Below are 72,089 nucleotides of genomic sequence, written 5' to 3'. Positions count from 1 at the left end.
CTTCCACTTCAGAGCCGACTAATACCACCCCGGCCGAGTATGCCCCTAGCACTAGTAGGGCACCTAGTTCCATCCAGTGTACTCCACCATAAGTAAAACTTGTCCCGATTGCTGGGTCTAGAAGCTCGAGGACCAGATGGACACATTGCTGCATCATATCCATCCTTGGATGCAGAATGCATTGCTGAGGCTGATGACCAGAGTGAGGAAAAGGTGGCTCAGCAAATGGAGCGAAATATTCAAGAATTTCAACAGTGCTTAGATGCCTTCTAGCTGCGAGTCTTAGCACGCCCAGCCCCCAAGATTGATCAGACTATTCTTAAGGAGGTTTTGTCTTATCTACGGGCAGATATGGACAGCATACTTGTGATGAGGGGACCCAAGCCCGAGACTACACCAGTCGAGACACCGGAGGACATAGTGCTTGATACACTATTCACTACACCTACTACACCGCCACGTTAGCCTTGTGAGCGCAACAAGCGGCACCGTTCCAGCCGCAACTTTGAGGGAGATGAAGCTCGTTCTAGGAAGAAGGAGTGGCTAGGTCTTGATGCTGGAAGGAGATCCTTTTTGGATGATGAGGAGACCCATCAGATAAGGACTTGAGAATTGGTTGTTGAGGCATCTAGCACCAGATTGGAGGTTTATGAGAGGAGCACCACTGAGGGTGCGGATAATGTTGTGGGCACTACTAAGGGAATCCCTACTGAGGGTGCGGGATTTGGAAACTGGACCCGCCAGCTTGTTGATCATCGGTGCTATGTATCTTAGGTTTTCTTCACCTATCAATTTGTCTTTATATTTCTTTTGCATTAGGGACAATTGCATTTCTTCTTGTTAGGGGTGGGGTAAATGGAAAGTTAGTGTTAGATTGAAGTTTGAGTAACCCAACTTACAATCCTCTCTTGTTGGTTTTCTTGCTTGTGTTTTTTTTACCTTAAAGGACTTATTACTTTATTGTTGAACAAGCGTGTGTCGTAACTTGTACAAACTATGAAAGTTAAATATGAAACATGATAGTTAAACATGAATGATACCACATTATAAGAAATGCTTGTATGAATAAGTATAATGAATATTTAACATGTTGTTTCTAATCATGACATATAGATCACTGCATGACCCTTAATCTGAGAGTCAAATTAGGTGCCTGATAATCTGATAGGGTAACGAGGTGTCTATAGAGTCTGAGAAAATTTTGTTGTTCCACTATTCATACCTAGCAAGAACTTGCTCGGTTGGTCCTGCAAAAGGAACATGTGTCAGACAATTAGAACAAGATCATAGACCCTTGTTCAAATTAGCAAACATATAGCCTAAATTATAGTGGAGCAAAGGAAATTTTTATCTCTGTTTGATCCAAATATGTTGAGCCTAAAATAGAACATTCTTTTCTTCACCAACTCACCTTGCCTGGGTATAATGTGTTGGCTTTGCTCCCTCCTTGGACATGTGCACCTCAACTTAGGACAAAATCATAAGTTGAGGGTGTCTAACGCAGAGACTAACCTCGTCCTGGCCCTGACACAACATTGGTTAATGTGTACCTCGACTCATGGAAAATTCATAAGTTAAGGGTGGTTATTATGAGTGATCACCCGAAAACTATGTTTGAAAATAATAACGTGGAAAATAAAATAAAAAGTGATGGTGATCGTCGATTGTAGGTTCATGCATCCGAAAGCAACTCAGGGAAATCTAACCAAGTGTGGGGATGTTGAATCATCGATCAGATCGGAAACATCCCCAGTATCTGATGTTGAAGAAAACCAAAGTATGGAACGACGAGAAACATAGACGGAGCGTAGGTGAATCAATGGACCGTGTTGTTGGTCCATTGATTGGATCAGAGAAGATGCAAGATGAATGCTGAGAATTTATGATAAGTATGGACTTACAGAGGCAGTCGACGGTCCATCATTTTGGGGGGTCATCGATTGAAGTCGCATTTTTTTGATAACTTTCCTTATTTGAATTCCTTTAATTTTTGGATACTGTTTTTATATATAGGGTGTAAAACCTCATTTTTGGTTTGGATTCTATTACTAGTTTCTTAGTTTTATTCTTGGAGATTTATGTGTGCAACTTGGGCATTAATTCAAATTTTTGGATTTTGTTTTCAAGTGAATTTTATGATTTCAAGTTGAATTTCTAGATTTTCTTTGAATTCGTCAAAGTAAGTTCATGACTTATTGTTTATCAACCATGAATTGTGTTCTTCTATGCATGGGTAACTAAATCCACAACTAGGGTTGTGGGAACCATGGTTTATTAACAAAGTAAACCTAGCTTCATAACATTTCTCAAATAACGAATTCCATGCATTAAAAATTCTTTCGCTTAGAAGTCTTTTTAATGACTACATGCATTAGAACTCACCTTAGTGGTACTTGCTGAACCAAGAGGGTAGTTAATAGAAAAAAAATTATCAACATAGATTTAGTAGGATACTATCTAATAAGCTAGTCTCGATTTGTTCAAAGTAATAACTAAGCCAAACATATAATACGATGCTTAATATAAAGTAAAGGTAAGAGTTAGTAACTTAAACACACGTAGCCGAATCAAGATCCGGAGTGAAATTCTCTAAATGTTGAACAAAGGATTTAGAGATACTGCTACGCTCAAATTACACTTCGCTAAAGAAGTAATAAGCAGCCGTATCAAGTAACGAACCAAACTATCAGGTTAGGGTCAATCTCACAAGGAAAATGATTTAGACATAACTTTACTGTACAATTACCTAGATTTAGTCAAGTCCTTTTCAAAAACTAGTTAGTAAAGGGGGGTTTTGTGAAACAAAAGTGATTTAATGATGTGAAATCAAACAAGTAGCAAGAGTGAATTATTGGTGTTTATCAAATTGTGAGAGAAACTAGGGTGTAAGTGTTCCCTTTGGGTTCATAACGCCATAATCCTAGCTATAACAATTATTTCCTAGTGTTTTTCATTCAAAGTGATAAGTTATGTATCTCTAAATCCTTGGTAAGGCATTTAGAGAATTTCACCCCGTATCTTAGTCTGGCTATGTGTGTTTACTAACCCTTTGATATGTCGTGGTTTGACGGTATTTTTAATGTTTTTTCCTTAAGTTTAGTGTGTGTCCAAAAGCTTTTTTGTATTCATTTTTAAGTAAGTTTATTTTTATTTGCAGGAAATCCGTCTAAAAGATGAACGCGGAGTTTTTTGAGCAAGAAATGCAGAAAAGTACCACCAACGGAGCTTGTGACGGTATGTCGTGCCCGTGACGGTCCGTAAATGGCATCGTAGTGAAGCTACTGAAGAAAGATGGGGAAGTCTGACCAAGTGTGGGGTTACGGAGTGCGTGACGGACCGTTGTAGCCATGATGGTTCGTCCTGCTGGTTCATCATGAAGATCAGAGAAGTAGTCCCAGTACCCCAATTCCAAGAGTTCTAGTGTTATGGAACGGAGGCCCATGATGGACTGTTGGGCCTGTGACGATTCGTCATACTTGCCGTCAAGGATAATGAAGAGAGCAGCAGAAGAATTTGCAAAGTATGGGACGACAGATTCCATGCAACCCGTCGTGATCACGACGACCCATTGCGAGGTCCGTCGACCCAACCGCATTTTGACAGATTTTTAGCAAATAGATTTATTCTTTGATTAGGTTTTTTGTTTTTTATAAATAGTTCAAAAACCTCGTTTTTGGGGTTACACTCTTGATTAATTTTAGCTTCTTTTGTGGATTAGACTTGGTGATTATTATTATACTTCTGGAGAATCTTTAGTCTTCAATTAGTTTCAGTAATTGATTGTTGGTGATTTTGTTGATTAATCAAGTGAACTTCTGGATTTTATTCTTTCTCATTGAAGTAAGTGCATGAATTCTTATAGTACATATTTAAATATTGTGATTATTACTATGGGTAACTAAACTCCATAACTAGGGTTGTGGGAACCATAGGCGAATAATGAGGTAAAACCTAACTGAAATAACAATTCTAAAATAGTGTCTTGCATGTATTGATAATTCTTTCGCGTAGAAGTCTTTTTAACGGACGGCCAACATTAGAACTCGCCTTAATGCTACTTGCCGGACCAAGGAGGTAGATAATAGGAAAAGAATTATCAACATAAATTTAGTGTATACTATCTAATAGGCTAGTATTGATTGGTACGAGGTAATAACTTAGTCAAATATCGAATATAATGCTTAATATGAGGTAAAGGTAAGGGTTAGTATAGCAACACACGTAGCCGGACCAAGGTGCGGAGTGAAATTTTTTAAATACCGGACCAAGAATTTAGAAATACATAACTTATAACTTTTGCATGCAAGATACTAGGAAAGAATTGTTATAGTGAGAATTATCAAGTTAGAAACCTGTGGGGAATATGTAAACCCTAGTTACTTTCATTAATTGACTAAACTCCAACATTTGAGGTTGTTAGTTGTCTCCTTTAATATAACTAGTTATTATCATTCATTTAGAAGTAAAAAAAATCCTTTTATTGTCTTTGTTTTCCAAGGAAATGATTGACTAAATAATAGTAATAATAGATTGAAGTTAAGTCTGAACTATTTCCGTCGTGGGAACGATTCCAGGCTCATTACTTGGGTTCTTTACGTGATACGACTGCATTTTTACTTCTCATTTGAGAAGTATGTTTGAGCGTATCACCTTTACCTTTACTTCCTATTAAGCATCATATTCGATGTATGAATTAGTTATTACTTCGCACCAATAAAAACATGCCTATTAGATAGTATCAACTAAATATTTATGTCGATAATTGTTTTCCTATTAACTAACCCTTTGGTCCAGCAAGTAGTAAAATAAGGTGAATTATAATGCGTATAGTTGTTAAAAAGACTTCTAAACGAAAGAATTATCGATGCATGCAATAACCTATTTTCGAATTGTTATTTAGCTAGGTTTATGTTGTTAATCACCCATGGTTCCCACAACCCTAGTTGTGAATTTAGTTACCTATTCTTATATGAACACAATTCATAATTGATAAATAATCAATCATGAACTTACTTTAACAAATTCGAAGAAAATCCAGAAATTAAACCTTAAATCACACAATCATCTAATGCTCAAGTTGCGAAAACAAATCTCCAAGAACATAAGTTTGAAACTAGTAAAAGAATCCAACCCCAAAACAAGGTTTTTCACCCTATTTGTAATTAAAAAAGGATTCCTTAATTAAAAGGAGTTAAAATAAGGAAATTTTTATCCAAAACACGACTTTAATCGAAGACCATAACAGACGGTCCGACGATGAAATAACGGACCGTCAACTGCCTCCGACGGTCCATACTTAGCATCTTTTTTCAGCCTTCACTTTGCATCTTCTCTGATCCAATCGATGTACAAACAACATAGTCCATAGATTCACCTACGGTCCGTCAATGCTTCTCGCCTTTCCATAGTTTTAGATTTCTTAAACAATGGATATTGGGACATTCTATGATCAAATCCATGTTTTTCAAGGATGATTCGTTGATTAGCCGACAGACGTTGATCCTTCCATAGCCACACACTTAGTTAGAATTCCCTGAGTTGCTTCCATATGCCTGAACCTCCAATCGACATCACGACCTACGATCAGTCGATGAGACGACGGGTCTATGGCCTCATGGGTCACTTCTGCACTTATTCTTCATAGCCTTCTGCATTTTAGTTATGAACAACTTTCCTGCAAAGCAAGGACAAAAACATATTAAAATTACTAAAAAAAGTCTCTAGACACACACCAATCTTGAGGAAAAAGCATTGAAAGTACTGTGAAACCAAGGTACATCAACACCCTCAACTTAAATTCGTTGTTTGTTCTAAAGTGACGCACTATGACACAACACTTTGTACACAAGTATACTCTTGTGGCTTGTGCAATCACATGTTATCAATCCCAACTTTGGTGGATGTTTCTTCTCTTACGCTTTATAGGATTATTCATGTGGAACAGACCATGAAACAGACTCACCATGCACTGACACCTCTACGTTTTTGTCTATTGCCAAGGTACCAAATTTCTGATATTGCAACTTGTACCTTCACTTCAAACGATATCCTCTTTTTTCACATAGTGATTTTAACTTTGAGTAAAAGGAGCATTGTTCAACACTCATGCTCAAAACAAATTCACACCTAGTTGGTAGTTGTCGCCATAGGCTTGCCCTTATTTTCATAGCTTAAGTTCACCATATTAGACTCTTAGGATCACGATAGGACTTTCTTGGCTTTTAACATACGCTCAGGGTAAGGTATGGTGTACATATGGGTATATTTTAGTGACTTGTTGCCCTCCTTGAAATTATGGCTAAACGTCCTACCTCTTTCATTATCTATTATGCCCCACATTTCTTGTCATCTTTGCCTTATTTTCTCCTTTCTTTCTCTTTTGTGGAAGTGACTCTTACTTTTTTTGTTCAACATCTTTTTCTGTTTTTTTGTGTATCCAATTGACAATTTTTATTGAGTCACTTCTCTTGTTCACTGTCCCTTTTATTTTCCACATTACTCTTTTTCATACCCACTTTTGGGGTCATCACTCATAATAGCCACCCTCAACTTATGGCTTTTCCCTAAGTCGATGTACACAGTACCCAAGGTTGGGTTAGGTCCAAGATGAGGTCATTTTCTGCATTAGCCACCTCAACTTATGATTTTGGCCTAAGTTGAGGTGAACATGTCCAAGGAGGGACCAGGGCCAACACATTATACCAAGGTGAGTTGAGTTGGTGAAGAAAAAAAAGGTTCTATTATAGGTTCCATTGTTTGGATCAAAAAGGGGTAACAATTTCATTAAGCTCACTTCACTTTAGGCTAGATGTTTGATAATTTAAAGAAGGGCCTATGATTTTTTCCTAAATGTCTAACACAGATTCTTTTTGCAGGACAAAGTGGGAAAGTTCTGGCTAGGTAACTGTCCTGACATGAATTCTGAAATTCGGATCGCAACCGGCGTCGTTGACCACTCAGAGGTCGCAAACAAGCCTCATTTTTTATTCATCAGATTCATCTAGTTAAATTTGCAAAAAAAATTAAATATTTTATATGTATGAAGTATACATAGACTTCATATAATGATTAACTAGATAAATCATATTCTAATCTCAACATAAGTGAACAACAATATAACATAAAGAATCAATTCAAAACTTAAGATGAATATATCATAAATAGTTTGCCAAACATGGCCTTATTACAAAGCTACGAAATGAAGGTGCGAAATAAATGCGAGGGAAAACATCCACTAGCTATATCTAAAACTAAGGCTAGACTAAATCTATAGCGTCCTCAAAATCATGAGGACCAACCAAATGGTTTGGAGAAATGCTGAAGTCCAAACCGTTGGATGTGTCGTCAACCTTTCCTCTAACCTACACCTATAAAAATAGTAAATAGTAGGGTGTTAGTACACCACTTGTGCTAAGTATGGGTGTAGGCACACATACACATAAAGCTATGCATGATCAATGAATGTTCTTCCTAAACGACATATTGTTTCTCGAAAGTCTAGTCACTTGACTTTCTTAATTCATTGGTTGTGAATTATGGTATGAATATGATGTATTTTAATGCATTCAAAGCACACAAATCATTTTCTATATGATTACAATATATTAGTATCAACATAATTTTAGAACAAGCCGGGCGAAGATTTGAGATTTTGATCCTTTTAGGCCGAGAGCTCCTTTTGTAGACTTAGATTATTATTTCAGTCTTTTTCTCCTTCTTGTTCTGTAGTTCAATAACTCGTTTGGTCCTATGTTTTACTTACAAGTTCAATGATTCATTCTAGTCCCATACTTATAATGAATGGATGTAAGTAATCTAAGGACTAAGGAATGATTTCCCTACCTTATAGTGAGTCATTCTTTACACTATATATTCATTACCTTCCCTAAGCAATTCTCGATTAATCATTCCATTGATTTCATTAATTTCATTTTTTATGTATTATAAATTTCATATACATGAGACTTTTGAATCGTTGATGTAGCATAAGACATATCAAGTGAGGGCCCAACATATGGGACCTAAACTTGATGGCCTTCTTTAGCAAACACAGAGTCTTCTTCATTCGTTAATTCATACTTCACATTATTCATTTAATTCATTTGTAGGCTGATGTAAACACCATCTACACCTAGGATGAAGTTTAAGACTCTCATCGGGATCATGAAGTGCAATGATCAAGAATGACCTAATGTCATAACTTGAATCTCATTTCACCTCCTGATTGTCTTCCTCAAACACCTTGAGTATCATTCATTTCATTATCTTTAATACATTGAGGAACTCCAACCTTAACCGACATAGATTATGTGAGCATCATGAAATCCAGTGTCTACCCCACACTGAAAAGAAGTGGAATCACCGGGCAAAGTCATTCAAAACATGCTAGCATACATGGGAATTAAACCCCGATAGATCCCTATATTTTGGCAGTATAGGTTCGAAGACTAGATATAAGGAGACCCACACCCGGCATGATAGATAGTCTTATCTCATGAGAGTTATGTGAACCTCTTCCCTTCCCGAAAGAAGGCATCGCCGTTCATAGCTAGTCTATGGGTGCTCAGTATATAGTCCCATTTCATTAAACTCATACGTCATGGAAGTTGGCTTCTATTATAAGGACATCATAGCTCAATAGATGATTTCTCATCTCATAATTAGTATTAAGTATACATCAATCTCAATACTTTCATTAGAGTGTACATAGAGATTGGTCTCTTCATTTGCTTTACACTCTCATAGGTGAGTACGTTTTGGTAACATTTACTTACACTATTAATGACTTGTCATCCTTTTCTTTACATTGATGAAATGTGAATTGTTCTTACATGAAATCTTTTGTGTTAATGAGACTTTTCTCACACATTCTAACACCTTCATTCATGAGTACTTTTAATATAGTAGCTTAGGTGTAAGTGAGGCTTGTCTCACTTATTTTAACACCTCATTCTGGTCACATTCTGAACTTAGACATCTTTAGTTACGTTATTACTCATGTTTCTTGCTTACTTTCGTTTGATAGCTTCATATCATCGTTTATGGACGATAAGAACTTCACTCAATGAATTACATATGTTCATAGTTCATTTGGTTAGGGCATGTTGGGACTTGTCCCAATGTTTGGCATGCCTTTGGATATGGATTCATTGAATTAACTTAGATGTTCTTAAATTGTCATTTCAATACTTTGGTTATATATGATTGGCACAAAATTAGTATTGGCCTAGAAAATTTGAAAACTGACTTCATAGCCAATTTATTGGCACAAGCCAAAGTTACACTCATTCATGTTTAGTTTGGTATACCTTAGCCATTAGGTAATCTTTCAATTATTCATAGATAACATTATAGCCAATTTCATTCATCACTTTTAGAAGATTTATTGTTAGCCATTTTATTGGCATAAGGCAGGCAATTCAATCTAGTATAATCTCATGGAATCATAAGCCAATTGTTATATTTTGAAAATAATGTTGTAGACAAATTTATTGGCATAAGCCAAAATTTCATTACAATTGAACTTTTAATCTTTGATTTACTTACAATGAAAATTCAATGCTTGGTTTGGCCAAGCTATGAAGTTATTTTGGCATTGTAGATTCATGAACTAGCTTTGATTCTTGAAAGTTATAACTATTTATTCAATGCAATTACTTTCACAAGTACATGTGGATAAGGTATGTTGGGACCTGTCCCATTGATTGGCATACCCTATGTTATGAGTTCATTGATGTAGAAATTGGTATCACTTTACTAGTATAACTTTACACATTTTGGGAGATAATATTTTGGACATAGTTTTTCTAGCCAATTTATTGGCATAAACCAAACTTTCACATATGGTAGTCATTTAAACTTCATTTATTGTACGCCAACCATTTTACATTCGATTAAATTATAATTTATCATTGAATGAACAGCCTATAAAAGTATACACAACTTCATAAACAACTCATAAGAACTTCATCTTTCTCGAACACAAAACTAAGCATTATGTGATTCCTTAATCTCTGTAACAAGTCACTCAATCATCTGAATCCAATCTATAGACCTCATTAATCATTCATAAATCAAGAACTTATAAAATCAGTTAGAACCACATACCAACAACTTGTTCAATATTACATCTACATACTTAAATATTCGGAAAAAAAGGATAAAACTAGGGAGATGGACGTTCAACAATATCATTGGGAAACAACCCTAGTTTCGAAATTAATGAGTTTGAAACGTTTGAAATGCCTATTAGATAAAGATTTTGATGAAAGAAAACCCATACCTTAAGTAGAACTTAATATACGAAGACCACCTTTAACGAACCTTGAAGAAACCTCAAAGAAACCTTGAAAATCATCTAAGAAATTTTTTTTCTTGCGTTTTGTTCACTATTTTTCTCACGCTTGTTTTCTTGATTTAGTCGTGTATTTGTTTGAGTTTTAATTTGGTTTTTAGGTTTAGGAACTGACCTTGACTTATTCAACTTAGGGTTTAATAAGTTAATTAAATAAATTAATTAACTAATTACTAAAAAACCCTCCTAAGCTGACTAAACACAGGAGAACATAACACTTAGTCAAATTAGGAAATTGATGTTGACTATGATTTTAGTCAACATTTTGACTTTATATTAATCAATTAAATCCTTAATTTAATTAATTTAGGTACCTAGGGTAAGTACTAAAGTACCCTCAAGTCATTGAAACCAAAAATAACCATTTTTTACCATCCTAGGTTAAATACTAGGATGTTTCTTGACTTGTACTAGGTTAGTGTAAGAATTTTGGTTATACCCCTTTAATTTAATTAATTAAATGGATAATTTAATTAATTATGTTACATAGGGTAATTACTAAATTACTCTCAAGTCGTTATAACCAGCAGTAATCCTTTGAACCATGCTACGATAGGTACAAGATTGTCTTTTTCTTGTTTTAACTGAAATCTGAAAATTGTTTTGTGATTTTGGTTTTTCCCCTTTAAATTAATTAATTAAGTTTCTAAATTAATTAATTAATTAGCCTAGGTTAATTAATAAAGTAACCTTAGTTATTAGGATCTTACTAACTCTTTGGACCATCCTAGGTTAGTTACTAGGTTGTCCTTTTCTTGTCTAAACAAAAATCTGAAAATTTCCTTTTTATTTTTGGTTTTAGCCCTTTTAAATTAATTAACTAATTAATTTTATAAATTAATTAATTAGGTAACCTATGGGAATTACTAAAATATCACTGAGTTGTTAGGGCCATAACTAACCTTTTAGACCATACTAGGTTAAGAACTAGGTTGTCTCTTTAACTAGTACTACGTTAGTGTCAACCCGATTTTGGTCATAGGTTTTCGGGTGCACTAATGGGTCTAATTCAATTAGTCCTAGGTTATTTATCTATTTTGGGCAGTAGGTTAGAGTCTAAAATTTCTTAGGAAGTTAGGCCCCACATGGAGTGGTCCCTTATGCACGTTTTTGTCCCATTAACTACCCTAACCGTATTCGGTTAGGGTGGTCCCCTCCTTTGGTGCTTATTCACATGTCTTGCATATGTGATTGCACATGGGGTGGTTGTACTTTCGTCACTAACTATTAGTTTATGGTTCCTTTGGGGATTTTTACTTATTGTCCCAAGGACCCTCACTATGTCCTTAGGCACTGCTTAATTTACATGATCATTTTGAATGGTCATGTGGAATGGTTATAGGCTTGACACTTGGATGTCTAGTACTTTGTATGAAACTATTCATAATGGATTTTCTTTTAGCTTAGGGTCTTCATTGTAGGTACATTTATTGAACATCAATCTTTGATTGGGGTATGACAACCCAAAAAGTATATTTCTTATTCGTATATAGAAAATTGGCTAATATCCCTTAGCCAATTTTTCTATACTATGCCTAATATTTCTCAATATTGGGCATTGGGTGCCTATGTACCCCTAATAGGCTATCCTAAGGGTATATTAGTTTTTCATTAGATATATGATTTTCCAGAATGTTACAGTATCAACAGGGGAATAATCAAATCTCCTCACACTCTCTTGACACCTCATTACGCTATCAAATTACCGGTCAGCTATTTTGACTGTTAGAGTGAGTATCATGCAGTGGGTGCATCTCTATGTTATGATTAGAGACAACATTCAAAATTCGTTATACCTATTCATGCAAGCACTTTCTTAGAACGAGATATCATTAGAGTTTAGCCAGCATGCTTCATTTTTCACTTTCATACTTTGTACAAGTTACGAAACATGCCGATTCAATAGTAAAGTAATTAGTCTCTTGGGGCAAAAGAACATAGGCAAGAAAACCACCAAGAGAGGATACTGAGTTGGGCTACTCAGACTTCACCCTAGTTCTCACTTTCCATTTACCCCACCCCCCAAAAAAATATGCAATTGTCCCCAATGAATAAGAAATATAAATATAGGGTGGTAGGTGAAGCAAACCTGAGGCGCATAGCACCGAATATCAACAAGCAGGCGGGTCCGGTTTCCCAAAACTCGCACCCTTAGTAGGGACACCCTCAGTTTTGCCCACAACAGTGTTTGCACCCTTAAAGGTTCTCCTCTCAACAGCCTCCATTCCGGAACTAGATGCCCCTGCAGCCAACTCTCTAGCCATTAATAGACGGGCCTACTCATCAAGCAACGAGACTCTCCTCGCAGCCTCCAACTCTGTCTGCTCCTTCTTCCGAGCACGAGCATCCACACCCTCACTGGTACAAAAGGAATGGTGCCTCTTGTCACGCTCATATGGAGCCAGCGGTGGTGCAGTAGTGGTGGTGAACAGTGACAAATGCATTGTGTCCTCCATGAGCTCCACAGGTACGCTATAAGGATCGCATCCCTTCATCTCAAGTATACCATTCATGACTTCACCAGACTCGCAGAGCCTCCAGAAGAGTCATCAAATCAATGGTGGGGGATGGGCGTGCTAGAACTCTAAACTCAAACGCATTGAGGTGTTGGTTGACAGCCTGTATCCATCGCTCCATCTGTTGAGCCACCCTCTTCTCAATCTAGTCCTCAACCTCATCAATATATTTCTGCATCCAAGGATGCATGTGATGCAATAAGGTGGCCATCTGGGCCTCTAAGTTATAGACCTTAGGAATCTGGACCAGTGCTACTGATGGTGGAGTGGATTGGTAGGAGCTAGGCGCCCTACTAGTGCCAGGGACAGACTTGGCAAGAGTGGTATCGTAAGAAGTTGCAGGTTCAGCCCCTTGGGCTTGATACGTATCCGCCAAGTTCTCACTCAACGGCTGCAAATCAACTCTCGACCCTCACCGTGGTGCCACCACATTGGCCTCATCCCTGATGAGACCAATATCTACTATCCCGGCAAGAATACGGAGGACATATTGTGCCAAGTGGGAACTCTAGCATCCTTGCATAACTGGAAAATCATACAGGCGAATGGGTAAGTGGTAGAGGTTTTAAAGGCCCTCTCATGTATCACGGAGATCAACAACCTCGCAAAGTCGACCTATAACCCAGCTACAGGAGCTCCTACCAAGACTACTTCATCCCAAATAATTATATTATCTACAGTTGTAGGGGATAGGCGGTGGCGGAAAATAGCAAGAAGAACTTGGCTGAAAAAGTGATGTTAGCCTTCTTGATAAGGCATCTGGGTCCAAAACCAAGTCTGCTCCCTCACTTTCAATGGAGAACTGCTATGCAATCCACCTCTTGATGGACTCTCTCAGTTGTATGATCCACTAAAAATGGCCACTCTTTACCATTTCTCACCTGTAATCGAACCCTAGGGTGAGTGGAACCCTCGCGGCATCAGTGGACCCACCGTATAGGAAGCGGCGGATGGCAATAGAAGAAATGTCCACCCGGCAGCCTTGCACTCGGACATCTTTGAGCGAGGCATGTTTGGTGGGGTTGGACTGCCTGTACAAAGAACCTTAGAGAGCCTCTACGTAATAGGTGTAAAACTCTCGCACTATCTCCTCTCTTTAAGACCCCACACTCCTAGCCATCCACTCGAGCCGATGTCGGGTAAACAAGTGATGTACCACAGGGATTGTATGTAGGATCCCTGTAGGAACCCGCCGCTCAACTGTCAACATCCGAGTCATCACCCCCTAATCGTTCTTCAACTTGGAATCTTTATATACCTTGTACTGGCCATCTATGTACCACAGGTTGGGCTAATCAACAACCGGTGTAGGGACCTCATCCTGGGGTGCCGGAGCAGACTCCAAACTTTGGACCTCATTAGATGAGGCATTGCAGGCAGGAACGTGTGGGATAGTGGCTCCCTCTAATCTTGAACTGGAGGTTGTGGCCTCATTCGCCCCTGTAGAGTGGGCCAGTTTTCAACCAGAAGCCTCCTCGGAGCCAGATGCTCCCTTAGAACCCGAGGAAGACCCAGAAGGTGTGCCGGTAAGTGTGCGCTCCTCATCAAACTAGGAGGCAGTGACTAAGTTGGGATCTACCTTTTTAGGGGTGCCTTTAGTTTCTCTAGAAGGTGGTGTAGGGGTCCGGTTTCCACGGGCACGTATTCCGGATCTTGTTCATCATCCCACATGCCTATTAATCATCGGGAAGGATCCACAGACTTGGACCTCCCTTAGAATAGACTATGTACAGTGTTGGGGCCATAAGTACCTGAAAAACACCTTGTTAGTCTCATTGTAATCAATCTACAGAAGCAACATAATCAAGATAGAATCTTGAAACACAATACAAAGGTCATTGTAGAATTGCAGGATTGGGATATGGGCACTATCGACAGCCCTCCGATGTATGGAATGTGGAATTCTAAAATTTGCTAAGAGTCCACCAATGGACACTAGCGATGGACATTCAATTCATCGATGGTCCTTCGATAATGTCCGTCAGTGGATACTTAGCAAATTTTAGAAGTCCATATTCCATAGAACTCTTAGTTGGAAACGAGAGACTTGCAGAACGTCCCGTCGATTAATCGACGAATCATAGTCCACTTTCGTCGCATGACATTTAGAATAATTCAGAAAATTGTAGAACTCACATTTTCAGTTAGAAATGATAGACGTGCAGAATGGACCATCGATGAATCGAAGGACTGTAGTCCACTTCCATTGTTCCAAATTTGAGCATTTTGTGGTTAGCCATCGACGTACCTCATCGGCGGTCTGTCGATCAACCGATTGTCCGAAGACGGGGTCTCATGCTGTTAATCAGAGATAGATTTTTAGAACAATGTTTAGGAACACACTTTGACACTTTTAAGAAGATCAAAAGTTCACCCAATACATGATACAAGTTAGATGACCAATTCGTCATCCTTAGGGCTTTGATTTCACAAATTTTGATCATGGATTCTACAAGACTATCAAGCCCTAAGTCAGAAAACAATATAAAAATTAAATTTACACATATTCAACCCCCAAACCATTCACTTTGTATCATTCTAAGGAACATAGAACCCAATTTTAACGAGTTTAACATACAATTTTATCCTTATGTCAAGACCCACATACAATTTATTTGATTTCACAAGCAAATCAATGAAAATACATTCCGCAGAGGGAAATGAAATACTTGTAAAATGTAGTAGAGTGAATGAGTGGGTGATATTGCAACATCAACCTATGTGTCTGCCTTGCAACAACCACCGGAGAACACACAAAAAAGATGGAGTAAAAACTGTGGATTAGCGTTTTGGGATTTCTTGGTGTTTGGGAGAATTGGAATAATTTGGAAGAAAATGGAAGAAAGTGATTGTGGGAGTTAATAGAGGAAGAAGGGAATAAGGGAGGAAAACAATTGGGAGGGAATTTGAAATGGTGTGGGAGGGGATTTGAAAAGGTGTGGGAGGGTAACTGAATGGATATATGTTAATATAGCCAGTCAGGTGGGGTTAGGTCACTGGTTTTTGTAAACTGACAGTACCTTATCTGCAAGTCAGTCGACGGTCCATCTACTGGATTGTCGATTGTGACCTAACTTCAATAAAAATTTATAACATACCTGGGATCTAGGGGAACCATCAACGGTCTGTCGATGGAACTACGGCCTGTCGGTTGATCCGTAGATCTGTGAACTAGACCAATTTTTGCAGAATTCTTGTGGTTTGGTCCTTGCAGATTGAGAACCCACTCAGTCATTGTTTTTGTGTTTTATGGACACTTTTTAGACACGGACCCTAAAATACTCTCTATCCAACATACTAAAACATAAAAGAACATCAACACATGAAATTGAGTAAAACGAAACGAAACAAAAGAATGCACATATTCTTACAAAAAAAATAAAAAACTATTGTTTGCTAGAGGATACACATTCGGTTGACTCCCAAGAAGCTCTTGATTTAACGTCGCAGCACGAAGCAAGACCCTTGATTACACGCAGACTTCATCAAGGTAATATGCCTCAACCACTTCATGGTCATTCTCTGCATGCCCTAGGTAGATCTTGATCCTTGCCTCCCATGATCCTTGCACCCTCCTTGTTCTCCAACTCAACCGCTCCATGTGGGAACACTTTAGTTATCAAGAATGAGCCAGTCCATATGGACTTGAGTTTGCCCGGAAACAAGCGCAGCCAACAGTTAAATAGAAGCACCAAGTCCCTAACAAAAAATTTTCGCTTTTGAATCTTTTGGTCATGGTACTTCTTCATTTTCTCTTTGTACAGGTTTGAATTTTTGTATTCTTTTAAGCGAAATTTATCAAGCTCATTCAACCCATTAAGTCTTTGTTCCACTGCTTCATTCCAATCTATCTTCAGTTTCTTCATCGCCCACATGGCCGTGTGCTCTAACTCAAATGGAAAGTGACAAGCCTTCCCATATAAAATTTGGTATTGATACATACCTATGGGGTGTTGTATGCAGTACATTAATCCCAAAGAGCATTATCAAGTTTCCTTGACCAATCCTTTCTATGAGCATTCACTATTTTTGACAGGATCTGCTTGATTTCTACTTTAGAAACCTCAACTTGTACACTAGTTTATGGATGGTACGGAGTTGCAGCATTGTGGTGAACCCTATATTTCTGATCCAATATCCTTATGAAAAGACTTGATGCAAAAGTAGGATCCCCCATCACTAATAATGGCCCTAGTGTGCCAATTTTGGATAAGATGTTCTTTATCAAGAATGTAGTGACACTCTTCTCTTCATTGTTGGCAAGTGTTATGGCTTCCACCCATTTTGACACATAATCCACCGCCACAAGAATATATTTCATCCTATAAGAACTCACAAATGGGCCCATAAAATCAATGCGCCTTTAATCGCTAGAATAGGATTTAAAGGAGGCTCTTGCCTCTTCAAAATTCCTTCATCTTTTTGAAACCTATCATATGCCTTGGCGAACTCATGAGTATCTTGGTGGATGGTTGTCCATTAATACCCACACTGCAAAATCTTGTGGGCATTCCGGATGCACCACTATGATGCCCATCCACAGGCGAGGCATGGAATGCCTCCAAAACACTTAGCATCTGAACTTCCGGCACACAACGGCGAATAAGCCCATTAGGACAACTCCGGTATAAGTAAGGCTCATCCCAAAAGAAATTTTTCACATCATGCATGAACTTTTTCCTATGATGGAAGGACAAGTTCGATAGGACTATATCACTAGCCAGATAATTCACAAAATCGGTGAACCATGGAATCAAGTCATGAGAAGCGTCCAATACATGCTCATCAGGTAAGATATCATCAATTTTAACCTTTTCACCCAACTCTTGCATAGCTTCATCCTCTAATCTGTACAAGTGATCGGCAACTTTATTTTCGATCTCTTTTCTATCTTTCACCTCAAAATCAAACACTAGCAATAAAGAACCATCTAATTAAACCTAGTTTTGCATCCTTCTTTTCGATAAAATACCTCAAAGTGGAGTGGTCAGTATGCACAAAAACTCTCGTGCCAAACAAATAGGAGCAAAATTTTTTTAAAGCAAATACCACCGAAAGGATTTCTTATTCAGTCAAGTGTAGTTATTTTGTACTTCATTTAGGGTCTTACTAGCATAATAAATGGGGTGAAGGATTTTATTTATTCTTTGTCTAAACACCAACCCAATAGCAACCCTGCTAGCATCACACATCACCTCAAATGGCTTACTCCAATCTGGGAAATAATTATGGGCGTAGACACCAACTTCTCCTTCAACTCTCTAAATTCCTTCAAATAGGATTCATCAAAATAGAATGTAGATTCCTTCTCTAGTAACTTTCACAGAGGATGTGCAATTTTTGAGAAATCCAGAATAAATCTCCAGTAGAAGCCTGCATGCCTAAGAAAACTTCTCACACCTTTTGCAAAAATGGGTGGCGGAAGCCTCTCGGTAACCTCAACTTTTGCTCGATCAACCTCTATCCACTTCTCTGAGATGCGATGTCCCAATAAAATACTATCTTTCATCATGAAGTGACATTTTTTCCAATTTAGCACAAGGTTGAAATCTTCACATCTTTGAGAACCTCGAGCAAGTGACTCAAACAACGATCAAAAGAGTCGCCAACAACTGAAAAGTCATCCATAATTACCTCAATAGTATCCTCCACGATATTAAAGAATATCGACATCATACATCTCTGAAAAGTAGCCGGTGCATTACACAACCCAAAAGGCATCATCTTGAATGTGAATTTCCCATAAGGGCAAGTAAAGGTGGTTTTCTTTTAATCATCCGGTTTAATAGAGATTTGATTGTAACCCGAATAACCATCAAGAAAATTGTACCATCATTTTTCGGTGATTTTATCTGACATATGATCCATGAAAGGCATAGGGAAATGGTCATTCTCAGTCCATGCATTCAACTTCCGGTAATCCAGACAAACTTTTCATCCAATCACCAGCCTCATTGGAACAAGCTCATTCTTCTCATTAGGAACCACTACCGTTCCCCCTTTTTTGGGCACACATTGAACAAGGCATACCCAACTACTATCTGCAATAGTATATATGACTACGGCATACAACCACTTAATAATATTCTTCTTACCTATCTCTTGCATAGGTGGATTAAAATGTCTTTGGTGCTAAATAATTGTCTTGTGATCGTGCATGCGTTGGATTTTTTTTGAACATATACCGGGCGGGATCTCAATAATATCCGCAATATTCCAACCAATGGCTCGTTTGAACATCTTTAAATTTGTAACAGACACTCTACTTGTTCCATATTCAAATATGATGCAATGAGTACCGGCAAAGTGTCATCTCTTCCAAAGAATACATACCTCAGATGAGGTGGTAGAGACTTAAGCTCTAATTATGGGGCATCCTCAATAGATGGTTTCGCAGGTAAAGACTCACGATGCTTCATATCTAGCTCCAATTTCTTTGGTTTGAACCGAAATCACCTCGATCAAGTACCTCAATCAACGATCAATACTCCTCAATACAATCAATTTCAAAATTCATGATCACTATCACTAGTGTCTCAACACCAAGGTGCTCTTAGATTCGTAACTCAGACGTACTCTCAATCTTGTAGGATATAGCACATACCGTTTGGATCTCACCACGCTGCTTCATGGACCTACAAATGTTTAAAGTTTCTTCTTCATTATTTAAGATAAACTGTTTTTCCATGTCAACCAAGGCACGACAAGTAGCAAGGAATGGCCTCCCAAGAATAATAGGCACCTCAAAATCCACCTCACAATCAAGAATCACAAAATCGACTAGAAATATAAAAGACTCCACCTTCACTAAAACATTATCGAGTATCCCAATAGGCCTTTTCATTGTTCGATCGTCCATCAGTAATCGCATCTTAGTGGGATTTGGGTCACCCAAACCCTGTTTTTTTATAAATGGAGAGAGGCATAAGATTTATGTTTGCATCGAGATCACATAGTGTTTTAGCAAAGTGTGACAAACCGATGGTACATGGAATAATAAAAGCGCCCGGATCTTCTTTATTGTAACCAAGAGACCTTTTAGCAATAGCAATACAATGTTGCATTCAGGCATCATCCTCAAAACTTAAAGATCTCTTATTTGTAACCATATCTTTCTATCAAAGGGAAACTGATGGAAAGTTGCTTCAACATAGTAATAAAATGCCGGTATTTACCATCCTCATTCTTCTTCACAAATCTTTGCGGGAATGGTCGTGGTGGGATAGGAACGGGGTTCACCTTTTGGGGTATCTCTGCTTCTTTCACCGTTTTGTCTACAAACTCACCACTAGCTTCCACTACCTAAATATTTCTTATGGATCAGTTATTTGCTTACCCCTTCAAATAGTGATTGTCATGCAATGTCCATCATTTTCTGAATTTTGGACGATGTTGCTAGGAAGAGTACCCAGTTGACGTGGGTTCACAGTAATAGACAATTGGGCCATTTGCAACTCATGATGCTTGATTGAGACTACATGTGCATCCAACTTTTATCCAATATTAGCCAACTCACTTCTAAACTTCGTAGCGTGCTCATCACTACCATCAAACCTCCTTATCATCTTTCATAACATATCTTTAACTCGCATCATACTACCTCCATCATCCCTAGGAGAAACTTTCTAATTTGAAACATCTCTTCACGAATCTCATCTGCAGCTAGATTGTGTGTATCTTGCACTGCAAAGGTGTTTCTCCTAGTGTCCAACTTCCTAGTGCTCCAAGCATTATTGTTGCGTGAGATTTTCTCCAACTTCTCTACGATCTCTGCATACGTGCACTCACCATAAGAACCACCCTTAATATTATCAAGCACTGCCTTATTATTATCATATTTCCCCCTATAGAAGTACTCTTTCAACGACTTATCATCAATGCGGTGGTTTGGGAAACTGATCACAAATGAGGTGATTTTATCCCAAGATCTACTCACCAACTCCCTAGGCAATACCACAAAGTTGTTCACTCTATGTTTGTGGTTGAGCTTTTGAGACACCGGGTAGCACCGTGCTAGGAACACATCCCTCAACTGGTCGCAAGTATAGATCAAATTATAGCGCAACTTAGTGAACCATATTACGGCCTCTCCCATCAGTGAGAGAGGGAACACTCTTAACCCGATTACTTCCATGTCCAAGTCTGGCCTCCCTACACAACTCTTACACACGAACCTCAGTTTGGTGATGCGAGCATGTGGATCTTCATATGGTAGCCCTGAAAACAATCTTATGGCGGTGAGTATCTGCATCATGCTACTAGTTACCACAAATTTGTGACCTTGTGGTAGAGGAGGTACGACAAGAGGTCCATCAGAGTCGATGATGTTAATGTTTCCTCTGTATAAATCTTGAGGGTGTGGGACGGAAGGTCGCCTCCTCAAAGCACCATCACCAGGGTTGTCCACAATCACTTGGTTGTGAGCATCAACCGGCGGAGCAGGTTGACGGTTGATCCCATCATCTAGATTTGCAGGATTCTGTTGATCATTTATTCTGCGGAGTGTACGGTTATATTCAAGATCGAGTGGTACGATTAGTTCTCCTCGGCTTTGTGTATTTAGCATAAATTAGAGCTAGACCTGAGACAAACAAAAAACAAAAGAGAAAAGTAAAACTAGGAAATTGTTGACTAAAATTAAATAATGATATTAAAGTTAATCTAAAAGCCACTCTCCCCGGCAGTGGCGCCAAAATTTCATAAGCTCAAATTACACTTCCCTAAAAAAGTATAAGCGGTCGTATCAGGTAAAGAACCAAACTATTAGGTTGGGGTCGATCCCACGAGGAAAATGATTTTAGACTTAACTTTAATGTACGATTACCTCTATTTAGTCAAGTCCTTTCCGAAAACTAGTAATTAAAGGAGGGGTTTTGTGAAAAAAGTGTTGTAATGATGTTAAATAAAACAAGTAGCAAGAGTGAATTATTGGTGTTTATCAATATGTAAGATAAACTAGGGTGTAAGTGTTCCCCATTGGTTCGTAACACCATAATCCTAGCTATAACAATTTTTTCCTAGTATTTTGTGTGCAAAGTGATAAGTTATGTATCTCTAAATCATTGTTCTGGCATTTAGAGAATTTTACCCCATACCTTGGTCCGGCTACGTGTTTTTAAGCAACTAAAGCTTACTTTTACTTCATATTAACATCATATTCGATATATGCCTTAGTTATTAGTTCACACCAATCAAAACTAGCCTATTGATAGTATCCACTTAATCCATGTCGATAATTCTTTTCTTATTAACTACCCCCTTGGTCCGTCAAGTAGCAATAAGACAAATTCTAACCCGTGCACTAATTAAATAAACTTCTAAAAGAAAAAATTATCGATGCATACAATAACCTATTTGCGAATTGTTATTTAGCTAGGCTTATGTTATTAATCACCCATTGTTCCCACAACACTACTTGTGGATTTAGTTACCCGTGCTTAGATGATAAAAATTAATAATTGATAAATAATAAATCATAAACTTACTTTGAAAAATTCAAAGAAAAATTCAACTTGAAATCATACAATTATCTTTAAAACCAAATTTGGAAATTTGAATTAATGCAGAAGTTGCAAAATAATCTCCAAGAACAAAATTATGAAATTAGTAAAATAATCCAACCCCAAAAACGAGTTTTTTCGCCCAATTTATAATAATAAAAAAGTCCTAAATTAAAAGGAGTTAAATTAAGGGAAGTTTGTCCAAAACGAGGCTTCAATCGACGACCTCCACAGACGGTCCGTTGTTTCAACGACGGACCGTCAACTGCCTCTGTTGGTCCATACTTAGCATCATTTTTCAGCCTTCACTTTGTATCTTCTCTGATCCAATCGACGGACCAACAGCATGGTCCGTCGATTCACCTACAGTCCATTGATACTTCTCGTCTTCCATATTGAGCTTTTTCTTCAACACCAGGTAATGGGATATTCTTTGATCAAATCGAAGTTTTGCCAGGATGGTCCGTCGATCAGCCAACAGACCTTCGATCCTTCCGTAGCCCCACACTTACTATGAATTCCCCAAGTTGCTTCTAGATTCCTGAACCTCCAGTCGACATTACTACCTACGGCCCATTGATAGGACGACATACCATCGATGGCCTCGTGGGTCACTTATGCACTAATTCTTCAATGCCTTCTAAATTTTAGTTTTGGACAACTTTCCTACAAAATAAAGACAAAAACATATTACATTACTACAAAAAGGCTCTAGACATACACCAATCTTTAGGAAAAAGCATTGAAAGTACCGTGAAACCACGGTGCATCACATACGTAACATATCACTTTGCATGCAAAACACTAGGGAATAATTGTTATAGCTAGGGATACGGCGTTATGAACCTATGAGGAACACTTATACCCTAGTTTCTCTCACAACTTAATAAACACTAAAGATTTACTCTTGCTACTTATTTGATTTAGCAATATTAAAAGACTATTGTTTCACAACCCCCCCCCCCTTAAATAACCTATTTTCGGAAACGACTTGACTAAATAGAAGTAATTGTATATTGAAGTTAAGTCTAAACTATTTTCCTCGTGGGATCGATCCCAACCTACTTGATGGGTTCTTTACTTGATACGACTGCTTATACTTTTTTTGGGAGGTGTAATTTGAGCGTATCACTCGTCCACTATCAAAACAACCAATGGGGCACCTTGACCCCCAACTGCTAATGCAAGATCATTCTCAACCGTAGGATCCATTGGTAACTTCCCCACTGTATCCTAAATAATTGGGGCTTCCTACCGCTCTTTGGTCTGAGCCCCCTTTCTAGTCTGAGAGTCATGTACTGAGGCGGTCGCACCACACCCTGAGTAAATATATCAAGCACATTTAACACCCTCAATAATGTATCCTGAAGCAAAGGTGTGACTATGGGCTCTAGAGGAACCTTGGTCCCCTTTGTCATCAAATTCAAGGCTCTTGAGAGACCTCTCTAGCACGACATCTCACTGGTGCTGCTCCACAGCCACGACCTCTTGCTAGTTTCGTACCATGAGCACAACCTGCATCTAAGGCTCTACCCCTACCCCTAGCTGGGGCCACAACAGCTGCCTTGGGAAGTGCCTTCCTTATACCACTAGTAACATTAGCTCTAGTCCTCGTCGTGTGTCAAAAGAGTAAACAATACTCAATACTAAAGAAGGGAACAACGATGATAAAGAATGAACAAAAAGGAAGTTTTTTAATAGTCTTTATATACTTACACACATCTCCATACTAATCGTAGAGACTTTATGTAGACTCGACTTTTATACACGTGATACCTATAAACCTGGGTATGATACCATTTTTTCACGCCCCAAAAATGGGTGTGATAGCACTTGTCTTATCTCACCAAGACAAGTCAGCCCAAAAACCTACATCTAAAAAAGTGCAGAAATGAACAAAGCCCAATAACAGCTTCTATTATGAAAACAAGTTATCTTAATTCAATTCCTAAAACCAGGTTTTCACATGCACAAGTCTTTAGTGTATATACTAGAATTAAAATAAAACATACAAGTCTAAAATGAAGTTGTCATTCAAGTAAAATCAAAGTCATAAACTGGAGCGGGAAGGTTCACTGAGGTGACAAACAACTACCTACAATTTCTTCACAAGATGCCTCGAAAAAAAAAGAATGGAAGGTATCACGAAGATCCGGGCTTGTAGCCCACAAAAATTTGTAGAATCAAGGGTGAGTACCAAACCACACGGTACCCAACAAATAAACCTCTAAACACAAGATAAGAGAACAAAATATGGGTACTCCTTACACCATGTTCGAGCCTCCATACTACAACTGGCATAAAACCATCCAAACCTAACAGTCTACAATCACCCAGCTCAATAACAACACTTTAACATATTACAATGCTCAATACCAACTCAATATTAGTCAGTCACATTTTTCACCGAAAATCACTCACAAGATCACCACAAAAGAAGTTCAAGTTTATCGATGATTAAAATGTGCAATGCCATGAATCCAATGTCAAATACAGTGATGCATATCTAACCTAATGATACACACCTATTTTCTCTAAGTCTAGGACCCAGGTTCATGCATCCATCGCGGCGTGCGATACGACACTCAATAATAGTAACAATCACAGCGTGCGATATGTCCCTCAAAAATAAAATATCCATTGCAGCGCGCGATACGACCCTCAAAATGGTACATCCTCTTATCACATAACACCTATCACAACCATGTCTCAAATCAATGCAAATGATATACTCAAAAAAAATAAGGAGATAATCATTTTGATAACAAGACACAATTTTCAACGATGCAATTGTGATAAAACACCAACAAATAAGCAATAATCCTCTAGATCATTCTCAAACATCACACACAAGGGAATACACTAATTCCATACGCTTAAAAAGGGTTTATAAATCCACTTGCCTCATCTGATCGAATAATCACTCTTAGACTTGATTATTCCTTTCCGTTGAGCTTCGAATCGATAGAATCTATCCAAGTATATATTCACAATATTATGTCGGAACTAACAACACCCACATTATTATGTGCTTAACGTTGACCTCAAAATACAACAAAATTTATGACCAATTTCGTAATTCTTGATGCCAACTATCATATTTTCAAAGTTTAAAGTCTAGAATTAAATCCCATTTTTTTAATATCATAATTTTAATGGTACTCACAAAATACTATTCATCTGATATTTAAATATACACACCAATATATTAAAACTTGATTCATAATATAATAACAAAAAGTATGAATATTACATCCAATTGACTTCGAACATCCTTCTTTTCAACACCCTTCTTCCAACTAATGATTGGCTCATTATGGCCAATCATTGGCGCACCATTTAGCAAACATACATTAAACACCAATGCCTTAAATTTCTAGAATGTATACTCACTGTACAACGTACATCAATATGCATATTTTCTCATTCAATACTTTTAATTCATTGATTTTATTTTATTATATTTCACTTTCTTCTTTAATTTCAACCACAAATATATCTCACTTAGCATCCGAAATTTGATGACCAATCATAAAGAAATATAATAATAATTATAAACTTAGCACTGCATCTTGTCCCTCACATTTTCAAAACCGCCAGAACAATGCGCACATCATAAGCCTTCTGTATTCCCATTTTCAATATAATACAACAAATATATTAATATAATAATATTAATTTATAGGATCTGCCAATTTGTTCATCCAACAACTCCCTTTTTCAATTGTATGCATGTATAGGTAGCATTTAATGAAAGCCTAGGCATTATAAAGACCAGTTAATGCAATAGCATGCGTAGAAAGATTGGAACTTCGGTCAAAATTTTACCTGAAGCAATTCGTAATCGGCGAGATACCTTAACCTTTCGTCTGTTCCATCTTTATTTTGTTTATTTATTTTTTGAATTAATTTGTACTTAAATTGATAAATTTTACACACTTATTTTATTATATAAGGGTAAAATAGGATAAGGTGTCATTAAATAATCATTTTAGCTCGTTAACTATTGATTAAGTCAATTACCCATCAATTAATTATGTCAAGTAAAGCAAATAGTTCAAAATTCCCAAAAATAACTTATTGGGTCATTACAAGATACAATGTATCCAAGTTAATTCACTTATATCGAGTATAACCTTCACATATCACTCGCCATTCTCTATCTCTCTCCCGTTTCGGTATTCAAATTACATGTGAATCAATACGAATATATGTATCTAGTGTTATTCACATGTATTTGTGATATATAGACAAATCTCACTTGCCTCCTTCTTGTTCTTGCTTGTCTCTCTCCCTATTTTAGTATATGTGGTAGCACAAATATGTATCTAGGTGTATCTACTTAAAATTTGATATGAAATTAATAATTAGTGAGACAAAACATAATAATTTCAAACTATAAAGAAAATTAATAAATACGGTATGAATATTGTGCAATTAGATAGTTTCTCTCTTTTTATTTTTTAAATATGTTAGGTTTAGGACCAACAACTGAAAATGAACACCTTTTATTATTTAGGATCATTTCAATCAAATAGAATATAGAAGAAACAATACGAAATAACCATTCATTTATTTCCGTTAACCAAATTTCAGTTAAAATATAGGGAAGGGCACAAGTACCTCCTACATTATTGTAACAATGCATTTGATCGTTTTGAGTACTAGAGATTTTTATTTGGGATAATGCCCAAGTACCCCCTCAACCTATGCCCGAAATCTCATAGACACACTTATATTATACTAAGGTCCTATTACCCCCCAGAACTTATTTTATTAATAATTTTTTACCCCTTTTTAGCTTACGTGGCACTATCTTGTGGGCCCAACGATGGTTGACTTTTTTTTTGAACTAGTGCCACGTAGGCTAAAAAGGGGTAGAAAAGTACATATAAAATAAGTTCAGGGGGTGTAATAGGACCTTAGTATAGTATAAGTGTGTCTCTGAGATTTCGGGCATAGGTTGAGGGGGTACTTGGGTATTTTCCCTTTTTATTTCATAAGATACTTTCGCTAGATTCTAATTGAATATTTTGGACTATTTGTAACTACTTTATAAAATTAGTTGGTAGTTTTTAATAATTAATTAGTTGGTGGTTAAGGAAGATAACATTAAAATTAGTAAGATTTAATATTTATTAGTTCATAATTAGTTACACTAGATAATTTAAAAGATCAGGCAAGAGAAACACTACCTGCGACGTCAACTAGAAGGGACTACTATCCAGGTAATGCTTCAAACTCTTTGATTTCTTTAGGTAATATTTAGTATGTTGCAGTGTTATTGATTGGGGAAGAAAAATCAAATTGAGAAGAGGTTGGAATTGGAAATTCCTCATATACACTATAGTGGGTTTCATTAAGAAGTTTGAGTTAGAGCAAAAGTTAAATGTTAAAAGGTTGGTCATTCATTTTATTTAATGATGTGCTGGGAGAAAGAAGTTGCAAAGTTCAATTACAAAAGCAAGGTTTGTATTTTGATTGAGAAATATATGCACGAGGAGTTAATATTTTATCTGGTATTTGTGGGTTTAAAGAAAATGGGAGTTCAACATTTAGCGGTGCAATTGGATTATAGTTTTGCAATTGGTTTCTTGTACGAGTAATTGGTCTCTCAAAATAGTCAGTTTGACTTTTTAAATTAACTAAATTTTCATATTAAAAATAAATATTTTGATATATGGAGATAAATAATTAAATATTATGTGTATGGATTTATTTAAATTCCATTGAAGTTATGTTAATTGTAGGAATTATGACTTACTCTTAGGTTTGAACTATAGGAAATTGATTAAAAGAATTACGTGAGTTTTTTTAAAATGCAACCCGATAAAGGGTCATTTATTTGGTAAAATAAAAGTATAAACAACAGAAAAAAAGTGATCTGCATTTAACGAGAAAAAGATAAAATAAAGCAAAACAAATATGCAAAGCTTAAAAAGGAAGAACTCTATTTCAACTACTCTGATCTCTTCCCCTAATTGACCCATCTTCTCCTGATTGGAATCCAGCTTACAGATCTCCATTCATCTCTCAACAGCACAAACTGCAATCTACACGACACACAAATTTGGTGTGAAATCATTTTATAGCCAAAATTCTCACTGACGCTGTGATTCGAACCAATAAAAACTTATTCAATTTTAGTGTAGATCTAAATTTCAATAGAGATACGAGATGTTCTAGAGATTTTCAGTTCATTGTCCTTTGAAATGGCCTCAAATTTACGGTCTCGAGATCTGCCCAAACTTCATCCAAGCTAAATCGAGCTTAGTCAAAATAAGTCTTCCATCCCTTCGATTGGCATTTAGTTTTCTTTAGTTCTGACCTCTAATTTATTGTCCTAACAAGTTGAACCACTAAAGGAGTTGATACCACTGCTCAAGATAACAAAAAACAAGTTTTATTCCGAAGTCTACTAAATATTTCACTGTTCTAGTTCTTGCATATCAACTCAATTTGTTACCCAATTCATTGTTGTTGATACATTTACTTAACTCTATGTCTCCCTATTGTATCATGTAGTCCTTATTTTGAACTTTTATCATCTGCAAATTAGGAATTTTTTATTCTTCTCATTCCACAATTCCTTTAGCCTTTATGGAATCTCCTGCAAATTGTGAAATTGTTGCCTATTTATACATGCAAAATTAACAATATGATTTGTTAAAAAAGTCTGCTAGGGAGACCCTTCCTTGAATGTATGTTATATATCCACCTCCTTACTAATCATTCTGCTTTGTATGTACCTAACGTCCCAAGCCATCAACCATGGAACCTCCCAATTTCCATTTAATACTTATTGAGCCAATAGAGAGTCTGTCTCAATTACAATCAGCGAAACTTGATTATTATGCAAACAATAATCTAGGACCATTATTGAAAGCTTTAATTTCAGACTCAATAACTAAAACATCTTTTATTGCCCTGGTCTCAGCATAAAGGAAGTAACCTTCTTCATTTTTTACACAGAAGGCAAAAGAATCTATCCCTGGCCCATTAGTGTTGCATTTATAAGTTCCACTTGAAGGACGAATCCATCTAACAACCTTGTAGTTGATCAGTGGTGAACACCCCTCTAGCAACTTCACAAATAGGGGCCAAGTCTTAGTCATCTCTTTCAAACAAGGATATCAATATTTCACAAATAAATATATGATTCTTTGAATATCCAACATGAAATCTAGCTTACTCATTTTTCCCAATGCTTGATCAAGTTTCTTCTTTTCCGTATGCTCTATCTAATAAATGCAAGAACTACTTTAAAAACTTAATTCAGTTTTGTAGAACAGTCAGCTTTCCACCAATCCACTAAAACTTGCCTAAGCTGAACAACTGGAAAATGCAAACCTGCAACTTTCATAAACAAACATCCACACCTTATATGAATCATAATAGAGAATAAACAAATGCATAAATGTTTCTTATATATTATCACTACAACAACACTCCATAGAATAAGTTATGCCCCTTTAAATCAAAACCTCTCCTATAGGAATTCTTCTGAACCGCATTCTCCACAAAAGGAAAGACACCTTAAAAGGTATGCCTTTTCCCAAATGTTAAAGATTAGATCTATAGGATCTTTCCTCACCTTGCAGCTCCTAAGCAGACCCAATTTTAAATTTCCCAGTACCACTAGGTATCCATCAAGCTTATATCTGCCCTCTGCAAAAGGCATATCTCCCATAACATTTTTAATGTGCCTACAAACCTCCTTATTTAATATAGAAGCTAATACCTCATTATATTGTTTCAACCAGTCCATAATCATGTGAATAGGTAAGATATACTACAGAGCTCCCAATTGTGATCAATTATCAAACTAAACACTATCATGACCTTCTCTTGGTTCCTACCAAATTTCTTGATCAAAATAATGTGTAGCTTGAAGCACAACCTTCCATACCTGTGAACCACTATTCCATTAAACTACTTGAGATCTATGTCTCTTACAATATTTGTTCCACTGAAATTAGCCCATAAATAATAAGAAGTCCTAAACTTCCGCTAAAGTTTTGCGAAAAGTATTTGGACACATCAAATAAAGATCTAAACCCCAAACCTCCCTCACACTTTGGAACATAGATATCATCCCAAGCACTCGAGTGAGTAGCTGCCATCCTCCTTAAAGTTCCAAAATAATTTAACAAAAATCCTATGAATATCATAACAAACACATTTCAGAGGGCTAAGTGCAGATAAAGGGTAAATAGGCACAATTTGCAACACATGATTTATCATCGGCCGACTCAAAATAGTAACTATTATGCATACAGTAATAGTGATTAATGTGCATTGATTAATAATGTGAAGTTCTATATGTACTTTATTGTGTGATTGTGTGACTTGGTTGTGTGTCTTGGATAATCTATGTGTTCTTTGTGAATGGTATGGAATTCAGAGACCATGAAATTTATAATATTGAACCCTCTCTATCGAAGTAATTCCTTGACTAAAGAAGACATGATGAAATATTGTTAAGGAATTGAACAGTGGTGATAATAGGTGATAAATTAACAATATTATTTTGGATCAAGGTGTCACGTTCCGACATGGTATTATTGGATGAGGATGTCACGTTGTGACATGGTATTATTATATCGGGGTGTCACGTTCAGATACAATATTATTTGATTAGGGTTTCACATTTTGACAAAGTTTTATTTGATCAGGGTGTCACGTTTTGACATGGTATTATTGGATTGCAGTGTCACGTTTTGACACGATAATAATAAAGAGGAAACATATTGAATCAACTGAATGTTGTCGATCTTAAAGAACCCATTTCCCAAAATAGTATGGTGTGGAGGGATGAGTGCTCATGTGTTCTTTTGATATAGTCATTGATTACGTACTTGCTTCATTTGTCACATGTTCATTCCAGTTTTAGTTTATCACCCGCCAAGTGATATAGTTGATTTTATACTATTACTTTATGCATAATAGTTACTATTTTGAGTCGGCCGATGATATCTACTTAGTACATGTTTTCCTGTACTAAGCCCTGCTTGTGTTTTTCTTTTGTGGAGTCCATCAAGTGTACCAACAACTTTGAATTGCCCGCAGCTCCTAGGGTGAAAGGGGTGGAGGGTTAATAGGATTTTACTTTAGTTAAGGCGTGTCTATGAGATTTCGATTATAGTCTAGGGTTTACTTGTATCTTATCCCGCTAAAATTTCAAAATTCCTAAAATTGGCCAGACCTCTGACTCTTTTTTTCTTCGTCCTTCCAGTTTCGCCATGAATAACATATTTTCCTTCTTTCTTCCGCCTCCTCCTCTTTTTTCATTTCATGCGTCTTCCTAATTTTTTATCCGTTTCTTTAAAATTTAAGGTACTGCAAACGTGAATCTTTTCGAGTAAATTATATATTTGAGACTATTTAGAGATAATTAGAGTTGATCTACATTGAATAAGCAATGTATACTTCATATATAATTAAAGTATATTTAGTTTTTCAGCGTATCGTAATATATAGTCAATTTATAATTCATATATAGGTAAGCTATATTATATAGTCAGTATATACTTTATAGAAAGGATCAAAAATACCCTAAGACTATCATAAATAGATCAGATTTACCCTTTTAATCCATCAATTCATCACCAATTATGGATTCATCCACAACTTTGAATCGTAAACATAATAAAATAAGAAAAAATAGTTTCTAACCTATGGCCGAGAAGATCCACTTTAAAAGCCAGCCACAAAATCAACTTCAAAACCCAAGCGCAAAGTGAAGAAATATGTGAATCATTTCTTACCCTACGCGCGAAAATAAGGGGAAATGGCTGAAATCGAATCTTAAGAGAAATGAGGGGGAGATTAGATATTAGGGATCTTATTAGTCTGCATGGAAGTGGAAAATCTTTGGCGCTTATGTGGCATCCATATGGATTTTAGGTGGAACTTAACCTACTTATGTTAATTAAAAGAGGTAAGTATGACTCAATACTTTGACGGGAAGGGTAATTTTGAACCACAATAAAGTTTATGGCAATTTTGAACCATTTCCGATAGTTTAGGGGTATTTTTAGCCTTTTTCTTATACTTTATATAACTTTTAGCAAACTATAGCATATAGTCAATGTATATATTGAATATTCTTTTTAATTATATAAGTATATCCATTTGTAAACTATTACTAACTTATGTTATATATAATTGAAATTATTTCTAAAATATAAGACCAAATGAAACACTACTCTTAAATTAAGTGTTTTTTTTAGTGAATTTCTCAAAAAGTCTCACATAAAGATAGAGGAATTAACTCGTATCCTACTCACACTCTTCATTTGCTTAGCGTAAAAAAATATTTGAAGAAGCAAAAGTCGTCATTGGAGGGTTAATCTCATGATAGTTTCCCTTTTTGTTAACTTCCGATTTGGATTCCTGTATGTTTTTCTACTCATCGTCATTACTTGTTTATCTATTTTAATTTTGCTCTATTTTTTAAAACAAATGAAAAAACTAAACAAATTTGATATGTATGAAGTTTTGATATTTTTTATGGTGAATTGATTTTTTGGAGGACCTCTTTTAGTCTTCATTCTTTTCAGAGTTAACATCAAGGATGAAAACAAGATTTCTGTTTGTTTTTGTATCCTTAATTCTGTTTTGATGAAACTAAAGTTAGGGATTTTTGTGTGTTTGTGTGGGGGAATGCATGCTTCTGCTAATAGATTTATATATAAGGGAGATTGTCCATGAAAATTGAGAGAATTTGAAAAACTTTTTTTACTCCAAATCACTCGCAAAAACTCAAAAACAATTAACCACAATTTATATTCACAACCAAACACAACTCTGATATTCAACCAAACACCAAACTTCGAATAATGATAATTGAAAATTCGAGTTATTTTTGAGTTTTTTTTTAGTGATTTGGAATGACAAAAAGTTAAATCAACTTGAATTTTATGGCAATTCATTTTTGTTATTCGGAGTCTTTCCTTTTTTGCCATTGATATCAGTGTCAAAGGAAGAAAAAGGTTAAGTTATTTATGAATTTTGAAATAAAGTTATAGAATGAAATAATATATAAAGTTTCTTGTCTTGTGAAAATTGAAGTTGAAATAAAGGTATGAAATTTGTAGAGAATCATATAACTAGTGCAACGAGTAATGCATATCAGTTTTTTTGGAAGTTATTTCTTCCCTTTCCTTTTTCTTTCAGGTGCTCTTTCTTGAGGAGATGAGTATTAGATTGCTGAAATTTGATATATATGATATGTTATTTGTAACTAGTTGTCAGAATGGATATGGGTGATGTAGAGATGGTGGATGTCAAAAAATATATCCTTACTAGTGATGTCCTAATGTCCAATGAGTCATCGGTCAAGTATGCAAATTGTGTTTAGACCGAATTCTTGATTGGGATAAGCATTGTTGAGCTTATCCTCTACCTCACTTCTATCATTCTTCAAGTCCTATCTCTTTGAATCACTCTTATCATTGTCTTGTCCTCGGTATTTCTTATGTCAATCAAGTCTTCTGTCTTAGCACCATTTTTGTACTTTACCGAGGATTCATTTGACACTAGGACATCACTAGCACGGAATTCTTTTCGGCATCCACCATCTGTACATCACTGTTATCCATTCTGACTAGTTACAAGCAACATATGTATCAAATTTTGACGTTCTAATACTCATTTTCTCAATAAATAGCAACCAAAAGAAAAATAAAAGGGAATAAATAAGTTCCAAAAAAACATATATGCATCATTCTTTCCAATAGTTACATGATTCTACAAATTTCATACCTTAGATTTTACAAGAAAAGAAACTTTATATCTTATTTCATTCAATAACATCATTTAAAAATTCATGAATAACTTAACTTATTTTCTTTCTTAGTGGCAGGGAAGAAACACTCCCAAAAAAAACACGATTGGCCATAAAATTCAAGTTGCTTTCACTTTTTCACTTCAAATCACTCATAAAAACTCAAAAACAATTAACTCCAATTTATATTTATAACCAAACACAACTCCAATCCTTAATAATCACTATTCACTATCAAAAAAAGTGAATTATGATTGAAAACGGGGTTGTATTTTATTGTGAATATAAATTAGAATTGATTGTTTTTGAGTTGCTGTGATTGATTAGGAGTGAAAAAAGTGATTATACAAAAAATTATCTCAAATATCATGGACAAAGTCCCTTATATATAAAATCTATTAGCAAAAGCATGCATTCCTCCACACAAACACACGCAAAAAAAAAAAACTAAACATAATTTCATCCAAACAAAATTGAGGATACAAAAACAAATAGAAAAAATCATGTTTTTTATCCCCATATATTAATTATATACAGAATTAAAACTTAAAAAGGGTCCTCTCATGGACCAATTCACCGGGGCAAAAAATTAGAACTTCATCCACATCTCAAATAAGAATAGTCTTTCGTCTTTTTTTAAAAAAAACAGGGCAATGTTCAATAGATCAACAAGTAATGTCGATGAGTAAAAAACCATACTCGAATCCATCAAATTCAGCAAGAGGTAGGAATCTACAATCAAAATAGGAGGTTGATGAACTATGTAGCTTAAAAGAAAGAAGCAATTGTCTGTTTAACCCTCCAATGACGGCTTATGCTTTTTCAAATATTTTTTGGCATTAAGTAAATGAAGAGTGTGCGTAGAATGTGAGTTAATTCCATTGTCCTTATGTGAACCTTTTCACAAAATAACTGAAATGACATTTAATTTAAGATAAATGTTTAATTTTGGCCTTATATTTAGGAATATAAGTTTCAATTATATATAATAAATTAGTAATTAGTTTACAATAAATATAGTTATATAATTTTAAAAAAAATATTCAACATATTTATTGATTATATAATGTAGTTTGCTAAAAGTCATGTAAAGTATGTACTGACTATATAATATATCGTACCTATATATGAGTTATGCACTGAGTATACATTATGATACACACACCAAAAATATGGTTTAACTATATAAAATGTATACAATGACTATATATGAAGTATATATTGACTATTCAATCTCGATACACTCAAATTTACCTCTAAATAATCTCAAATTTTAGATATGAAATCCTCTCGATGTTTCATGTCTTTTGATATATAATTCGCTCAAAACGATTCACCTTTACTGTACATTAAATTTTATAGAAAAGTAAAAACGACTAGAAGACAAAAATTATTAATGTCGAATATGGAAGGAAGAATAAGAATACTAAAAGGTTTGGTCAATTTTAGTAATTTTGCAATTTTGCCGAGATAAGGTACTAGCACTACCTAGATTATGACCAAAATCTCATAGACACGTGTTAACTAAACTAAGTTCCTAATATCCCTGAGCCCATTTTTTATAATTTTGTACACCTTTTCAGTCTATGTGTCATCCAATCATCTCCAACATATCTCAATTGCGTGTACATGGAGTGTGTCACGTAATCTAAAAGGTGTATCAAATTCCAAAACAAATGAGTTTGAGGTTCGGGTAATAGGACCTTATTTTAGTTAAGGTGTATCTTTGGGATAACGATCATAATGTAGGAGGTACTTGTGCTTTTTCCAAATTTTAGCTAAAGTTTTGTAACAAAAATAACCGAATGGTCATTTCTTATCATTTTTTTACAGTTTACGTGATTGAAATAGTTCTAAATAATAAAAGGTATTCATATCAGTCGTTTGCTTTAAGCCTAACTGATTTATAAAATTAAAAGGAAGAAACTATCTAATTACACAACTTTTCTACCATATTTATTAATTGTCTATAACAAATTATTATATTTTTTCTCACTAATTAATAATTTCATATCAGACTTTAAGTAGATACACCAAGATACATATTTTTGCTATATACTGAAATATGGAGAGACAAGCAAGAACATGAAGGTGGCGAGTAAGATTTGTCTATATATCTCAAATATATGTGAATCATACAAGATACATATATTTGATGTGATTCTCATGCAATCATGATACCGATTCGTGAGCAAGATATAGAATGGTTGAAACAATTTAATTATATTTTACATACATCTAAGAGTTAATTGTATCTTTATATACACACAGAGTTTACAACATGTTTTAGACAATTTTTCTTTATATTGAACTTATTTTAAATTGCTTTATATTGAAGTAAGTCCAGTATGTTGAGTTTCGTTGAACCAGGTAAGTTTTTCAGATTTCCCAATCAATCCTATTTTGTTTGTTATTCCAACTTACATACTTGTACATTCAATGTATTGATGCCACTTGGTATGCATCATATAATTATGCAGGCGCAAGTAACGAGGATCGGCATCCAGCGACACTGTTGATCCAGATGAGCACTCTAGAGTCAGTGGTGAGCATCCTTGCATTTCGGAGGACTCTTTTAATTACTTTCTATTTTATTCATTAAGATGTTGTGGGGTTTTTCTCAACATCCAGCTCAGTACTAGAGGCTTCATAGATAGACAATCATATTTTAGTCCTTGGTCTTTAAGTATTATTACTTATTAATAAGACTTGGGTTGCCAGTTTTGGACAAATTTGAGTGTTTTAGTTTTAAAAACACTCTAAGTATTTACATTGTCTTCAGTTAAGTTAAGTTTATGACTTTTTTCTTTCGTTGAGTTAAGTAAGTAGGACCAAGGATCCACTCGAGGCCACAATGGTCATCGATTGCTAGCCACTCCCAGGGTGTAGGATCGGGGAGTGACAAACTTGGTATCAGAGCACAGAGATCAAGAGTCCTAGGGGGTCTATGAAGTCGTGTATGTTTAGTCATAATTATCAGTGTGAAGCACACCATATCTATAATTAGAAGGCTACTACATGTAGAAATTTCTTCACTTCTTTCACACTCTTTTCATGCGTTAGAGTTTCTCTCTAAAAATTTCTCTCTGATTTGTGCTTGCGCGTGTATCAAATAACTATGCCTCCACAAAAAGTAGCAAGACGTCGTCCATCTAGGAGGAATGTGTTACATCTCGTTTCTTAAATTAGATGTGCTTAATCTAAGAAAAACAAGAAGAATCAAATTTGGAAATAAGTAAGGAAATCTGGAAAATTTCCAGATTTGAAAAGTAAGTTTTGGTCATTTTCAAAGGCCAAAGCTCTCATCTTAGGAAGATTTAGGTGAGTTCTTTATATGTATGGAAAGCTCGTCAAAATATCCTTCCAACGTCGTCGAGTTTGCAAGTATAGGTCGTATGAGTGAGGTATGACCTTCATAAGATGGACAGTTGAGTAAGGCAAGTTCCAAATCCGAATTTGTTAAGGGTGATTTGGTCTTTTCCTAAAGTCATTAATTAATTTTGTTTGGGGATAATATGTTGGGGTCAAAATGGATCTCATTCATTTTAAGCGCTTAGGAAAAATGGACTAGGGCTTTGAAGGAAAAGAGAAAATAGGAGAAAGAAGAAGAAGACACAGGAACGGAAAGTTTTAGCTTTGTGGATTTCGTCAGGGGTGATACCTTACAAGGTATATGAGATCATTCGGTGATGGGTTCTTTCACCCACCCTCTAACTTGATTCACTACAGCAATTAGAGTTAAATTGAAAGGAAATCTTGAATCTTTTGATGAAACGTTTGAAGTTCTTGTTGATTGAATTGTTGTTGATCGTTGTTAGTTGTAATCCATGTTTTTAGACTTTTTTTGGGTCTAAATTATTGGGTATTAAGTTAATTGGGGATCCTAAGTGTTTGGGGTTGAAACCATGGGAGATTAGGAAGATTCAGAGATGAAAAATGAAAAAGAAAGTCCAAAAACCCATTGGATAAATGTTCGGTCCGTGAATCCAAAGCTCCACAAGACAGAGTTTATTTGTAAGGATCTGGCGAGCCGTGCTTGAGGAAAGCCTCTGTCCGTCGAGCTAAGGCGCTTCACGCCTCTTAGAGCGCCAAGAACCCTGGAGACCCCGTTCTTTACTTATCTTTTCGTACTAACTCCTAAGTGATGTACCCTTAATTCCTAGTTTATTCCAACACTATAGAGTACATCTAAACATCATGAAATCATCCATAAACATGAGATCATGATCCTTAAATCCATAATCCAATTCAAGGAAAGTTCGGATGAAAGTTAAGGAAGTTAAGAGCCAAGTCTAGAAGTTATGAAGCGAGTCAAAGTTATCAAATTTTATAAAGTCTTTCATAAAAAATTTCACTTTGTTCAAGTCAAGAAAGAGTAAAGAGTTGAGTTCGTTTCTCAAAATCTATAAGGGAACTAAGTATTCCTTAAGATTCAGTTCCAAGTAAGCAAAGAGTATCAAGTTGAGTTCACTTCTCAAGAGTTATAAGAGAACTAAGTAGTCTCTAAGAGTTCAAATAAAATGTTTAAAACTTTTGAGAAGGAGGGAATCTAGACTTCAACAAGCCTATGGCTAGTTTTAATAGAAGGAAGTGGAAACTATGATTTCCAAGAGAGGTTTTAAAAGCTAAGTTTTGAGCACTAATCTCAAACCACAAAATCAGTATGTTTTTAAACATAAGAGCCAATATATTTTTGGGAGTAGAATTGAGCACTGATATGAGGGATAGTTCAGATAACTCACAGCCCCCATAAACCATGTTAGACACCATGGCTAGATTAGGGTCATACTTTTTAGATGATTCCTTTTCATAGTATACTAGTGGATCCATTAGGCAGTTCAGGTCATGTATCTTTGGTCGGGCATAGGATGCAGCATGCGGTGATTTTTTGTATCATCATTATGCCTCTTAAGTGATGGTTGTCGGTTAGAGAATCTCTCAAAGAAAAATATATTTTTTACATACATCAGTCATTGTATTTTTATATACAGCACTACTGTATCTTATATACATCTCATACATTATATATATATATATATATATATATATATATATATATATACACAGAGAGAGAGAGAGAGGTTTAAGCATGTTTCACTCAATATTTCTTTATATTGCATTTATTTTAACTACATATATTGAATAATGAGTTAGTTGATCCTGAGTTGAGCAGAGATAAGGTAAGTATTCATTCTTACTCCCTTTCAAGCCTATGTTTTGTTTAGCTTTCCAAATCGCATTTTCGTATATTCAACATACTAATGTTAGTTGGCATGCATCATTTTATGATGCAGACGCAGGTAGCAAGGATCAACACCCGGCATTTCGTTGATCCAGATCGAGCTCTAGAGTTAGTGGTGATCCTCCTTGAATTGTGGAGGACATACATTTCTTTTGTTTTAGTAGTTTAGTTTTTGGATGTTGTGGGGTCTGTCCCAACATCCCTATATACTGAGTTTAGAGGCTTTGTAGATCTAGTACTTCAGTTTAGCTATTGTTTCTTGTTGAGACTTGAGTGCCATCATAACCAGATATTATTTGAAGTATTTTCATTTAAACATGTCTTTTTTCTTGTGTAATTTGATTTTAGTGTTTCTCTGAGTTAAGTAAGCTAGGTCAAGGGTTCGCTTGAGGTCCAGCAATGGTCTTCGAGTGCCAGTCTATCCAGAGTATAGGCTCAGGGTGTGACAAACTTTGTATCAAAGAATAAAGTTTAAGAGTCCTAGGGAGTCTATGAAGTCGTGTCTTTAGAGTCTTAATCATCGGTGTGAAGTGCACCACATATATGATTAGGAGGATTTGTTTCCCTTCATTCATTTTCCTTTTGTTCAAAGAGTTTATCTCTAAAGTCTCTCTCTAATTTGTGCTTACACTTATTTTTCTTACCATCATGACTCTGAGAAGAGCATTCAGAGGTCGACCACGAAGGAATGTTGAGGAACAAGAGGTTCCAAATGCACCAGAGGTGCAACCCCAATGAGAGGTTACCAATGCTGAATTCCGGGAAGCTATCAGAATGCTAAGTTAGGTTGTGAAAAATCAGGTTGGGCAACAGAGAGCAGCTCAATAAGAAGGATCTGATACCTCGAGAGTTTGTAAGTTTCAGAGAATGAACCTTCCTAGTTTCAGTGGATCAAGCCCTACGGATGATCCAGAGAACTTTGTGGAGGATTTAAAGAAGGTGTTTAATGTAATGCATGTGGTGGATGTTGAGAAAGTTGAATTGGTTGTGTATCAACTAAAGGGTGTGGCATGAACCTGGTTTGATCAATGGAAGGATGGTAGAGTTGAGGATGTACCACATCCTAGTTGGGCTTCATTCGAAGAAGCCTTCTTAGGGATGTTCTTTCCTCGCGAACTAAAGAAAGCCAAAGTGAGGTAGTTCCTTAATCTGAAACAGGACTACATGAGTGTGCAAGAGTATGGGATGAAGTTCACGCAACTATCTCGCTATACTCCCAAGTTGTTGAAAGACATGAGGAACAGAAAGAGTCTATTTGTTGCAGGATTGGGTCGAACTTCAAGTAAGTAAGGTAGGTCTTCCATATTCATAGGTTACATGGACATATCTAAGTTGATGGTATATGTTCAACAAGTTGAACAAAACAAGGTAAAGGATAGAGAAGAGTATCAAAATAAGAAGGTCAAGATCAGAAACAAGTCTAGCCGACAGAAAAGTGGTTCAAGCCGACCACAATTCCAGAAACCAAAGGGGCATGCACCATAATCTTTTAGTGCACCTACATCAAGAAACCAAAGTTAGTATAGTGGCCAGAATTTGCAGCACTTTAAGGGTAGGCTAGCTCAGTCTCAAGGTAGTGTGGCGTAAGGAGGTACTTAGCCTCCTACCTGCACAAAATGTGGTAGGAATCACTCTGGAATCTATCGAGAAGGCTTCACGGGTTGTTTAAAGTGTGGTAAATAGGTTCACTTCATGAGAGAGTGCCCCAAGGACAAGCCTGGCGATGAAATCTGGGAAATATAGCTCAATATTTATCAGTTGCTCCACCAAATAGGCTGTACCTAGGGGAGTTGCTTCTGGTACAGGCGTAGGAATGAACCTCTTGTATGCTCTTAATAATCACCATGAACAAGAGAATTTGTCAAATGTTGTCACTGGTATGATTCAAGACTTTGACTTAATGCTTATGCATTATTCGACTTAGGAGCAAGTTTATCTTTTGTAACTCCGTATGCTAATGTTACCTTTGAGATTTCTCCTGAGCAACTTAGCGAACCATTCAGTGTATCCACACCCGTTTGTGAATCCATTATAACAAAAAGAGTCTATCATGATTGTCCTATTTTCGTGAGTCACAATAGTACCATGGTTGATTTAATAGAGTTAGACATGGTAGGTTTTCATTTCATTCTTGGTATGGATTGGCTTCATGCCTGTTATGCATCAATAGATTACAGAACAATAGTTGTCAAGTTTCAAATTCCTAATGAGCCAGTCATAGAGTGGGCTAGTAGTTCAACAATCTCTAAGGTTCATTTCATTTCGTACATTAAGGCGAGGAAGTTACTTTCTAAGGGATGTATCTATCACTTAGTCCAAGTTAATGACTCAAGTGTTTATATACCTTCCCTTCAGTCAGCTACTATAGTCAGTGAGTTTCCAAAAGTTTTTGCTGATGATCTACCTGGAGTACCTCTTGAAAGAGACATAAGCTTTGGCGTATATGTCATTTCAGATACTCGTCCTATCTCTATTCAACCATACAGAATGGAACCAGTAGAATTAAAAGAGAAACTGAAAGATCTATTAGATAAAGGCTTCATTCGACCAAGTGTCTCACCTTGGAGCTCTCCGGTCTTGTTTGTTAGGAAGAATGATGGGTCTCTTAGGATGTTTATAGATTACTTTCAATTAAATAAGGTGACCATTAACAATAAATATCCTCTTCCAAGGATAGATAATCTTTTCAATCAACTTTCGGGTGTTTCTTGCTTTTCCAAGATTGACCTCATATCAGCATATCATCAGTTAAAGGTTAGGGAATGTGATATTCCCAAAATAACTTTTAGAGAAAGGTATGGGCATTATAAATTTTTGTGTATGTCCTTTGGTTTGACTAACACACCTGCAGCGTTCATGGATCTTTTTAACAGAGTCTTCAAACCTTATTTGGATTTGTTTCTCATTATTTTCATTGATGACATACTGATTTATCAAGGAATGAAGAAGATCATGCTAGTCATCCATATGTTGTTCTTTAAACTTTAAAAGATAAGAAGTTGTATGAAAAGTTCTCCAAATGTAAGTTTTGGCTTATATCGGTAGAATTCTTAGGCCATATTGTTTCTGTGAAGGTATTAAAGTTGACACACAGAGTTGTCCTAGACCCACATCTCTAACAGATGTAAGGAGTTTCTTGGATATGGCTGGGTATTATAGGAGATTTGTTGAAGGATTCTCATCTATGTCTTCCTCTTTGACAAAATTAACTCAGAAGACAATCAAGTTTCAATGGTCTGAAGCTTGTGAGCAAAACTTTTAGGAGTTGAAAAGGAGATTGACTACCGCTCCGATTTTGACCTTAGCAGAGGGTACTCAAGGCTTTGTGGTGTATTGTGATGCATCTAGAGTTGACTTGGGCTGTCTATTAATGCAGAATGGCGAGGTTATAGCTTATGCCTCTTGACAATTGAAAGTTAATGAGAAGAATTATCCAACTCATGACTTAGAATTGGCTGCAGTGGTGTTAACGTTGAAGATATGGCGTCATTATTTATATGTGTATATATTCACAGATCACAAGAGCGTCCAATATGTGCTCACTCAGAAAGAGTTCAACCTCAGACAGAGAAGATGGTTGGAATTACTCGAGGATTATGACTTGAGTATTCTTTACCACCCAGGTAAGATTAATGTGGATTCTGATACCTTAAGCAGGTTTTCCGTGGGAATTACTTCCCATGTCGAAGAACGAAATAGGGAGTTAGCAAAAGATGTGCACACAATTACACGTTTGGGAGTCAGGGTTATAGATTCCACAGAAGGAGGCATAATGATAACAAATGGGGCTGAATGATAGTTAGTGTTAGAGGTGAAAGATAATCATGGCCAAGACCCTATTTCGCTTAATTTGAAAGCAAGTGTCCATAACCAAAGAGCATTGGCCTTTGAACAAGGGGGATATTATTTGCTGAAGTATCAAGGTAGATTATGTGTACCTAAGGTGGATGACTCCAAGAGAGGATCTTGGAGGAGGATCATAGCTCCAGATATTCCATTCATCATGGTTCCACCAAAATGTACCGTGATTTGAGAGAGGTATATTGGTGAGAAGGCATGAATAAAGATATTGTTGACTTTGTTTCCAAGTGTTAAAATTGAATGCAAGTGAAAGTGGAACACCAAAAGCCTAGAGGTTTAGCTCAGAATATAGAGCTTCCGGAATGGAAGTGAGAGATGATTAATATGGATTTCATCACAGGCTTGCCAAGATCGTGAAGGCAACATATTTCCATATGGGTGATTGTCGACAAAATGACAAATTCATCCCTTTTCTTGCCGTCAAGACTACCTATTTGGATGAGCATTATGCTAATTTGTACCTTCCGGAACTAGTAATACTTCATGGAGTTCCGATCTCTATTATTTCATATAGAGGTGCACAATTTACTGCACAATTCTGGAAATCTTTCCAGAAAGGTTTGGGTTTGAAGGTGAATTTGAGCACTGTTTCATATTCAGACAGATGGACAAGCCAAGCGTACTATCCAGACGTTGGAAGATATGTAGAGAGATTTTGTGATCGACTTCAAAGAAAAATAGGATGATCACGTATCTCTCATTGAGATCGCTTAAAACAATAGTTATCATTCGAGCATCTAAATGTAGACATATGAAGATCTTTATGGGAAAAGATGTAGATCTCCTAGTGGGTGGTTCAAAGATGGCGAAGCAGGGTTGATAAGGCAAGATTTATCTCACCAAGCTATGGAGAAGGTGAATTTTATTCAAGAAAGGTTGAAGACTTCACAAAGTCGCCAAAAGTCCTATACAAATGTTAGAAGAAGGCCATTAGAGTTTCATATATATTTTGCGTACGCTTGAAGAAATTCTCTACATGATCCTCCAAAGAAGAGGCACCAAGGGTGGTTCTTCATAAAAGGTGAAACTACAATAGTAGAGGCACAAAGTGTTGTTCGTCATCATAGTTGAAACTACAAAAGAAGAGATGTCAAGTGTGGTTCCTTGTCGAAGTCGAAACTGCAAAAAAAAAGTTACTTAATGTGTAGTTCTTCATCGAAGCCACGACTCTAAAATAAGATGAGCCACACCTCAATTGTAGAAGAAAATGTACTAAGTTTGGTTCATCGCTAAACCTTCAATTGCAAAAGAAAACGCACCAAATGTGGTTCATCATCAATTTTGAAGCTACAAAAGAAGAAATATCAAGTGTGGTTCGTCGTCAAAGCTGCAACTGCAAAAAACATGTTTCATGTTTGGTTTATTATCAAAGTCGTAATTCTAAAAGAAGATGATCTACATATGATTCATCATCAAAGCCGCAATTGTAGAAGAAGATGTACAAAAAGTGGTTTGTCAATGAAGTCACAATTGCAAAAGAAGAGGCACAAAGTGTGGTTCGTAATCAAAGTTGAAACTACAAATGAAGATGCATGAAGTGGTTCATCGCCAATTATGGATTACACTTTACTTTTTCTTTTTGATATGATATTGAGACTTTTTGAAGTCCATCGTAAACCTACAAAAAAAGGTGGAAAGTGATGTGTCTAACTGTGCCAATTGCATGATGCTTCAAGCATGGTGAAAATTATTTCATATGCTCTCGCGTTTGTCAAGATGAATGACGTGTCTCACGGTGCAAACTACACAAAGCTTTAAATCGGCATGATGAAAATTACGGCATATGCTCTCGCGCTCGTCATGATAAATATGGCCCTATTGGCATAAGAGTTTTATGTTGTCTCTCCATGTAGGTAATAAAAAAATCTCGATCATTATAGAAATCAATATGCGGCTCTTCGGTAATGATGTAGAGAAGCAAACTCGTGAAGATTTAAGAGTCTATTCTATAGAATCAAGTCTCTCTCCATTCAAGCTATCCTACACCAAGATAAAAACGTTTTGGTGAGATTTCACAAATCTGCAAAACAATTATGACAGAATTGAAGACCAACATCGAAAATTAATTGTCATCAATCCATGAAGAATTTTGCCTTGATTTTTTAATATGTTGTAGACTTTGATGTCTAGTTTATACATGAACAAGTCAATTGTCATTCGAAATCTTCTACACCAAGATAGAGACGTTTTGGTGGGACTGCATAGAGCTATAAAAAAAGGAAGATACATTTGATAGCAAACTCCAAAAATCAATTTCTACTAATTCAAAAAGGTTTTGATTTTGAATTTCAGATATGTCGTATCCCTCTGAGCCTACTTTTTGGAACATCAAATGTATTATGATTTCAATGTTTATACAACAAGTTATGAACATTCTACCGCATGCATGGTGTGGTGATTTAAAAGTGACGACAATTGAGTTTTGTATGCCTCAAATTGATAATAAATCCTTGTAAGAGCATGTGTACTTATAGAAATCAAAGTATATAAATTGTGTTCCTAAAAATTATGGAAAATTATAATGATGGAAAATTAGGAATTAAATTATGGAAACTTTCCATGGGAATCAAATTACAGAAATTTCATAGAAACCAAATTATGATAAGTTCTCATAAGAATCAAATTATGAAAATTTCCAAAAGAAGTCGAGTTATGGACATCTCATAGAAACCAAATTATGGTAAACTTTTATCGGAAACTACATGAAAGAAATATGCCCGAAGGAGAATAGACTCGTGTCATGATACTTTTAATTCCTAGCGTTATGTTCAAGTGAAAGCCTAAAATTTGTGTCAAAACCACAAGGTCTCTTTCACCAAGTCATGCTTGTGGACGCAATGATTGCTCATTGAATTGGCGGTCATCTCGTAGTTGATGACCCAAATGAAATTACCACAGCATGAAGAATGTCATGCAATAAGTCTTCAAGAGCTTGAAACACTTCAGTCAAAAATGAGTTGATAAATAACTGAAAGTCAAATGACCTCTTTCAAATTAGAGAATATTGTCAAGAAGACTTTTGTAAAAGTTGACCTCAACATATCTGCGTGGTCATTTCTCATGAAGACTTGAACTTTCGTTGTCAAAATTAGGCAAGCCTACACGTTGACAAGTCTCAGAAAAAGGAAAACACATTCAAGACTATTTCAAGTCTTGTCGCCAAACTTCGGTAAGCCTCTATGTCATCAAGTTCCCAAGTAAAGGGCATTTGTAGACACATATATTGTATTGGATCAAATTCATATAAAATTTTAATTAAATACATGTTCATTTGGGCTAAATAATTAATTTGGATTTTATAAATGAATAAGTCTATCTTATTAAATTCAAATCCAAGGTCCATTTCACCCTGAAGCCCAAACCCATGTCACTTGTTACAATGACTAGGCATCCAAGACCAACAAGGTGACGCCACATGTCAAAATGAGGTATTAGTACCACTCAAATACAAGAACAAATCAAAATATGTCAAGTGTCAAAATGACATCCTTTGTCCAATGACAAGTAACTTTGTCCACTCCCTACAACAATAAATAGGACATGACATTCAAAAGGGGATCCGGAAACTCTTCAACAAGCATTCAACAAATTAAAGAAATCTATAACATCAACATCAACAGAGTTCTTCCTGAAGACTGACTTACAACGACGAAGTGCTTTCTGATGTCCCACAGTTTGACAACATCTCAAGGAGGTCAACATCATCTAACAATTCGGGAAATACTACTGAAGGCCCACAAATTGCAGAGAAACTTAGGAGAGAGAATAAAGAGAACAACAGAATTGTACTCAGAACTATTCATTAATAAAAATCACATTTTTCTTTTATTTATTTTGTTTGCAGTTAATTTTTCACGCTTACAAAAATTTGTTGCGAACATTATCCAAAAAATAATCAAGGCCCAATTTTTATAGCTTTAATTTCAGAATCAATAACTAAAACATCTTTTAATACCATGGCCTTAGCATAAAGAAAATCACCTTCTTTATATCTTACACGGAAGGTAAAAGAATCTATCTCTGACCCATCAGTGTTGCATTTATAAGTTCCACCGGGAGGATGAATCCATTTGACAACCTTGTAGTTGATCAATGGTGAATACCCATCTAAGAACTTCACAATTAGGGGCCAAGTCTTAGCCATCTCTTTTAACCAAGGATATTTAGATTTAACAAATAAATTTATGTTCCTTTGAATCTCCAACACTAAATCTAGCTTACTCACTTTTTCACATGATTGATCAAGTTTCTTGTTTTTTGTATGCTCCAAATAATAAATCCAGGAACTGCTTTGAAAAACTTGTTTCACTTTTCGTAAAGCAGTCAGCATTCAACCAATCCTCCAGAATTTGCCTAAGTTGAACCACTGGAAAATGTAAACCTGCAGCTTCTATAAAAAAAAAAAACCTCCACGCATGATATGAATTAGAATCAGAAAAGAGAATAAACAAATGTATAGAAGATCCATGTATATTATCAATACAACAACAACACTCCATAGAATCAATTATGCCCCTTCTAATTAAAACATCTCATGCGGGAATTCTTTTGAACCACATTCTCCACAAAAGGAAAAGACACCTTAAAAGGTATGTCTTTTCCCAAATATTAAGGATTAGCTTTATGTCACGACTAAAAAATGTACGTGATGGCACTCATCTTATCCCACCAAGATAAGTCAGTCTAAATCTCAACCATTACAATAAAATGCAAAAATTGTTATAATCAACTTAAAATTACCCCAAAATATGGTTGTCACGTGTACAAGCCTCTAAAGTATTGCAATTGAATGAAAAGAAAAACACAAGTTTCATATGACATTGTTTCTGGTGTAGAACAACACCATAAACAAGAGTAAGAAGGTTTACTGAGACGAAAAACAACTACTCACGGATCTCCAAGAAGCCTCAGAAAAGAAGAGAATATATTACAGTCCAGGCTAGTAACCTACAAAAAATTGTACAAGCAAGGGATGAGTATCAAACCACACGGTCAGCAAGTAAATCTCTAAGCACAATATAATGGAATGGAATACGGATACTCCTCAAATCCCAACCGAACCTCCACAACTACAACCTGCATAAAAATCAGTCTTACTTAACAGTTCACAATTAACAAGCACATGTCTCAGCAACAACATTCTAACCATCACATATTATCAACAACAAGCTCAATATTTATCAATCAAACATCCACAACTACATCCTGCTTAAAACCAACTCAAACTAACAGTTCATAATTCACATAGCACAGAGCTCAACAACAACACTCTACCAATTACATATCGTCAACAACAACCTCACTATTCATCAATCAAATTATCATATAAAGTCACTCACAAGATCAGCTACAATATCAAGTTCACTAATGATAAATATGTGTAATGCCATGGAATGCAATATCAAGTATAGTGATGCATGTCTTACCTAGTGATACACACCCCTTGTCTCTCAGTCCAGAAACCAAGGAGGACATATCTGTCCATACATCCATCATGGAGTGCGGTACGACCCTCGATAATAGTAACCATTCCGGCATTTCATACGTCCCTTGAAATATAGTATTCATCACTATGCGTGATGTGTCCCTCGAAATGGTACATCCTCTTATCACATAACATTACCACCATGTCTTTGAACCAATGCAAATGACATGTTCGCATAAATAATTAGGAGATGACAATTTTCATATCCTTGCATAATTCACAACAACACAATTAGCATAAAACATCAACAATAATTCAACAGGCTTTTAAACATTCTCAACATATCATACACACACAATTAATCGCAATTCCTATTATTAACCCTTTTCATCATTATAATTAATCAATGTGGACAAGTCAACCCATCACCAAGTCTCTTTATCCCCAAACACATATTACAAAGAAATATATGAATTCAACACACTTAACAAGGGTTTAGAAATTCACTTGCCTCAAATAATCGAACAATTGCTCCGAGAGTTGATCCTTCCCTTTTCGTTGAGCTTCCAAATCAATGCAGTCTATTCAAGTACATATTTACAATAAGATTTCGAAACTAACAATACCCACATACTATGTGTATAACCTTGTCCTTAAAAAATGACTAGAATTTATAATCAAGTTCGTAAATCTTGATTCTAATCACATTTCAACTATAATATTTTTCAAGTTTCAAATCTAGGTTTAAATCTTAATTCCTCCAATATTCTAAATCTAATGGTATTTACATAATACCTTACATTCAATATTTTATTACATTACCAATATATCAAAACATGAATCACAACATGATAATAATAAGATAATAAAAAGACAACGAAGTAATTACGGACAAAACCACGAGAAGGCTTACTGTTTCAAACTTTACATTGATATGCCATATATTTCCATTTACTAATTTTGTCATCAGTGACTTACCATTACATAATGATTAGTGAAGCCCTTTTTTCCATTAAAAAGACACCCTATATTTTTCCAATTGTTCTAACTTAAAACCTACTTAATTGATTCCTTTTTTTTCCACTATCAAGCAATTATACTAATAATAATAAAATAATGATAGGATATCCATCATATATACACCACAATACAAAGTTTGGAGATTACCTTATGTTTTCGGTGTTCGTGCAGCCGCTGCACAGGTTAGCTTCTTCTTTATCTTTATTTTCTAAATTAATTATGTACTAAAAAAATATTAAACCTAAAGACCTATTTTAATATAGGTCTAATAGGATTGGGTATTTAATAAGATTCATATTTGGCAATTATTATCAACTAAGTTAATAATTTTATAAATATTCGTCAATTAACTAACCATAGTTAAACAAATAGTTGAAAATTTCCAAACAAACTTTATAAACTAATCAAAAATAACTCAAGGAAACTATCGAGAATTGTAAAAATATTAATTTTAGAAAAAGTTTTACAAAAATACCTTCCAGGTCATTACACTCCATAGGTTCTTTCCTCATTATGCACAACTCCGAAGCAGACCCTGTTTTAAATTTCCCAGTACCACTAGGCATCCACAAAGGCTTATCTCTACCCTCTGCAAAAGAAATATCTTCCTAAACTTTTTTAATGTGCATGTAAACTTCCTCATTAAAGATAGCAACTAACACCTCATTATTATATCATCATGTACTGTACAATTGAAAAACTGATTTAACATGTCCATACTCATGTGAGATAGGTAAGACAAACTGCATGGCTCTCAATTGTGTCCAAATATCTAACCAAACACTAGAATGGCCTTCTCATTAAAAAATTCTCTAGCTTGAAGTATAGTCTTCCATACATTTGAACCACCGTCCATACAACTACTTGAGGTCTATGTCTCTTACTATATTTGTTCATCATGAAATTAGCTCATAAAGAATAGAAAGCTCTAAAATTTCACCAAAGTTTTGCGAAAAGAATTTTGGAGACATCAAACAAACATCTAAGCCCCAAACGTCCCTTACTCTTTGGAACACATCCATATATCATCTCAAGCAATCTAGTGAATGGCTGTGCCATCCTCTTTAAAGTTTCATAAGAATTTAGCAAATATCTTATGCTTATGATAAATAACACATTTTGCAGGGCTAATAGTAGATAAAAGGTAAATAGACATACTTTTCAACAAATGATTTATCAAAATCATTCCGCTCCACCCTAAAAGACAGAATCTTCCCTTTCCATAATTGGAGCTTATTCTGAATTTATTTAATCAATTCTGAAAAGTTTACCTTCTTCTTCTTACAATTCCCAATGGGACGACCCAATTACATTAAAGGAAACTTTCATTTAGATAAACTTGTAACTTTTTCCACAACCTTAATAAAACCTGTGCAGCTTTGCTGGACATATAATAGGAATTCTAATTCTTATCAATAATTTGACCAGATTGATATTCATATAGTATCTGGGTTTTCATAATTAGATGTAAGAATCTTTTATCTACTACAAAGAGAAAGACGAATAGACCAAGATTTCGTCAAGATCATTGAGAGAATTTCATTGGTGGTGATGTCTTTCAGGTATATGAGATCTTTCGATGTTGGGTGTGGGTGGAATTTGCTTCAATTTAGAAAGTTTATTGTAGATTGATTTATGTACATGGAAGTTCTTGATGAACAGTGGTTGAATCGTATCATACCTTTAGTTGTTTGATTCGTATTTACGGGTTGTTTTACGAGTCTAGACTTTTGGGTACTGAATATATTAAAAATTCTAAGTGTTTGGGGGGGGGGGAATCCATGGAAGTTTGGAAGGTTTAGAGTTGAAAATCGAACAAAAAAGTCAGGAAACACGTCTGACAAACCTTAGGCTCTAGCACGCCGCTCCAGCATGAGCGCCTGAGCCATTAAAGATGGGAAATGCATTGGAGAAGTAGTTTACTTGGCTTTGGTTCTTCTGTGGATGTAGATTATAGTTTATTGTATTTGATATATAGACTCTTAATAGTGATTGATATACATTTAGTGATAGTATGTAGTTCTCTATGTACATGATTGTGTAACTTGGTTCTGTGGTTTGGATAATCTATGTATTCTTTGTGAATGGTCTGGAATCCTCAGACCGTCAAATTTATAATATTGAACACTCTCTATTAAAGTGATGCCTTGAAAAAAGAAGGCTTGATGAAAAATTGTTAAGAAAGTGAAAAATGGTGATAATACTTTTGGATCGGGGTGTTACGTTCTGACACGATATTATTGGATTGGGGTGTCACGTTTTGACATGGTATTATTGGATCGCACTGATGACTTGCTTGATTAGTTACATGGTGCTTATGTCTTCTCTAAAAAAGATTTGAGGTTCGGTTATCATCAATCGAAAATGTGGGCAATAGACATGCCAAAGACTTGTTTTCGAACCAGGTATGGGAATTATATATTCTTAGTAATGTCTTTTGGGCTTATAAATTCCCTTGCTTCCTTCATGAGCATAAAGAATAAATTTTTCAATTTATATATAGACCTATTTGTTATTGTAATAATTGATTATATACTTATATACTCAAAGAGCACGAAGGAACATGATGAGCATTTGAGAATTGTATTAGGTTGTTATGGGAGAAAAGGCTTTATGCGAAATTCTCCAAGTGTGAGTTTTGGCTTTATTAAATGTCCTTCTTAGGGCACGTGATTTCTACGGATGGAGTGAGGGTGGACCCCATTAAATTGAAGTAGTGAAGAGTTGGATAAGACCTACTAATGTTTCTAAGGTAAGGAGCTCTGTTTGTTTAGCTAGATACTACTGTCGATTTGTCCAGGGATTCTCTTCTAATGCTTCCAAGCTAACCAATTTGACCATGCGGAATGTTCCATTTGTATGGTCGGATGGGTATGAATAAAGCATCCTGAAACACAAAACCTTTTTGAGTATTCCACCGACTCTTTCCTTGCTGGTGGTAGGTAAGAGTTTCACTATTTTTGGTGATGCATCTTATTCTAATTTGAATATATTGCTAATGAAGGAGATGAATTTAATTGTTATGTTTCAATGACATTGAAAGTCCATGAATGTAACTATCTGAACCATGATTTGAAGTTGGTTGTAGTTGTGTTTGCACTAAAGCAATTGAAGCATTATCTATATGGGGTAAAGTTAGAAGTGTATAAAAATGATTGCATGTTACCATATGTGTTCACTCAGAAGCATTTCAATTAGAGGGAAAAAAGTGGATGGAGTTATTGAAAGACTATAATATTACTATTTTATATCACCCAGAAAAATCTAATGTTGTGGTAGATGACCTAAGTAGAAAAGTGTAACATCTCGTAACTTGAAATATCTAATAATAATCTAAGAAACCAAGAATAGTCATTTTTTGAAATAAATAGGGTAATCTGGAAAATTCCCCAGTGTAAAAAAATGATGTTTTTGGTCATTTGGAAACGACCATAACTCCCGAATCAGTAAGAGTTATGGTAATTTTTTTATATATTTTGAAATCCCTTGGAAAGGACTTGCTAATGCCGCCGAGTTTTATGCATTTTTGATATCATATGAGTGAGATATGTCTTTCAAAAGTTGGATTGTTCGATAAATTGAGGAGAATCCAATCCGGATTTTAGTAGGGGTAAAGTATTCTTTTCACCTTACTACTTTTGAATTTGTTTTAAAGGTTTATTAGGGGAAAATCTAAGCCTTAAGTCAATTTTTAGAATATTGAATATGCTTAGGCCTTGGGAGAAAAGAGAAGAGAAGAAAGAGAAAGACGAAATGACCAAGATTTCGTCAAGATCACTGAGAGAATTTCATTAGTGGTGATCTCTTTTAGGTATATGAGATCTTTCGGTGTTGGGTGTGGGTGGAATTTGATTCAATTTAGAAAGTTTACTGTAGATTAATTTATGTACATGGAATTTCTTGATGAACAGTGGTTAAATCCTTGTTGGTCGAATTGTAGCATACCTTTAGTTGTTTGATTCATATTTACGGGTTGTTTTATGAGTCTAAACTTTTGGGTATTGAATATATTAACAATTATAAGTGATTGGGGGGATCCATGGATGTTTGGGAGGTTTAGAGTTGAAAATATAGAAAAAAAGTCAAGAAACCCGTCTGACAATCCTTGGGGCGATGCGCCTACCAGAGACCCTATGGAAAGACTCTGTCCATCAAGCTCTAGCACGCCGCTCCAGCATGAGCGTCTGAGGAATTAAGGAATGGAAATGCATTGGAGAAGTAGTTTACTTGGCTTTGGTTCTTCTGTAGATGTATATTATGGTTTATTGTATTTGATAGATAGACTCTTAATAGTGATTGATATACATTTAGTGATAGTATGAATTTCTCTATGTACATGATTGTGTAACTTGGTTCTGTGGTATTGATAATACATGTGTTCTCTGTGAATGGACTGGAACCCTCAGACCGTCAAATTTATAATATTGAACACTCTCTATTGAAGTGATGCCTTGAAAAAAGAAGGCTTGATGAAAAATTGTTAAGAAAGTGAAAAATGGTGATAATACTTTTGGATCGGGGTGTTACATTTCGACACGGTATTATTGGATTGGGGCGTCACGTTTCGACATGGTATTATTGGATCGCATCGATTACTTCTTTGATTAGTCACATGGTGCTTATGTCTTCTCTAAAATAGATTTGAGGTTCAGTTATCATCAATTGAAAATGTGGGCAATAGACATGCCAAAGACTTGTTTTCGAACCAGGTATGGGAATTATATATTCTTAGTAATGACTTTTGATATTATAAATGCCCTTGCTTCCTTCATGAGCATGAAGAATAAATTTTTCAATTTATATATAGACCTATTTGTTATTGTAATAATTGATTATATACTTATATACTCAAAGAGCACGAAGGAACATGATGAGCATTTGAGAATTGTATTTGGTTGTTATGGGGGGGAAAGGCTTTGTTTAAAATTCTCCAAGTGTGAATTTTGGATTTATTCAATGTCTTTCTTAGGGCACGTGGTTTCTATGGATGGAGTGAGGGTGGACCCCATTAAATTGAAGTAGTGAAGCGTTGGATAAGACCTACTAATGTTTATGAGGTAAGGAGCTTTGTTTGTTTAGCTAGATACTACCGTCGATTTGTCCAGTGATTCTCTTCTAATGCTTCCAAGCTAACCAATTTGACCAAGCAGAATGTTCCATTTGTATGGTCAGATGAGTATGAATAGAGCATCCTGTAACACAAAACCTTTTTGAGTATTCCACCGACTCTTTCCTTGCCGATGGAAGGTAAGAGTTTTACTATTTTTGGTGATGCATCTTATTCTAATTTGAGTGTAGTGCTAATGAAGGAGATGAATTTAATTGTTATGTTTCAATGCAATTGAAAGTCCATGAATGTAACTATCTGAACCATAATTTGAAGTTGGTTGTAGTTGTGTTTGCACTAAACCAATTGAAGCATTATCTATATGGGATAAAGTTAGAAGTGTATAAAAATCATTGCATGTTACAAAATGTGTTCACTCAGAAGGATTTGAATTAGAGGAAAAAAGTGGATGGAGTTATTGAAAGACTATAATATTACTACTTTATATCACCCAGAAAAAGCTAATGTTGTGGTAGATGACCTAAGTAGAAAAGTGTAGCATCTCGTTACTTGAAATAACTAATAATAATGTAAGAAACCAAGAATGGTCATTTTTGGAAATAAATAGGGAAATCTGGAAAATTCCCCGGTGTAAAAAATGATGTTTTTGGTCATTTGCAAACAACCATAACTCCCGGATCAGTAAGAGTTAGGGTGATTTCTTTATATCGTTTGAAATCCCTTGGAAAGATCTTGCTAATGCCGCCGAGTTTTATGAATTTTTGATATCATATGAGTGAGATATGTCTTTCGAAAGTTGGATTGTTCGATAAATTGAGGAGAATCCAATCCGGATTTTAGTAGGGGTAAAGTATTCTTTTCACCCTACTATTTTTGAATTTATTTTAAAGGTTTATTAGGGGAAAATCTAAGCCTTAATTCAGTTTTTAGAATATTGAATATGCTTAGGGCTTGGGAGAAAAGAGAAGAAAATAAAGAGAAAGACGAAAAAACCAAGATTTCGCCAAGATCATTGAGAGAATTTCATTAGTGGTGATCTCTTTCAGGTATATGAGATCTTTCGGTGTTGGTTGTGGGTGGAATTTGATTTAATTTAGAAAGTTTACTGTAGATTGATTTATGTACATGGAAGTTCTTGATGAACAGTGGTTAAATCCTTGTTGGTCGAATTGTAGCATAACTTTAGTTGTTTGATTCATATTTATGGGTTGTTCTACGAGTCTAAACTTTTGAGTATTGAATATATTAACAATTCTATGTGTTTGGGGGGGAATCCATGGAAGTTTGGGAGGTTTAGAGTTGAAAATTGAAGAAAAAAAGTCGAGAAACCCGTCTGACAATCCTTGGGGTGCTGCGCCTACCAGAGACCCTATGGACGGACTCTGTCCATCAATCTCTGGCACGCCGCTCCAGCATGAGCGCCTGAGGCATTAAGGAAGGAAAATGCATTGGAGAAGTATTTTACTTGACATTGGTTCTTCTGTAGATGTAGATTATGGTTTATTGTATTTGATAGATAGACTCTTAATAGTGATTGATATACATTTAGTGATAGTATGAATTTCTCTATATACATGATTGTGTAACTTGGTTCTGTGGTATTGATAATATATGTGTTCTCTGTGAATGGTCTGGAATCCTCAAACTGTCAAATTTAAAATATTGAACACTCTCTATTGAAGTGATGCCTTGAAAAAAGAAGGCTTGATGAAAAATTGTTAAGAAAGTGAAAAATGGTGATAATACTTTTGGATCGGGGTGTTACGTTCCAACACGGTATTATTGTATTGGGGTGTCACGTTTCGACATGGTATTATTGGATCGCATCGATGACTTGTTTGATTAGTTACATGGTGCTTATGTCTTCTCTAAAATAGATTTGAGGTTCGATTATCATCAATTGAAAATGTGGGCAATAGACATGCCAAAGACTTGTTTTCGAACCAGGTATGGGAATTACATATTCTTAGTAATGTCTTTTGGGCTTATAAATGCCCTTGCTTCCTTCATGAGCATGAAGAATAAATTTTTATATTTATATATATACTTATTTTTTATTGTAATAATTGATTATATACTTATATACTCAAAGAGCACGAAGGAACATGATGAGCATTTGAGAATTGTATTAGGTTGTTATGGGAGAAAAGGCTTTATGCGAAATTCTCCAAGTGTGAGTTTTGGATGTATTCGATGTCCTTCTTAGGGAACGTGGTTTCTACTGATGGAGTGAGGGTGGACCCCATTAAATTGAAGTAGTTAAGAGTTGGATAAGACCTCATAATGTTTCTGAGGTAAGGAGCTTTGTTTGTTTATCTAGATACTACTATCGATTTGTCCAGGGCTTCTTTTCTAATGCTTCCAAGCTAACCAATTTGACCAAGCAGACTGTCCCATTTGTATGGACGGATGAGTATGAATAAAGCATCCTAAAACACAAAACCTTTTTGAGTATTCTACCGACTCTTTCCTTGCTGGTGGAAGGTAAGAGTTTCACTATTTTTGGTGATGCATCTTATTCTAATTTGATTGTAGTTCTAATGAAGGAGATGAATTTAATTGTTATGCTTCAATGCAATTGAAAGTCCATGAATGTAACTATCTGAACCATGATTTGAAGTTTGTTGTAGTGTGTTTGTACTAAAGCAATTGAAGCATTATCTATATGGGGTCAAGTTAGAAGTGTATAAAAATCATTGCAGTTACAATATGTGTTTCACTCAGAAGGATTTGAATTAGAGGAAAAAAAGTGGATGGAGATATTGAAAGACTATAATATTACTATTTTATATCACCCAGAAAAAGCTAATGTTGTGGTAGATGACCTAAGTAGAAAAGTGTAACATCTCATAACTGAAATAACTAATAAAAACCTAAGAAACCAAGAATAGTCATTTTTGGAAATAAATAGGGAAATCTGGAAAATTCCCTGGTGTAAAAAAATGATGTTTTTGGTCATTTGCAAACGACAATAACTCCTGGATCAGTAAGAGTTATGGTGATTTCTTTGTATAGTTTTAAATCCCTTTGAAATATATTGCTAATGCCGTCGAGTTTTATGCATTTTTGATATCATATGAGTGAGATATGTCTTTCGGAAGTTGGACTGTTCGATAAATTGAGGAGAATCCAATCCGGATTTTAGTAGGGGTAAAGTATTCTTTTCACCCTTGAATTTGTTTTAAAGGTTTATTAGGGGAAAAGCTAAGCCTTCAGTCAGTTTTTAGAATATTGAACATGCTTAGGGCTTGGGAGAAAAGAGAAGAGAAGAAAGAGAAAGACGAAAAAACCAAGATTTCGTCAAGATCATTGAGAGAATTTCATTAGTGGTGATCTCTTTTAGGTATATGAGATCTTTCGGTGTTGGGTGTGGGTGGAATTTGATTCAATTTATAAAGTCTACTGTAGATTGATTTATGTACATGGAAGTTCTTGATGAACAGTGGTTAAATCGTTGTTGGTCGAATTGTAGCATACCTTTAGTTGTTTGATTCATATTTATGGGTTGTTTTACGAGTCTAAACTTTTGGGTATTGAATATATTAATAATTCTAAGTGTTTGGTGGGGGGGAATCCATGGAAGTTTAGGAGGTTTAGAGTTGAAAATCGAAGAAAACAAGTCGGAAACCCGTCTGACAATCCTTGGGGCGCTGCGTCTACCAGAGACCCTACGGACAGACTCTGTCCATCAGTCTCTGGCACGCCGCTCCAGCATGAGCGCCTGAGGCATTAAGGAAGGGAAATGCATTGGAGAAGTAGTTTACTTGGCTTTGGTTCTTCTGTGGATGTAGATTATGGTTTATTGTATTTGATAGATAGACTGTTAATAGTGATTGATATGCATTTAGTGATAGTATGAAGTACTGTATGTACATGATTGTGTAACTTGGTTCTGTGGTTTGGATAATCTATGTGTTCTTTGTGAATGGTCTGGAATCCTCAGACCGTCAAATTTATAATCTTGAACCCTCTCTATTGAAGTGATGCCTTGAAAAAAGAAGGCTTGATGAAATATTGTTAAGAAAGTGAAAAGTGGTGATAATATTTTTTGATTGGGGTGTTACGTTCCGACACGGTATTATTGCATTGGGGTGCCACTTTTCGACATGGTATTATTGGATCGCGGTGTCACAATTTGATACAATATTATTGGATCGGGGTGTCATATTTTGATACTGCATTATTGGGTAAGGGTGTTACATTCTGACATGGCAATATTATAGAGGAAAGCATATTGAATTAATTGATTGTACTCTATCTCAAAGAACCCATTTCTAAAACGAGCATGGTGTGGGGGCATGAGTCCTCGTGTGTGTGCTTGATATCGTGAATGATTAGATACTTTTTTCAGTTGTCACTTGTTCATGTCGTTTGTTGTTTATCACTTGCTAAATATTATTACTTTATGCGTATTAATTACTATTTTGAGTTAACCAATGATATCTACTTAGTACATGTTGTCCTATAGTGATCCCTACTTTTGTTTTTCTTTGTGTTTCTTTAGTGGAGTTCATTAACTGTTGCAACAACTTTGAATAGCCCTCATCTCATGCTAGTCTCAAGCATATGAGGTTCGAGGGTGAGTCATTCATTCAAGCTCATGTTGGATTCTCTTGGTCATGGCATGATGTCCTTAGTTTTCAGAAATAAATTTTTTATTTATTTATTTTGGTGTATTTAATACTCTTAAATGTAGTATTTGAAGATCATATGTCATTTAGGACATGAATTTAAATTTTGGGGATAATATATAATAGACTTTAGAGGTTTATTTGATTGGTTACTTTAATAAGTTTTAAACTTCAGCATTATGGTTGTTATCCGTAGTTGAACTATTGAATATAAGTTGGGGTTTAATTTGTTGGTTCTACAACCTATAAGGTTAAGTGTAAGTGTCACTCATGACTTGTTTTGCATCTTGGCAAACTTTGTACCAGATCGTTATGTTCTATGATCTCATCACACAAGGACATGTCTACTAGACTCTTGCGGAATGGTATAGGGAAAACTTTACTTTTATTTGAAAGGCTATAGGACTTTAGGAAACCATTATTTTTCTATATTTTGTTTTATACTTAAATCCAATTGGTATCTAACCTTTTTCACTCTATTTCGCAGATCGTAGAACTAGAGCAAACGTTGTGATAACACCAACACCGGTAAGATAGGGCTATCCAAAGCCAACCATTGGGACTGCAAGTGGATAAGGGAGAAATGGTGAGAGGTCATAGTAGAGGTCACGAGGAAGGCCCACTAAAAGCATTGGATAAGATTTCGGTCCAGTTAGGGATAGAGCGGTGAATCCTCCACCGACTGATGAGGTGGTGAGAGAGGGTGATGAAGGGGAAGATGATCAGATTCTGGAGGAAAAAATACCACCACAACCTATTCAGAGATTATAAATAAGGACCTTACTTATCTCAGTGGGTCAAACACTTAGATAGGGTAAAACACCTTTAGTAGTTTTTACACCAGCACCTCAGGTTCATGGAGTACAATATGCAGATGTGGTGGCATCCCGCATGGATGCTTCCTTGGAAACAGGCATGTTTCCACGATTGACTACAGGGCCTATAAATACTAGTGACCACCATGACCTTTTTATTGAGCTTTTAAATTTGAAACCTCCAATATTCAATGGTAATGAATTTGAAGATGCTTATGATTTCCTGGTTGATTTTCATGAGTTTCTATATAAGATAGACATAGTGGAGAGGTTTTGTGTTGAGTTTGTGACAAGTTAGTTTCAGGGGAATGCCAAAATATGATGGTGTTCTCATGTTAAGTGTCGACGAGAAAAGGCACCACATATGACTTTGACACCCTTCTAGTTTCTTTATTGAGAAGTATATACCACGGATTTTTAGGAACATGAGAAGAGATGAGTTCCTAAACATTGAGAAAGGAAGGATGTTTATTGCAGCTTATGAGGCTAAATTTCGTGCATTATCCAAGTATGTCATTCATCTTTTCTTAAGTCTGCAAGAGTGGATTTTCCAGTTCGTAAAGGGATTGAGGTCAAATTTGAAGATTTCATCTTTACAAGTAGTTGCTTCTACAAAATATTATCAAAAGTGGTTGACTTTTTTATAGAGGTAAAGGGGGTGAAGCCGAATGACTTCACCAAGGTGTCAATATTTTAAAATTTCTCTAAGGGGGTGACTTTAGTGGTTTGTACTCAAGAGGTCAGAGTTCAGGGGCTATCCACACGTTCTATTCAGTCTTCCCTGTAGGCTAAAGTTGAGGGTCCATTGCATACCAATCTGTCTTTTTCAAAGTTTGGGGGTTATCTCTATTCTTCTTCATATCTACAAATACCTACACTCTATTCTAGGACTTGTTATGGATGTGTTAAGGCTAGAAATATCAAGAAATATTGTCCAAATAAAAGTCAGCCTCTGTGCGATTAGAGTTACAGATCTTCAGGAGTCATAGGTAGAGGTGGTCGTGGAAAGGGCCATCATTTTGGGGGATGTGTTGATCAAGATAATGGTGTGCACAAGTTCAGTCGGGGTGGCAAGAAGGTTGCAACTACTGGAGCGCAGTGTGGCAGGGCAATGGACTGATAGGTGATGGGGCCCATAGTTATGTTTTCTCTTGGATCCCAGAGGTAGGGACATATAATGTTGTTATCATATGTACTCTTCTAGTTTGTGATCACATGGCTTCGGTATTGTTTGATACTCGATCCACATTTTCTTATATATCTTCTTTGTTCGCTGTTGGTCTTGATTTGCATTGTTACTTGCTTATTTGTGTCTCTACGTCTGTAAGTGAGTCTGTGATAGTTGAGAAGGTATTGCCTTATGATATTTTTTTAAGATAAACAGTTATGTAGATATCATTATTCTAGAGATGGTTGATTTTGATATAATTTTTGGAATAACGTGTCTTTCTCCGAATCTGCTATCTTAGATTGTAATTCTAAGAGTGTGACCATATCCAAGCTTGGGATAGATCCACTAGTGTCAGAGTTTGACTATATTTCCACCCCAATTCATATTATCTCTCTTCTTTGTGCTAAGAGGTTGGTGAGTAAGGCTTGTTTAGATTTCTCGGAACATCTCAGAGATGATACTTCTAAAAAGCCTTTGATCGAGTCTGTTCCAACAGTTTGTGAGTTTGTGGATGTTTTTTCTACACACATGTGTGGTATGCCACTAGAAAGAGATATTGATTCTTGAATTGACTTGAAGTCGAGGACTCACCCCATTTGTATTCCACTTTATAGAATGGCCCCAGTTGAGTTAAGAGAGTTAAAGGCCCAGTTGTAGGAGTTGTTAGGTAAAGGTTTTATTAGACCCAGTGCATCTCCTTGTGGTGCTCCAGTTTTATTTTTTAAGAAGAACGATAATGGTTTTCGGATGTGCATTGACTACAGAAAGTTAAATAAGTTAACTATTAATAAAAAGTACCTCATTCCTCGCATTGATGACTTGTTTGATTAGTTACATGGTGCTTATGTCATCTCTAAAATAGATTTGAGGTTCGGTTATCATCAATTGAAAATGTGGGCAATAGACATGCCAAAGACTTATTTTCGAACCAGGTATGGGAATTATATATTCTTAGAAATGTCTTTTGGGACTATAAATGCCCTTGCATCCTTCATGAGCATGAAGAATAAATTTTTAAATTTATATATAGACCTATTTGTTATTGTAATAATTGATTATATACTTATATACTCAAAGAGCACGAAGGAACATGATGAGCATTTGAGAATTGTATTAGGTTGTTATGGGAGAAAAGGCTTTATGTAAAATTCTCCAAGTGTGAGTTTTGGATTTATTCAATGTCCTTCTTAGGGAACGTGGTTTCTACGGATGGAGTGAGGGTGGACCCCATTAAATTGAAGTAGTGAAGAGTTGGATAAGCCCTACCAATGTTTCTGAGGTAAGGAGCTTTGTTGTTTAGCTAGATACTACCATCGATTTGTCCAGGGATTCTATTCTAATGCTTCCAAGCTAACCAATTTGACCAAGCAAAATGTTCCATTTGTATGGTCGGATGAGTATGAAGAAAGCATCCTGAAACACAAAACCTTTTTGAGTATTCCACCAACTCTTTCCCTGCCGGTGGAAGGTAAGAGTTTCACTATTTTTAGTGATGCATCTGATTCTAATTTGAGTGTAGTGCTAATGAAGGAGATGAATTTAATTGTTATGTTTCAATACAATTGAAAGTCCATGAATGTAACTATCTGAACCATGATTTGAAGTTGGTTGTAGTTGTGTTTGCACTAAAGCAATTGAGGCATTATCTCTATGGGGTCAAGTTAAAAGTGTATAAAAATCATTGCATGTTACAATATGTGTTCATTTAGAAGGATTTGAATTAGAGGGAAAAAAAGTGGATGGAGTTATTGAAAGACTACAATATTACTATTTTATATCACCCAGAAAAAGCTAATGTAGTGGTAAATGAGCTAAGTAGATTTCTGTCAGTCTTGCTCTAGCGCCCCGCGCCTCTGAGAGCACCAGGATCACCTAGAGTCCCCATTTCTCCCCCATCTTTTCGTGCTAGTTCCTAAGGGATGTACTTATTATTCCTAGCTGATTCAAACACTCTAAAGTATATCTAAACATCATGAAATTGTCCCTAAATATGAGATCATGATCCTTGAATCCATAATCCAATTCAAGAAAAGTTAAGATCAAAATCAAAGAAGTTAAGAGTCAAGTTTAAAAGTTAAGAAGTAAGTCAAAGTAAGTCCCTAAAGCATTCAAGAGTCTTAACAAACATTATAACTTTTTTTTAAGTCTCAAGAAATGAGTTGAGCAAAGAGTAAAGAGTTGAATTAAATTCTCAAAAGCTATAAGGGAACTAAGTATTCCTTAAGAATTAAGTTTCAAGTTAAGCAAAGCGTAACAAGGTGAGTTCATTTCTCAAGTGTTATACGAGAATTAAGTAGTCCTTAAGAGTTTAAACAAAATGTTTTCAAACATTTGAGAAAGAGATGAATACAGACTTCCACATAGACTATGGTTAGTTTTAGTAAAACAAAAATGAAAATATGATTTTCAAGAGATCTTTTAAATATATGTTTGAGAAATTAAATCAAACCAATGATGTTGTTTTAAAAACATATGAGCTAAATATTTGGGTTTAGTATTGAGAACCGAAAATGAAAATATGATTTTCAAGAGATCTCCTTATATTGCATACATCTTTACTGCTTTATATTGAGTTATGACTTCTTGAGTTGAACAGAGCCAAGGTAAATTCATTCTTACTCCTTTCAAGCCTTATAGTTGTGTTTAGCATTCCAACTCACATACTCGTACATTAAATGTACTGATGCTAGTTGTTCTGCATCGTCTTATGATGAAGACGCAGGTAACCAGGATCAGCATGCAACACTTAGTTGATCCAATTTGGGGTCTAAAGTCAGTGATGAGCCTCCTTGCATCCCGGATGATCTTTTTATTGATCTCTAGTTAGTTCAATTGAATGTTGTGGGTTTTTTCTCAACATTCATCTCAGTCACTTTAGAGGCTTCATAGACATTTAGTAGTTCAGTTTTTGAGTCTTATTTACTATGTAATTTCAAATCTTCAAGTGTTGAGACTTAAGTGCCATTTTGGATAGACTATCATACTAAGTATTACTTTTAACCATATTTTATTTCTTTATTTAGTTGAGTTGAGTATTCCGCTAAGTTAAGTAAGTCAGGTCAAGGGTTCGCTCAAGGCCAATAATGGTCATTGGGTGTGGGCTACATCTAGGGAAAGCTTGGGGTGTGACAAAAAGTAGGGAGCATGGGTAGTTAAGCCCATTTACATGTTTCTAGACACTGATATACCGTGGTTTCATGGTATAATTAATATTTTTTTCTTAAGTTTAGTGTGTCCAAAAGCCTTTTTTGTGCTAATTTTTATATAAGTTTCTCTTTGTTTTGCAGGAAATCTGTCCAAAGCTGAATGCGGAGATTTTGAGCGAAGAAATGCAGAAGAGACCACCTACGGAGCTTATGACGGTCCGTCGTGCTTGTGATGGTCCGTAGGTGGCAGCGTAGTGAAGTTGCTGAAGGAAGATGGGGAAGTCTGACCAAGTGTGGGGTTACGTATCTTGTGACGGTCCGTCCTGTAGGTTCATCATGATGATCAGAGAAGTAATCCCAGTACCCAGATTCCAAGAGTTGAAGTGTTTTGAAATGAAGACCCTCGATGGACCGTTGTGCCTATGATGGCCCATCATACTTGTCGTCGAGGGTAATGAAGAACAGCAGCAGAAGAAATTGCACAAGTATGGGACGATGGAGTCCATGACGGTTCGTCGTGACCATGACGATCCGTCGCGATGTCCGCCGACCTAGCCGCGTTTTGGCAGATTTCCAGCAAACAAAGTCGTTGTTTAATTAGGTTTTTATTTTTTATAAATAGTTCAAAAAACATCATTTTTGAGGTTAGACGGTAGATAGGTTGGACTCTATTAGGTTAGACTCTTAAATTGTAAAATTCCTTATTGGTAAATATTGTATTGTGAGATTCTTGATAATCATTAGACTTTTGGTGAGATTATTGATTACTTTGAGATTCTTGCAAGTGAATATTGGTGATTAATCAAGCAAACTTTTGGATATTACTCTTTCTCATTGAAGAAACTACATGAATTCTTATCTACTATATTTGAATATTGTGTTTATGTCTATGAGTAACTAAACTCCATAACTAGGGTTGTGCGAACCATAGGCAAATAATGAGATAAACCCTAACTAAAATAACAACTCTAGAATAGTGTCTTGCATGTATTAATAATTCTTTCGCTTAGAAGTCCTTTTAACAGATGGCCAACGTTAGAACTCGAATGCTACGTGCCGGACCAAGGAGATTGATAATAGGAAAAGAATTATTAACATAGATTTAGTGTATACTATCTAATAGGCTAGTATTGATTGGTACAAGGTAATAACTTAGTCAAATATCGAATACGATGCTTAATATGAGGTAAGGATAAGGGTTAGGATAGCAACACACGTAGCCGGACCAAGGTGCGGAGTGAGATTTTCTAGATGCCGGACCAAGGATTTAGAAATACATAACTTATCACTTTGCATGCAAGATACTAGGAAAGAATTGTTATAGTTGGAGTTGTCAAGTTATGAACCTGTGGGGAACATGTAAACCCTAGTTACTTTGATTAATTGATTAAAATCCAACATTCAAAGTTGTTTGTCTCTGTCAAGTTTTTTAATTAATTTTACTCATTTAGAAATAGAAACCCCCATTTATTGTTTTTGCTTTCCAAGGAAGTCATTGACCAAAGAATAGTAATAACAGGTTGAAGTTAAGACTAGACTATTTTCCTCGTGGGAACGATCCAAACCTCACTAGTTGGGTTATTTACTTGACACGACCGCTTTACTTCTTATTTGAGAAGTAAGTTTGAGCGTATCAAATTTTGGTGCCGCTGCTGGGAATCTAGCTTTTAGATTAACTTGACCTTATTACTATAGTTTAGTTGATATTTTCTTGATTTTACTTTGTTTTATTGTTTTTGATTTCTTTTCAGAACTATCTTCCTTGTATGCCAAATACACGGAGTGGAAGAGAACCCTTGTTTCCCTACGATCACGAGTTAGAGCTACACTGCGCAATATGAATCCAAACTTAGGAATAAATGATGAGGATCCGAACGAGAACATCCCAGCTCCGGTTGATGTTCATGGTCAGATGTTACCCGATGCTCCGGGTGAACATCAACAAAGGGGACAAAATCCCGTTCCATGGCCCCAAGCACACTACAGAGGGTATGATAACATAGCAGACTCGGATGGGACACTTGTCTTGCCCTCTCTACCCACAGCCCACACCTTTGTGATAACTAGTAGCCTGATGCAAATGCTCACTGCCAGATGTTTGTTTTCAGGGCTACCTTCTGAGGATCCACATGCCCATATAGCTAAGGTAAGGGCACTGTGTAAAAGTTGTGTGGGGAGGCCTGATTTGGATCTAGATGTAATAGGGCTAAGAGTGTTTCCTCTCTCACTGACGGGAGAGGCTGCTATATGGTTCACTGAGCTCCCATACAACTCAATCTTCACTTGGAACCAATTAAGAGATGTTTTCTTAGCACGCTACTATCCGGTCACCAAGAAACTAAACCACAAAGACAGAGTGAACAACTTTGTGGCACTACCAGGAGAGTCAGTTACTAGTTCTTGGGATAGATTCACCTCATACTTGAGAAGTGTTCCAAATCACTGTATAGATGATAAGTCAGTGAAGGAATACTTATATCGGGGACAAGATGATAACAATAGAGCGGTGTTAAACACTATAGTAGGTGGATCTTATGGGGAGTGTCCTTATGCTGAGATCGCTGAAAAATTAGAGAAAATCTCCCGAAATAACAAAGCTTGGAGTACTAGGAAGTCTGATACAGGGAGAAACACCTTCGCAATATAGTCCACTCACAACCCAGCCACAAATGAGATTCGTGAAGAAATGGCTCAGATGAGATCTGAGCTTGGGTTGGTACTAAAATATGTCACAGGGGGTGCAGAAAAGATAAATGCAGTTAACTACTTGGCTAAACCACCACCTCCTAATGATGAGTGCTATTATCCAGAGGACACTTATGCAGTAAATGAGCAGATGGGGGGTTTCCGACCAAGCGCCCAAGGCTCAAATCAGGATAATTCGTGCCAAGGTCAAGGGAACCAAGGTCGAACTATGGTAACTACAACCGTGAGGGTCATTATGTCCGAGGTGGAAACTACAACCGCGACAACAACTTTAACAGGGGTAACTATGCTAATAGAAACGACATGAATGGGCCCTATGTCCCTCCTCAAAATCGTGAAGTTAATCCTAGGGATGGTGGAGATAGTATGGCGCGAGTTGACGATATGTTGCATAAAATGATGAGGAGGTTTGATGCTAATGATGAGCACATTAAAGAGTTGAGGTGTGATTTAGCTAGTATTGGGCAAAAGGTTGATACACATGCAATTTCGATTAAGCAAATTGAGTTGCTAATGGCCCAATTATCTGCGACAGTGAACACACGGCAACCGGGCACTCTTCCTAGCAACACTGTCCAAAACCCAAAGAATGATGCGCACTGTATGGCAATCACTACTCGGGGTGGTAAGCAAACCATTGACCAACCTATGCCATCTACTGAGGAAAATGTGAGAAAGGATAATGATAATGTGGTAAAGGGTAGTGGTGAAGCAGAGGAAAGTAATGGAAAAGATGCAGAAGTACCTATCAATGTAATTCCCATGCCTAGGCTGCCACCACCCTTCCCTCAGAGATTAGTGAAAAATACCGAGGATGGTAAATACCGGCGATTCATAACAATGTTGAAGCAACTTTCTATCACTGTCCCTTTGGTAGAAGCTTTAGAAAAAATGCCCGGTTACGCCAAATTTATGAAAGATCTGGTCACCAAGAAAAGATCAGTCACTTTCGAGGATGATGATAGACTGTAGCATTGTAGTGCTATTGCTAAAAGATCCCTCGTACAAAAGAAAGAAGATCCTGGTGCGTTCACTATTACTTGTACAGTTGGGTCATTACATGTTGCGAAAGCATTATATGATCTGGGGGCAAGCATAAATCTCATGCCCCTCTCAATTTTAGGGGATCCAAAACCCACTGCGATGCGGCTACTAATGGCTGATGGACAGTGAAACGGCCTATAGGGATACTCCATGATATGCTAGTAAATGTGGAGTCATTCATCCGTTCGGCTGATTTTGTTATTCTTGATTGTGAGGTCGATTTTGAAGTGCCTATTATTCTTGGGAGGCCATTTCTTGCTACAGGTAGAGCATTAGTTGATATGGAGAAGGGACAGATGACATTTCAGTTGAATAATGAAGAAGCGACCTTCAACATTTGTAGGACCATGAGGCAGAGTGGTGAGCTCCAATCGGTATCTGCCATATCCCCTAAGAAAAGATGAAGAAGGAGACTGAACAGAAAAATGCAAAACAAGAGTTGATGGTTGGGGATTTGGTGCTTGTAGATAGTTCTGGGGTGCCTTGTCTTCTGGGCAAGCTCAAGTCCAAATGGACTGGCCTTTACTTGATTACCCAAGTATTCCCTCATGGAGTAGTTGAGTTAAAAGCCAAGGAGGGAGTGTGGTTTAAGAGGAATATAGATAGAATAAAACTTTATTGTGGGCATAAAGCATCGGGGAATAAAGTGATAGAGGCATACAATCTTGATGAAGTCTGAGTAATCAAGGGTCCCCAGTCATGCCGCGACATTAAATCAGGCGCTTGTTGGGAGGCAACCCAATATTTATAGTCTTTTTAGTAATGGTAGCATTCTCTACTAATGGGTTTTAAATTTGCAGGCACATCACCAGGAAATTCTGCAGAAGATCACTCTGAAACAGTCATCAACGGACACATGCGATGGACCGTCGTGCTCTCGACGGTCCGTCCTGCACAACCATGCTGGTTGTCAGAGACCCTACTCCTAAAGGTCTCTCACATTTTCTAAGGGTCCTCCAACGGACATCTACGACGGACCGTCATACTCTCGACGGTTCCTCCATCATAACCGTCATGGCGGTTAGAGACCCCTCTCTTAAGGGTCTCCATTTTTGTAAGTGTCCCACGACTTACATCGATGACGGACCGTCATAATCACAATGGTCCGTGCTAATTGTCGGCGCTTTGCGCCCCAGGTTTGCTTCACCTACCACTCTTGTATTTCAATTTTTTTATGCATTGAGTACAATTGCATGTTTTTTTGTTGAGGGTGGGGTAAATGGAAAGTGAGTGTTAGGGTGAAGTCTGAGTAGCCCAATTCACTATCCTCTTTTGGGGTTTTCTTGCCTATGTTCTTATTCCGCAAAAGACTGATTACTTTTTCTGTTGAACCCGCATGTTTATATCTTTCGTACATAGTTTAATTATGGAGCATGATGGCTAAAATTATATCTTAATAAACTTGAAAATGATGCATGACTAGGCATAGTAACTGATAATTGTGTAGCCCTAAGCATGACATAGAGTTACACCATTGCATTATCCTAAGTCTTAAATTCGAACTAGGTGTGTGATAATTTGGTATAGTGATGAGATGTCAAGTGAGTGTGAGGAAAATTCGAAAAAGTCCACTATTGGTACTGAGATAGAACTTGCCTGGTTAGCCCTGCTGAAAGTAAGCTGTAATAGACAATTAGGAAAGGATCATAGGCCCTTATTCAATATAGCCCATTTCTAGCCTAAATAAAAGAAAACCAAATGAAATTTATCCTTCTTTGATCCAAATGATCTGAGCTTAAAATAGACCTTTCTTTTACACCCCAACTGATCTTTTCTGGGAACAATGTGTTGGCCCTGGTCCCTCCTTGGACATGTGCACCTCAGCTTATGCCAAAAGCATAAGTTGAGGGTGGCTAATGCAGTAAACAACCTTTGTTATGGCCCTGACCCAACTTTGGGTATTGTGTACCTTGTCTCATGCAAAGCCATGAGTTTGAGGGTGGCTATTATGAGGAATGCTCTGGAAAGTGGGGTTGAAAGAACAAAAGTAAAGTGACTCAAGAATTAGTTAAAACAAAAGTAAAGAAAAAGAAAATATATAAGAAATACAAGCAAGAAAAGAAGAGAGTCACTTACACAAATGATGAAAGAAGAGAAAAAAAGGTGAAAGAATATGAGAAATTGGGCGAGATCAAATGATAGAAAGTGGAAGGTTTAGTCGATATGTCAAGGAGGGCAAAAAGTCACTAAAGTATACCTAAATACACCCTACCTGAGCCTGAGCCTATGTTCCTAGCTAAGAAAGTCCTATCGTGATCCTAAGGGTTGTATAGCGAACTTAAGGCAGTGAAAATAAGGGCAAACTTATGGCAATAGGTATGAATGAGTGTGACTTTGTTCTGAGAGCGAGTGTTGAAAAGTAATCTTTATACTCGAACTGAAATCATTGTGTGAAAAATGAGGATTTTGTTTTAAAGTGAGGACACTAGTTGCAATACCGGAATTGTTAGCACCTCGGTGAGAAATTGAAGAGGATAGGTGTTAATGCATGGTGAGCCTATGTCATGTTCTGATCCCACACAATTGAAGCCTAATAGTGATAGCACGCGTAGATTTGATGAGATTAATCGAGATTGATAGGCAAATATTGAAAAGGATAAAACATGGATACTATTGTACAAAGATTGTGTAGTGTGTCATAGTGCGTCGCTTGAGGACAAACAACGAATTTAAGTTGAGGGTGTTGATATACCGTGGTTTCACGGTATAATTAATACTTTTTCCTTAAGTTTAGTGTGTCCAAAAGACTTTTTTGTGCTAATTTTTATATAAGTTTCTCTTTGTTTTGTAGGAAATCTGTCCAAAGCTGAATGCGGAGATTTTGAGCGAAGAAATGCAGAAGAGACCACCTACGGAGCTTATGACAGTCCGTCGTGCTTGTGACGGTCCGTAGGTGGCAGCGTAGTGAAGCTGCTGAAGGAAGATGGGGAAGTCTGACCAAGTGAGGGGTTACGTAGCTTGTTACGGTCTGTCGTGGATATGACGGTCCGTCCTGCAGGTTCGTCATGAAGATCAGAGAAGTAATCCAGTACCCAGATTCCAAGAGTTGAAGTGTTTTGAAACGAAGACCCTCGACGGACCGTTGTGCCTATGACGGTCCGTCGTACTTGCCATCGAGGGTAATGAAGAAGAGCACCAAAAGAAATTGCACAAGTATGGTACGACGGAGTCCATGATGGTCCGTCGTGACCCTGACGATCCGTCGCGAGGTCCGTCAACCTAGCTGCATTTTGGCAGATTTCCAGCAAACAAAGTCCTTGTTTAATTAGGTTTTTTATTTTTTATAAATAGTTCGAAATACCTCATTTTTGAGGTTAGACGGCAGATAGGTTGGACTCTGTTAGGTTAGACTCTTAGATTGTAAAATTCCTTATTGGTAAACATTGTATTGTGAGATTCTTGATAATCATTAGTCTTTTTATGAGATTATTGATTACTTTGAGATTCTTGCAAGTGAATATTGATATACCGTGGTTTCACGGTATAATTAATACTTTTTCCTTAAGTTTAGTCTGTCTAAAAGTCTTTTTATGCTAATTTTTATATAAGTTTCTCTTTATTTTGCAGGAAATCTGTCCAAAGCTGAATGCGGAGATTTTGAGCGAAGAAATGCAGAAGAGACCACCTACGGAGCTTATGACGGTCCGTCGTGCTTGCGACGGTCCGTAGGTGGCAGCGTAGTGCAGCTGCTGAAGGAAGTGGGGAAGTCTGGCCAAGTGTGGGTTACGAAGCTTGTGACGGTCCGTCATGTCTATGACGGTCCGTCCTGCAGGTTTGTCATGAAGTTCAGAGAAGTGATCCA

At 36.2% G+C, this 72,089-nt stretch overlaps 1 protein-coding gene and 1 long non-coding RNA gene across 2 annotated transcripts; both read left to right on the top strand.

Annotated features, from left to right (window-relative positions):
* Positions 1-27,475: 27,475 nt before the first annotated feature.
* Positions 27,476-39,718, top strand: LOC104648802 (uncharacterized). The gene is made up of 3 exons (XR_742756.4): positions 27,476-27,598; positions 36,639-36,703; positions 39,453-39,718. It is a non-coding gene; the product is annotated as an uncharacterized lncRNA (long non-coding RNA).
* A 330-nt stretch (positions 39,719-40,048) lies between these two features.
* On the top strand, positions 40,049-43,196 carry LOC138337995 (uncharacterized). Its single transcript, XM_069288443.1, has 6 exons — positions 40,049-40,123; positions 41,175-41,277; positions 41,571-41,650; positions 41,756-41,979; positions 42,446-42,645; positions 42,916-43,196. The coding sequence occupies exons 1-6, from the start codon at positions 40,049-40,051 to the stop codon at positions 43,194-43,196; spliced, it is 963 nt and encodes a 320-aa protein (XP_069144544.1).
* Positions 43,197-72,089: the final 28,893 nt, after the last annotated feature.

The sequence above is a fragment of the Solanum lycopersicum genome, chromosome 8 (genome assembly GCF_036512215.1).
Source record: "Solanum lycopersicum chromosome 8, SLM_r2.1".
Lineage (NCBI taxonomy): Eukaryota > Viridiplantae > Streptophyta > Magnoliopsida > Solanales > Solanaceae > Solanum > Solanum lycopersicum.
Note: the sequence above shows the minus strand (reverse complement) of the source record. Positions and strands in the feature narration are given on the sequence as shown.

Excerpts from the sequence above, each read along its gene's own strand:
- LOC138337995 (XM_069288443.1), top strand. The coding sequence starts at position 40,049 with ATGACTCTGAGAAGAGCATTCAGAGGTCGACCACGAAGGAATGTTGAG. Across the intron at positions 40,124-41,174 it reads AGGTTCCAAATGCACCAGAG|GCTGTACCTAGGGGAGTTGC; the intron begins GTGCAACCCCAA and ends TCCACCAAATAG. Across the intron at positions 41,278-41,570 it reads TTTGTCAAATGTTGTCACTG|ATTACAGAACAATAGTTGTC; the intron begins GTATGATTCAAG and ends ATGCATCAATAG.